This window comes from Xenopus laevis, chromosome 2L (assembly GCF_017654675.1).
Source record: "Xenopus laevis strain J_2021 chromosome 2L, Xenopus_laevis_v10.1, whole genome shotgun sequence".
NCBI lineage: Eukaryota > Metazoa > Chordata > Amphibia > Anura > Pipidae > Xenopus > Xenopus laevis.
The window spans coordinates 38,937,568-39,009,656 of NC_054373.1; the positions used below are offsets into that span (position 1 = coordinate 38,937,568).

Sequence of the window (72,089 nt, forward strand, 5' to 3'; positions counted from 1 at the left end):
AGCCTTGTTGTATAAACCCACCCTGATGACAAGTCTGTGGGCCTCCCAAAGTGTGAAAGCTGATGGGACCGAGTGAGAGTTTTAATTAAAGTAATTAATAAGGGATTATTTAACTACATTTACAATTGCAGGTATACTCAAAAGGGATTCATCCAGTCTCCAAAATCTGGGCCCTGGATGTTCTAAAATATCTGAAAGGATAATACAGACGGGGCAGTGATCCAATAAATATTCAACCTTTTGGCTGAACGGAGAGATGGCAAAATGGCAGAAGTAAGAAAAATATGATCAATCCTTGTTGAAAGTTTATGTGGAGCAGAATAGTGTGAACATTTGTATACATCTGGGTTATGTTCCCACCAAGCATCGATTAGTACTTGAGAGGCTAGTCAATTCTTAAAGGAGATCTTAGGGGGGTTGAATATCAGCAAGTGGTCAAGATTCCACACTAAATCTACAAATTATCATTTGACCTTGCTGGTGCTGGGTACAGAGGTCAAATAAAGCAGATAACAATTTCAGCTGATTCACATTGAGTGTATAATAAATACAATAGTGAGTGGAATATCCCCAATATGAACCATAACTATAATATACCTGCTCTTGGGGTCTATGATTGTGTTGTCTATAGTAATAGCTAAACGGGAGTGAAAACAGACTGCTACCCCTTAAGATTTATTGGAACAGGTAGCTAGCAGAACCGATAAGAGGAATGTGAGAAATGGGTCTCCTGTAAGCATATTACATCTGCCGCCAAGAAGAAGAAGTAGGTGAAAGCTTTGGAACTTTTCAATGGGGAGTTGAAACCCTGGACATTCAAACTTGATTTATATAATTTATATAGTGCAGGCATGTCCAAAGTCAGACAGGGGGCCAATTGCGGCCCGTTTTCAAATTTACACCGGCTCTCAGCCTCCATCATGAAATTAATAATATTGCGGCCCGCCAGCATAGTGCAATCAGGAATCGCATAGCCGTAGCAGTAATATTTAGTGTTAGCAATAGACACTTAGGGGCAGATTTATCAAGGGTCGAATTTCGAAGTAGAAAATACTTGGAAATTCGACCATCGAATAGAATACTCCGACATTCGAATTTGAAGGATTTTACTCATCGTACGATCGTATTCCGTTCGTAGTACAATCGTACGATTGTACTCCGATCGTACTTTGAATCGTACGATTAGAACGATTTTATCGTATGATCATACGATTTTCATTCGAATACTAAAAACTTAGAAAATTGCTCTGGAAGGTCTCCATAGGCTAACATAGCACTTCGGCAGGTTTAAGTTGGCGAAGTATTGAAGTCAAGGTTTTTTTAAAGAGACAGTACTTCGACTATCGAATGGTCGAATAGTCGAAGGATTTTTACTTCGAAACGAAGTCGAAGTAAATTCGAAGTCGTAGCATCCTTTTCGATGGTCGAAGTATTCAAAAAATTACTTAGAATTTCGATTTTTTTACTTCGAAAATTCTTTCGAATTCACTTCGACCCTTGATAAATCTGCCCCATACTGGCACGTAGTGACGCGCCGCTCTCGCATACTTCTTTAGGGCTGAAGGTGTCAATAGACATACTGACGTGCCAGTACAGTAAACTAAAGAAGTATAGTGTCACTATGTTCCGGTACGTGTCTATTGCTAACACCTTCAGCACACAGACACCAGTATAGACCAAGTGGCAGATCATTTCACTAATGTGCCCAAATATTACTGCTACAGCAACGCTATTCCTTGTTTAAATGATGTTTATGGTTTAAAGAATGTCAGGCTGAATGGTCGGACCCCACACATTTTCACCTCACCAAATCCGGACACCCCTGATATAGTGTAAATAGTACATTTTATTTTGCTTGACAAACACACTATAAAACCATTTTGAATTATTTCTTAGCTTGACAGGTCCTCTTTAAAGGTGAACCATCCCTTTAATAATTTCCACCCATGTGCTAAATAAAGAGGATTTATTTTTGAATTAAATGATAGACATATATATGTAAATGTATTTTAGCACATAGCATCCACAGGACATCATGGCCTTTTTGTATAATTCAGTGGAACTGGAGCATTCATTTTGAATCTACACAGTTTGCTTAATCAATAATAATCGAATGAATGAACATAATTGCTCTTAAGACAGATACACAGGTCCTATTTAGAATTTGAAGGGAAACAACATTTTTTAGTTTTTTTAATAGCTCACCTGGGAATACTGGCCATTCATTGAGAGTTATTTCTAGAAAGGCTTATTAAAATTAGAAACTAGAAGAGTGCAATATATTTTTAATTACTTTTTTTTCATTTGTATATGCATAAAACAATCATTTTAATTTAGTACGGATTAGTATAATTAAATGATAGTAACGGTAAGAAAATAATTATGCATCTAAACCATTATTGAACTGACTATGGGCAATACATGATATTAACAGTTCCACCTGATTGCATTCATTAACATTTGATTAAAAAGCTCTCCTATAAAGATTGCAATTTAAGTATAAGGAATTTGCCATTGAATGCCCATGTTAGCAATCCTGTTGTTACTGAAGACTGATCTTTGGAGTTGTTTTGCTATGCTGAAAATTTTAATTTCAGTTATATGTAAGTAACTTTTAATTTTATTCATATGGTTTTAAGAAAAGCAAATTAAGGATAAAGACACATTTTGGAGAACATTTTGATTTGCTTGGTTAGAGCTGCGGAGAAATATTTCTTTTAACCCTATCAAAAAAAAAAAAAAAAAAAAAAATATATATATATATATCACCCAGCGACAAATCTCCTCTTCTTCCGGGCGACTGATCTCCGCGAACTGCCTCCCGCTGGCTAGAATCAATATCGCCGGCGGGGTGGCACTCGGAGCACTTCGTTTTCCAAAGTCAAATGAAGTTGAGGCAGCTTCGGAAAGCGATCCGAGTGCCACCCCGCAGACGATTTTCATTCTAACCGTCGGGGAAGGCAGTTCAGGTAAATTAGTCACCCGAAGAAGAGGAGATTTGTCGCAGGGCGACTAATCTCCCCGAATCTGACCGTGTGTCTCTTCCCCTTAAAGGGTTTTCCGTAATTTGAATCTCCATTCTTTAAGGCTACTAAGAAATCGTTTAAACATTAAGTAAATGCAAGAGGCTGGTTTTGCATCCAATAAGGATTAATTACTGTATATCTTAGTTGGGATCAAGCACAAGGCACTGTTTTATTATTACAGAGAAAAAGCAAATCATTTTAAAACAAATGTGAATGATTTCATTATAATGGAGTCTATGGGAGATGGCCTTCCTGTATTTGGAGCTCTCTGGATAACGGGTTTCTGGCTGACAGATTCTATACCTGTATTTATTATAGGGGCATGTCTTTAGTTAGAATGTGGTGCTAGAGGATAAAAAATAAGTCTCCTTTTTAATGGTTTTAAATAATGTACAGCATTTTTCAAAACTCATGTACGTTTGCAAGTGCCCAAGGTCAGTTGCATGTAAAACCACTTTCCTTAAAGGTATTTGCATAAAAATGAGCTCCCTACACTTCCCTTGGCGCAGCTCAGTGCAACCTACCTTCAGTTCTGAATAAAGTGCTGCTGTGCCTATTGATGAAGGGAAACCCTAGAGCTACCAACACCTCTGCACCAGCTTCCCTTAGCACGCTGCATCAATTACCAGTTTAGTTGCACCAAAAGAATAATGTGCACATGCCACTTGCACACTGAAAACCAGAAATGGTGCCAACGAACACCAGAAATGATGGCAGTCAGACTTCAAAAATATATGGCTCAACTGCACCCAATTTGTGAGGAAGGGCACATGCAGTTGCATCAATTTTAGTGAATTGGACACAATTGCAGTAGGCGCAGCTCAACTGGACATTGTCTCAACTCAAGCATGTTGCTCCTTTTGCAACTGCAATGGTGCTGGAATTTGTGGAAAAAATCTAACAGGCGTAGAAGACAATTCGCTAGTGAAGGAGTACATCGCTAGCACTGTTTTGCGCCCTATCGACGGGAGAGTTTTCGCGAACTATTGCTACTCCACAAATTCACCAAAGTGCGAATTTAACAGAACGTCACCTATTTTGCCAGAGATTCCTTTGCCACCTTAGATGCAGCGAACTGATAAGATGAAGCTACGCCCTCCTCAATCTTATGTCGGTGACATCATATCCTGTATGGCGAAAAGTCATAAAAATTATATAAAAAAATGCTAGCCCTTTTCATATTTTAAAGAGGGATTGCTATTAATAGTTTTTGTGTTAACATTTTTTTCCAACCATTTGAGGGGCATGCCACATTTGTTTTAGGGTGGGCTCATGAGTAGGGCATTAGAGGATCTCTTTTGTCTTTATTTTGCTTCCTTGGTCATTTGTAATAAGTGGCCCCTTCAAGCATTTGCACCAACATTACCAATAAAGACATATATATGACCTATATGTACCCACCCTATTCAAATTGACCGAAGCATAAGAGTACCAACGAAGTTTCACTTGGCAGAAATGAACGCTAGTGAAAGTTCGCTATGAAATGCTCACGCTAACGAATTAATGCTAGCCAGCGTTCAGCTACAGAGATGCTACTTCGCATTTTAGTGAAAGCCTTCACAGGTGAAAATTCGCCATTTAGTGAATTTGCCCCATTGCATTTGAAGTCTTTTTTAGCTCTTTTTATTTGGCTCACTAGTGTATATTTCCTAACTGCAAGTATACATTTATAATTTTGCTTTTCAGTTCATTGCCTTTGCAGTAGTCAGATTTGTGGACAACATGCAAGAGTGCTTCTATCTGCAAGTTATTTTGTTTTATTTTCCTTCATACTGTATATCAGATCTCTGTATAGCAAATTCAAAAGGTCATGATCAGTCAGTTGGATCAGTTGAATCCATCTGGACACATTGCTTGTAGGCATATGTAGAAACAGTCTCCTATATTTTAGCTGCAATCAGCGGAATATGAAGGAGTAGCAATATCTTATTTTAACTGACAGTATTCAGTTCAAAGCAAATAACATCAATGGCAGCTATATTTTAATACAAGCAAGCTGGACGTGATGTGTGCCTTTTAAGAATGGATCAATAAAGCTTTTGGATTCTAAAGTACTCCGGTGTGCGGAAAGTACATCTCTTCTTCTTCAAATTTTAATGTATTGTTTTGAATAGATGGCATTGAATATGTTTGAATAAGATTGTATTTAATTTCTTTCACTAGCAACATAATAATAAAGCAGAGAAGAAATCATGCCCATGTTTCTACACATCCAACGCCAGCCCCTTTGATCCAAATCTTTTAAAACATATGTTCACATTACTTTATGTCCACTGTCCAGTAAATATTTTTATCTTTATTCTTTATTGTTCTGCAGGGAGGTCAAATGCTTCTTATAAACATACCCTTGTCACAACAAAAATAAAATCTTACTTGTTCTTTCCTCCTCCTCTAGATACCACCATTTGTTGTCTACAGCCATTTGACAAAGTTCTCTCTACAAACTCTCTACTTCACCACTTCAGTTTGAGTTTGTGCTACATCTAAATACCAAATTCCTTAAGTGCTCTGCTGCTTTTGACATTGTAAACGTTCCAACATCTTCTGGAATACTGGGAAAATAAATCAGTTTCCTATTAGGTCATACCAGTTTAATCACCTTTTCTGACATTTTCTCTGAAACATCCTCACCAATTGATGTCTGTACTGACATACCTCAAGGCATTGTCAGCTTTCAGCGCCTCGTGTCCTGATCTTTCCTCTTCTTCTCTATTCTCTTGGATGACCTCTTGCTCCTAAAACTCATTTCAGACAAAACAGCAGTTATTTTATTTCTACCCACTGACACATGCCCAGCCCTCAAGTTATCAGTCATTGCAAACGACATTATAATTATCTAGTCCAATACACAGGTTTCCTGCCTTGGAGTCTCTTTCTATTTTGAAATATTCCTTAAGTGATTAATGCAAGGAAAGGCAAGTCCTAAGTGTGCTAGAAGGCCTGTTTGGAAATTCATATGTAGGAATTGGGGCAAATTCACTATAGTGCGAAGTGGCTAACACTGGCGAAAATTTGCCGGCATGACGTCATTTTGCCACTTCACCGATTTACTTAGGGTCCCTGGCGTAAATTTGCTAGCGAAGTAGATAGACTCTAGCGGTACTTTGTTCCCTAACGCCAGGTGAAGTTGCACTCTGGCGAAGGGACTTAACTGCGCTAATTCGCTAAGATGCAGATTTTTCTGAACGTTACATCTTGCGCCAGAGTTTACTTCGCCACCTCAGAACAGCCTAAGTGCAATAGAGTAGATAGGCGTTTGTTCAAAAATAGTTGAAACTTTTTCTAAGTCCCAAAAAACGCTGGCGTCTTTTACTTTTTACAGGGTGATAGGCTGAAAAAGATCGTACATTTTTTTGGGGGTACCCTCCTTCCCCCCTACATTTCCTAACATATGGCACATAAACTATACAGTGGGCCCATGTGTAGGGCAATATAACAACTCTTATTTTATTTAGGTTCCCTGGCCTTGTGTAGTGTAATGTATTTGCTGCAACATATACGTCCATTGTAATTTAACTTCACGCCGTATGCTAATCAGGCATTGCTAGCGTAACTTCAAACTGCTTATTGTATTATCGTTAGCACAACTTCGCAAGTGTTCGGTACCCTGGACGCAACTTCAGATTTTCGTGAATTAGTGTTGTCCTGGCGAATCTACGCCTGGCGAAGTTTTACAATGTCAGTGAAGTCGTCTCTGGTGCAATTTCGGAGGTAAGTAAATTTGCCCCATAGTTGTCATTTGGGAACAGCATTTCTTCAGGTCTCTGTGGTATGTGGTCTATTTAATATGTTCAGGACCAACACAGTGGGATGCCCCATTTGGGCGGGGCCTAATTACAGGGTATTTATACACATGTGTGAATTGTATACAAGTGTGAGTGTAAGGCACAAGTAACAGTCATATAAATTATCAAAACAAAAGGATGGGTATCCACAACTGAATTTACTGTACAAACCTGTTTATCATGCTGTGTAAAACATTGGAGAAAGATAACACCAGTGTGTCACCCACCCTGGACGACTAATCTCCCAGAATTGGAGTGTGTGCCACCACCCTTAAGCTCTGTTTAATAACATCACAAATCATATGTTAGAATTTACTGCTTTATTTGTCCAATGATCCCCAGACCTTCCTCCTCCCTGCTACCTTCCACATTTACAGGTCATTAAAGGGCAAGTAAAGGCAAAAAAAAATCAAATCCCATTTTTACTTTCTTTAATGAAAAATAAACATATCTCCAATATACTTTAATTAAAAAATGTGTACCGTTTTTATAAGAAACCTGACTGTATGCAGTAAACTTCTCCCTTCATTTATTGCTGTGGATAGGAATTTTCAGATGGTCCCCAACTGCTGAGCAAGGAAACAATCATACTTATGAACAGCAGGGGGAGCCCCGCCTTACTTCCCAGCCATGCAGAACTCAAGCAGCTTTGTTTGTTTCCCTGTAGAGCAGTCTGCGACTGTGTAGAGATTTGTATTGGATTTTATTTTTGCCTTTACATCCCCTTTTTTGTTTGCAACACCAGCTGCAAGGACAAAGATCATGGAGCCAGATTTAAACAGATAAACTGGGATTCTATTTGGAGGATTATTTTGTGCAGCCACTGGTTCTGCAGAGTTGGAGAAAGTTTGTATTAAACTATACAAAAACAATCCACATTAGATTACATGACAACACAGGACCCAGTGCAGTCTGTATATTCTGATTATTAATCTTGCTGTATCAGCTTCTGGCAGATATTATTTGACTTGTGCTGTTTTGATAATTTATGAGGATCCCTATGCAGCCCAGACCACACTGAGCATGAGCACAGTCTTGGTCTTGCAAAGATGTTTAACAATGTTACAAGATGGTGACCCCCTGTAGCCAACTTTGAAAGCATAAATCATGTGTTTGATTAGTCTTGTAGTGCAGTAAGTTCATGTTTATATTTAGTATACAAAATACAGCATTTCTAGCCTTATTCTATTTTAGACTTTACTTCCTCTTTAACAAAGCAGCACCTTATGGAATCCATTACCACACATTAAAATTCCTCTAACCTGCAGTTTCGAATGTTGAAATCTTAAAACTCACCTCACTCATCCACAGGTTAGATATACTAGATTAAATACAGTCCTTTGCCCATATAATATTTCAAATGCCGTGTACACTTCAAACCATTCTCACTTGCGCAGTGACTGGGTGTAGTTGCACAGATGCCACCCTTGGAAATGACTTGCCTGTTCTTGGTTCTGTATCATGACACGTTCTAGTGAATTGAACTGAAGTTTCATACGTCCCTTGTGTGTAATAGGGCAAAGGTGAAGGGTGCTCTATCTTCATGAGATTGAATAAATTGGATATAAAGATTGATTATACACCCAGGACTCACATCTGACCTCCTTAGAAGCAAATGAATTTAAACAAGTCTATATTGTGAGGCAACCTTAATAGCATTCTTTAATAAGTCCCTGAAATTGAGAAATAAATTAAAGATGGAAACTCAATGGGACACTTTTTGGGGAATCTCGTTGCAATGTGATTATACTTAAGACTTTCTTGTTTAATGAATATTCTGTAGTCTTAAGATCTTTTTCAAAGAGAAAATTGGATTCAAAGTCTAAAATTGCAAATTGTTCCCCATAATACAGTTATGTAGGCTGAATAAAGACTATTTTTTCATCAGATTGTTCCAGTTTCAGAATGCAAGAAATACTGATGATCCAGAGGAAAAACATTTCTCCTATATAGCAAGACTAAAAAGTACACAAAATTGAATTTTGTCTCATGCTGCCGTTAAAAGGCTGTTTCCCTCTTTGGTCTTATTCCTAGACAAGAAATATATCTCAGTGCATCAGTGTGTCAGGATCTAAACTAGATCTGGACCATTTGGGCCTATTTATCAACTTTTTTCATCTGGCAAATGTGCCTAAATATCAAAGAAAAGTAGTAAAAGATATTTTTGCCACAATTCGTATTTTTTTGCACAAAAACTTACAAATTCAAATTATATTTTCAGAAACTCGAATGTTTAAGCACAAAAAATTGGAAAAACTCTAATGTAAAACTTCAGCATCTAAATGTTTGAGCGTTCATGTTGAAGTCAGTTTATTCAAGATTTTCACGTTTTTTGAGCTGGTAAACTCAAAAATTTGAGTTCTTCAAGCTTTTTTCCACTACTGTATTCAATCAAGTTTTTATATTCATATTTTTGAATAAATAAGCAAAAAAATTAAATTGTGTGTTTATTCGGAGATAAATAAGTCCATAAATTTTTTGTTCTTTTTTCTGAAAAAATACTTATGATAAATAGGCAAAGCTGACAGAAGAGCAAAAGAACAAAAAGATGTGGTCAAATGGTCGTCACCTTAAAGGGATACTGTCATGGGAAAACATGTTTTTTTGAAAACGCATCAGTTAATAGTGCTGCTCCAGCAGAATTCTGCACTGAAATCCGTTCATCAAAAGAGCAAACAGATTTTTTTATATTTACTTTTGAAATCTGACATGGGGCTAGACATATTGTCAGTTTCCCAGCTGCCCCTAGTCATGTGACTTGTGCTCTGATAAACTTTAGTCACTCTTTACTGCTGTACTGCAAGTTGGAATGATATCACCCCCTCCCTTTCCCCCCAGCAGCCTAACAACATAACAATGGGAAGGTAACCAGATAGCAGCTTCCTAACACACGATAACAGCTGCCTGGTAGATCTAAGAACAGCACTTAATTAAAATCCAGGTCCCACTGTGACACATTCAGTTACATTGAGTAGGAGAAACAACAGTCTGCTAGAAAGCAATTCCATCCTAAAGTGCTGGCTCTTTCTGAAAACACATGACCAGGCAAAATTAACTGAGATGGTGCCTACACCCCAATGTTATAAATTAAAAAAAAATGCACTTGTTGGTTCAGGAATGAAATTGTATATTATAGAGTGAATTATTTGCAGTGTAAACAGTATAATTTAGAAATAAAAACGACATAATAAAAATAATGACAGAATCCCTTAAATAAAATGTCCATTTACTGCCCCTTTCCAAAACTGTGGATCCCGCCATCAGACTGGACTGGGTGTCATTCAAGTCTATTAGTTTATTGCAACTAAACCAGTCCAGAGACATAGAACGGGGGTCTCTGGAAATTAGCACTATGGAGGTGGAAACCCTATGAGAGCATTAGGCTGGGAGAAGGGTAAAAGATGGTTTAAAAATAAAAAGTAATGAGAAATAAAATGTATTTTGACCTTTTCATATGACCATGATCAACTAATGACATGTTTTATAACAATAATAATCCTTCACTTCATGCCTTAAATCGAGTCTTGAATGTCATTACCATGAAATGTGAGATAAAGGAAAGTGCTCACGTTGAAATTACATTAATACTGTCATTGGGGACGACTGTGTAATTGGAGAGAATATCTCTGTAAACAGGGACATGATAAAATAAGCACAGAGATTACACGTAAGAATTGAATTAAATCACAAGCACCTCGAGCCTCTAATAGGAATTTGTTAATCATAAATAAGAGATGTCAAAGGAATTGTAAAATATGGCTCTATAAATTTATCACTTATTGTACAAGATATAAAATCATCAAGTAATGAAGAATATGCTTCTGCATAAAATATTGAAAATGACTGCAATTAATTACAGAAATGTACTGTCGATTTGTTTAACCCTTTTAGTGCTGTAGAATGTACATGCTTCCATAAAAAGACTATAGGGGTGGCGCCATACATTAAGGGGCTTATATATGAAAATCCAAATTTATCTAATTATTTTCTGACAAATACTTCGAACAAATCCACACGGGTTATTTCCCCTTATTTATCAATAGAACAGCAATCTCCAATAATCTGCAAAAAGCAAGCACACTTGGCTGTTGTTGCAGGTTAACCCTTGCAAATTAAATGTGCAAGGGTTAACCTGCAACAACAGCCTTGTGTGTCAGTGTGCTTGCTTTTAACAGATTATTGGAGATTGCTGTTACCTCTATCACTGGACACCAAGCAACTCTATATTACCGGTGTGCGAGAACTCTTCCTTCCCTTATTTATCCATACATTTTCCCAAAAGTTACCTGTTAGGGAAAAAAATCGTGAAAATCGCCCGAAAATTCAAATCATACAAATGTTGTTAAACGTTCCGCCTGAAAAAAATCAGATTTTTCGGATTTTTGCCCAAAAACCAGGAAATCTTTGGATTTTTGCACGAAACCCAGCGCAGATCAGGATATCTTTTTTTTAGGCTAAGGAAACACAACAGACGATGAGAAGGGGGTTGACATTTATAACGGAGTATCTTTAAAGGGGTTGTTCATCTTTACGTTAACTGTTAGTATGATGTAGAGCAGGGATAAGAGTAAAAAGTAAGAAGAGTTGGGGAGCAACACTAGCATGAAAAATCTTCTTGTGGTGCAAAATAAGTGCTGTGATTGGCCATTTTGGTAGCCCCTATGTGGATTGTCAACCTAGATTGAGACTCTGTTTGGCAGTGCACCTGGTTTTTATACAACCAAAACTTGCCTCCAAGCCTGGAATTCAAAAATAAGCTCCTATTTTTAGGCCACTGGGAGCAGCATCCAAGAGGTTGGAGAGTAACACGTTGCTCACAAGCTACTGGTTGGGGACCACTGATCTAGAGAGTGATATTCTGAGACAATTTGCAATTGTTTTTCATTCCTTATTATTTGTGGTTTTTGAGTTATTCAGCTTTTTAATTCCACAGCTCTCCAGTTTTCCATTTTTTAGCAATCTGGTTGCTAGGGTCCAAATTACACTAGCAACCATGCATTGATTTCGATAAGCGACTGGAATATGATTAGGAGAGGGTCTGAATAGAAAGATGACCCCCATTAGAAAGCTGGAAAGTCAGAAGAAAAAGCAAATAATTAAAGGGATTGTTCACCCTCGAGTTAACTTTTAGTATGATGTAGAGAGTGATATTCTGAGACAATTTGCAATTGGTTTTCATTTTTTATTATTTGTGGTTTCTGAGTTATTTAGCTTTTTATTCAGCAGCTCTCCAGTTTGCAATCTCCAGTTTGCAATCCAGCAGTCTGGTTGCTAGGTTCCAAATTACCCTAGCAACCATGCATTGATTTGAATAAGAGACTGGAATATGAATAGGAGAGGCCTGACTAGAAAGAGTAGCAAACAAAAGTAGCAATAACAATAAGGGGCACATTTACTAAGGGTCGAATATCGAGGGTCAATTAACCCTCGATATTCGACCATCGAAGTAAAATCCTTCGACTGAATATCGAAGTCGAAGGATTTACCGCAAATACTTCCATCGAATGATCGAAGGAAAAATCGTTCGAAGGATTTTAATCCATCGATCGAAGGATTTTCCTTTGATCAAAAAAAGCTTAGAATGCTTATGGGGAAGGTCCCCGTAGGCTAACATTGTAGCTCGGTAGGTTTAAAGTGCCGAAGTAGGTAGTCGAAGTTTTTTTTTTTAAAAAAAACAAACGTTCGACTATCGAACGGTTGAATAGTCGAACGATTTTTAGTCAAAGTCGTAGTCGAAGGTCGAAGTAGCCAATACAATGGTTGAAGTACCCAAAAAAAACCTTCGAAATTCGAAGTTTTTTTTACTTCGAATCCTTCACTCGAGCTTAGTAAATGTGCCCCTATATGTGTAGCTTTACACAGCATTTATTTTTAGAAGGGGTCAGTGACCCCCTTTTCAAAGCTGGAAAGAGTCAGAAAATAATAACAAAGACCTATGGAAAAGTTGCCTAGAACTGGGCATTCTATAAAATACTAACAGTTAACTTACAGCTGAACCACCCCTTTAAAAAACGGTAAATAAAGCTCTGATTGGTTTCTATGGGCATCATCACTGGTGTTGTCTTTCTGCAATGTTTAACACAGCATGATAAACAAGCCCCTAATTATCGATACTCACAAACATACAATAGTCCTACCAGCTCCCCACTGTGTCCTATTACTGGTGGGAGTGAATATTAATGGAAAGCATATTTCTGAGAAATTGCTTTAGTTTGGTAACTACTTAAGTTAAGTACTTATTGGCTATAAACAAAAACCAAAAACAATTAATTGACAACACAAGAAAGACAGGAGTAATGACAGAGGAGGCTGCAGATATCACATGAAGATATTTGCTTTTCCTGATATTTCTCTGAAGGTCCCCCATTTGCAAAGTCAATTTAAACCATAAACCCCCAATTTGTGGGACTGTCCTCCCAAGTGAACTCCAAAAATAACTTGTTGTCTCTGATTGAAACCAACTGTACAATATATTATAATTGTATTCGCTGAACATTTCACCGGCAGCGAATAAATTCGCAAACCTCCAGCAAAAATTTGCCTGCGTCAAAAATTTTTGGACGCGCAGCTGAAATGTCGCTCGCGTCTAAACTATTGGGATGCCCATTAACTTTAACGGCAGGATCAAAATTGATGAAAGCGACTTTATGGACGAACATCCAAAATTGTACATGGGCGTCAATTCAGATTTTCACGATTTCGCCGTTTTGCACATTTTGCGGAAAATTTGCCGATTTTTCCACAAAACGGGAGAAATTCGCCCATCACTAACCAAGAATGTTATGACCCTTTTATTTTATCTAACAGAAAAACATGTACAAAAGTGTATACATATCATTATATGCACTGTAATTGTGAATAATACTTTAGTTTATCAACGGGTTTTATTTGGATAAATTGGACCATATAAAATACTGCAAGTACTATTTTAAAAATGAAGACAAAGTGCCTCTGATAAGTCTAACTGAAGTCAAAGAATCAAATTAACACCCAGTCTTTTATAGCAATTAGTTGATTAAGATATTAAATAAGTACTTAAGAAAGTGAAATAAAATATGCAGTTCTTTAGCTGACACAGTTCTACAATATAAAAAAAATATAAAGTGAAAGAACGCATATTAGTTTACTTTTTTCCCAGTATAGCATCATAGATCTTTCCAGTTGCTTTCACTTGAATGTCCCTGAAGCCAGAATCAGCCAGAATCAGCCAGAAGCTTGCTGTATTCACATGCACTCCTTTCCTTCCCTTCTGTCTGCACCAACATGTTCAGCAAATAGAATTGGCAAGTCAATGGGCCACTTCTGATCTCATTCAGCAGCACTTTAACCAGCAGAACCCCTCCTCCTGTTTATATCCCAAAATGTAGCGCTATAGTAAATTGACACTACTGTGGTCAATTTTAGCTACTTTCCATGTGGTGTGGAACCACAAATGAGACCCTCTTTACTCAGGGGTAAGCCCTCGCACCAGGGTGGAGGCAGGGTGTAATATAAATGTAACTGTGTTCCAATGCACAAGAATTGGGCGCCATAGGTTCTTTTATGCTTAACCAAGAACAGTATTTATTAAAAGTAGCACATATCCACAATGGAGCTTAAAGCACAGATAGCATAAAGGTAGCATATACTCACAGTACCAGTATAGGCTGAATCCCTGCAGACCAGGGTCACATCAGCAGAGGGTTATGCAGCTTGTGAGAAGGTATTGCCCAGTTCTCAGGATATCTTTAAGTGGCATCTAGGGAATTCCTATCATCCCTAGTCTCAACACGTCGTCCCTACTCTGGGTCAGTAATACCCAGGGATCTTAAAGTGGACCTGTCACCCAGACACAAAAATCTGTATAATAAAAGTCCTTTTCAAATCAAACATGAAACATCATTTCGATTTTTTATTAAAGCATTCATAGCTGTTGTAAGCTCATTTAAACATCTCAGCTGTCAATCAAATATTGCCTGCCCCTCCTCTATGCCTTAGGCATAGAGGCAGGGCAGACAATTACTTTCACTTTCCATTTAGCACTTCCTAGATGTCTCTCCCAACATTCCCCCATTTTTTTAACCATTTAATTGGGTAACCAGGACATGGGGATGGACATCGGGTCCCCCATTCTGGTGCACAAACAAGATTCTGAGATGATACAAGGCCTTAATAACAGTGTCCACAAAATGGCTGCTGCCTGCTTGCTGTAATTATGAATTACCAGACTGAAGGAAGCAAGATTCAAATAATAATATATAGTGTAATTAAAGTTAATTTTGCTTGACTAATGTGATAAAATAGGATTCAGAATACATTTTTTGGGTGATGGGTCCCCTTTAATCCATCTAATATCACATCCCTACACAAAGTATACAAAGATACAAGGGGCAAAACACGGATACCCCATTCTTCTAGAGACCCTAATCATCTGTTCTTAGAAAACAACAAAGGAAGCAGCAGATTCGTTCATAGTTTTAAGTCAGGAACTATGTGTAGGCGGTAATATGTCTAATTCTCCTTTTGTGTAACCACCCACCTCTGTGTGTGTCTGCCTCCTCATTCTCATAATGAAGACCCCACTTCCACATTGTATTCCAAGATGACAAAGTTGGGGTTTGTGCATCACTTTCAATTGTGCTGTTCTTCTCCCATATACTCCATTTTAATTAAATAATTCACATTTTTAGAAATTATTTCCTTTTTTCTGTAGTAATAAAACTGTGCTTTTGTACAGGTATGGGATCTGTTATCCAGAAAGCTCCAAATTATTGAAGAGCTGTCTCCCATAGACTCCATTTTATCCAAATAATCCAGATTTTTAAAAGTGATTTCGTTTTCTTTGTAATAATAAAACAGCACCTTGTACTTGATCCCAACTAAGATATACAGTAATTAATCCTTATTGGAAGCAAAACCAGTATATTGGGTTTATTTAATGTCTAAGTGATTTTCTAGAAGACTTAAGTTATGGAGATCCAAATTATGGAAAGATCCGTTATCCAGAAGACCTTTAGATCCCGAGCTTTCTAGATAACAAGCCCCATACCTGTACTTGATCCCAACTAAGATTTAATTAATCCTTATTGGAGGTAAAACAATCATATTGTGTTTAATTAATGTTTAAATAATTTTTAGGAGACTTAAGGTATGGCTATCCAAATTACATAAATATCCCTTATCCGGAGAACCCCAGATAATATTCTGTATTACTGGTCCCATACCTGTATATAATACATTTAGGGGCAAATTTATCAAGGGTCAAAGTGAAAATTAGAATTAAAAAAATTAGAATTTCAAGCTAATTTTTGTGTACTTCGACTAGGGAATAGTCAAAATTCGATTCGAGTTTGACAAAAATTTGAAAATTCGAATATCGAAATTAATGTCTCATTAAAAATTCAACTACAACCATTTGCCATCTAAAACCTGCCAAATTGCTGTTTTAGCCTATGGGGGACCTGCTAGAACCCATTTGGAGTAAATTTGTGGACTTTGAAGAATCAAAGTTTTTTTTTTAAAAAACTTTGAATCGAATATGATGTTACTTCGATTCGTTCGATTCTAATTCGAACGAAAACGGCCTAATCACCCAAAAAAAAACATTGATTTTTTTTTTAATGAATTTTGGTTGGTCTTTTTTTATTCGAACGTCTAAAAAAAATTTTATTCGAAATCCGACCCTTGATTATCTGCCCCTTAGTTCAAAGTACTATAGTATCGGTAACTTCACCCAAAAATATGAACTCACCAGGTCTGCAGGACTTATACATTTTATTTAGCAGTTGGAGGTGGTGTTTGTATTTTTTTAGTGGAAAAAATACAAAAATCAAAAAAACTTTAACCTTATTAAAGTTATTCAGGCATTAATCTTCATTAGGGCATTAATAGCATGCACTGCATAAGTTCCATAACATCACCCCTGTGCAAAAGTATGTACTGTATGTATACATAGTATGCATGTATGTGCTTTATTATACACATTGGTATCTGTGCACATGATTTGCTGTATGTTGCAAACATATAAATGAACAATGCTTTTTCTCTTGCTTACGACAGCTCATTAGGTAGATTGCATTGTGGATGCATGTTAATCACATTTCTGAAGTCTGACATGTATTCAGAGATATAGTAACACTAGTATTTGTAGCAGTTGCCAATTATACTTTGATATGTACATGCTGAAAGCAGTTCAAGTGCATTAGAATGTGATATACTATGTTTGTAAACGTGTGATAAATAAGTCTAAACCACAAGTTTAGAGGAGCTGTTTAAAGCATGTAACTGTAAGATCTTGGCAGCTTCACAAAATACAACAGAGATGTTTTTAATATAAATGTGAGGTTTAGATCTTAATAAATAAAAACTCGCCCATATTCTAATCATTCCTACTGAATTTTTAGAATTGTATTTATCAATGGGTGAAAGTTCACCATTTGCAAAATACACCATTGAGTTCACCATTTGATAAATACAGTTCTAAAAGTCCTATAGGAATGAATAGAACGTGGGTGAGTGTTTTAACTCTAAACTCACATTTAAATCTGCCCCCAACTGTATTCACATTGGCTTCCATACTTGTCATTAACATTTTTGTCAATGCCTGCACAGGACATGTGGCCAACACAAAATAAATTATATAAAATAATTTAAGCCCTGTGGACAGGGAGAAAGAGCTGAGGGAAGTGTACCAGATCATATGCTCAAATTTCCATTGTATATAAAATTTACATTGTACAGTATAAGCTCTAGAAGCTTGTTGCAATGCCTAAAGCTTGGGGCATGCCCTTTTGTGTATTTCAAATGTTATTATAATTAAAAAAATAAATTGCTATGTGGCAACAGATACAAGGAGATACTGCAGGGGTTATTTACTAACACTCAAATTTAGCTCATCATTTTATTAAACCAAGTTTTATTTTATGAAACCCACTGTGAATGCAAGAAAATGTTTAAAATGCAATAGCAGTCATTAGTGATGGGTGAATCTGTCCCGTTTTGCCAAAAAATGTGCGAGTTTCCTTCAAAATTCACGAAATGGTGGAAAATCGCTAAACGCAAGCTATGACGCCGGCGTCAATTAGCGGGCGTCATAATCAACACCGGCAATATTTCCGAAGCCGGCGACAATTCGATGCGAGCCTATTTAACCCAATTGCATTAAAGTCATTGCTCGTGCGGTAAATTGTCGCCAGCGAAAATAACGTTGGCGTCAAAAGACTTTATTCACCCAATAATTCACCAATGAATTTATTCACTGGCAGCGAAATGTGGAAATTCGTCACTAATTCGAGCTAGGCGAATAAATTTGCCCATCACTAGCAGTCACCTATTAATTAGTACAGGAATCGGACCTGTTATACAGATTGATGGGGACCTGGGGTTTTCCTGATAAAGGGTATTTCCATAATTTGGATCTCCAAGTCTACTAAAAAAAATATTAAGCATTTAATAAACCCAACAGGGGTTGTTTTGACTCCAATAAGAATTAATTATAGCTTAGCTTGGACCTAGTACAAGGTACTGTTTTATTATTACAAAGAAAAAGGAAATCATTTTTTTAAAAAAAAAAAAATTAATTATTCGATTAAAATGGAGTGTAAGGGAACTTCTTGTAATTCAGAACTTTCTAGACAGTGGGTTTCTGGATAACGGATCCCATACCTGTAGTAACTTATACATCTCATGAGAAGGATCATAACAAGGATCATAACAAATTGCTTAATCACAGCGTTCCCCAAACTTTATTGGAACCAAGCTATAAACCATTGCCTTGGCTCCCTAGAAATGATCTAACATATTTACTAAACCTCGATTTTTTCTGGTCAGGTTTTTTGGGCAAAAACTAGAATTTTTCGTGGAAAAAAAACCCCGAAACCAAAAACCCGGAATGTCAAACATGTCAAGGTCATGTATAAGTCAATGGCAGATGTCCCTACCCCAATTTGAAGATATTGTGTTTTGCGCTTGGTTTAGCCTGATAATCTGAAAAATTCAGGGTATTCATGCAATAACCTTAGAAAATCGAGTGATTCGGGAGTAAAGTCAGAAAAATTTGTACTAGTTGAGTTTTTGCTTGATTTTATCGAGTTTTTTTTACCAGCCCAACTTTTTTTGAGTTATTTTATTGATAAATAAGGTAAAATCATGGATGGGAGTTTGGTTGAGCTTGGTTTAATAAAAAAAAAATTTGGATTTTAGTAAATAACCCCCAAAATACAGGTTACTAAATTAATTATTCATTATAATGATCGTCTACTGGGCTGCTTTTGTTTTCCAATATCATTATGAGTTACTATATACCTTTTGATATTTGTTACATGAAAATTATTCACTTGTAAAGTATTCTAAATACTTCTGTCATTCTTCTGACATTACCTTCAAGAAAAGCAATGTTCCAGTCTGTATCTGTTATGAAGTGTTTCTTTGCAGTTTGCACTACTTCAGGCAGCTCCAGAATGGTCACTGAAGAAGAAGGATACACAGAGAGAAACTGCTTGGCAAGACCCCCTGAGCACCCTAAAAATCACTCAATATAGAAATGAGAAAGAAGTCAATTATTTAAGAACAAACTAAACAGAAACTAAAATTCTGTAAGATGTGATAGTGTCTTAGTTCTAAAGGGCAAATTTGTCCTCAGCATATTAATTATCACTTGAAGGAGATCCAGTAACTAAGACTTTTGATTGAGGATGTTGTCTGGTCAGAATAAGGCCACACACAGTCTGTCCGCTGTCCCATGGAAGAAATTTCTGTAATCTGGCCTTTCATATGGATGGTTAAATAGCACTAAACCACTTCGTGTGCCTGAGTGGATCACAGCAGAATTGAGAGAAAGCTCTGGTACCATTCACAGTCACACCAAGCAGACAATCAGTAGATGAAAGTTTAGGTTTAGACATAAATCAATTGCACCAAAAAAGCCAACCATTTGAGCCATGCAGTATCTTTGCAAATGTAGACAAACAGGCCTTACTTATCAAAGTCCAAATTTATCTGACTTTTATAATAAAAAAGTCAGACCAAACTAGAATCCCCGATTGGAGCTTATTTATTATGTTTTTTCCCGAAAAGTCAGAAACACAGGTAGTAAGATTTAATTCAAACTAAGATATAATAATCCTTATTGGAAGCAAATGTTTACATAATTTCCTACTAGACTTAAGGTATGAAGATCCAAATTACAGGAAGCGCCCAAGTCCCGAGCATTCTGGATCCCATACCTGTATGAATATTTACCTTCTAAATCACAGACTTCCTTAAAAGAAGATAGATCGAAGGCAGCAATAATGTCTTTTCCACTTATATTCCATACTGAATCCATAAGATGCATGAAAGTAACCATCTCTTCCTCTGATCTAATCAATAAAGGATATAGACTGGATTGATTTTTAGTTGTACAGTCAATTTAAATAAATAACATTGGTTCGCAGAAAGGATTGTGACAAGCAAAACACAAACATGAGAATACTGAGAAACCTACTGTACTGCTAAAAAAAGGAAAACCGTTGTAAATTGCCCAATCAAACACATAAAATAGGATAGGACTGTACAACTACTTTCCTTACGTTGTTGGTTTCCAATTAAACAGCTAGTATGCTACTGACATCTTCTGGTTGCTTTGTATTACTACATCATGGGGATTAATGCAATTACATTTTGTACATTAAAAAGGTGTAGGTCCTTTAAAATAACCTTTGTAGTTTCCAACAAGTGCTTCTCCACTGGCCTGTGGGTAATAAAAATTCACCTGATTGAAAAATGTTTGCTGGTAGTGCTGCCAAGAGTATTAACTCACATGGGTGGCTGCAGGCTTTGGGGGCTCATTAAAAAGCAGCTACACAATAATGTAGTCTGGTGTAAACGAAAAAAAAAAATAGTCCAATCTATGATTAAAGGATTTGTTCACATTAAAGTGAACTTTTATTATGATGTAGAGAGACAATTTGCAATAGGTTTTATTTTTTTATTACTTGTGTTTTTTGAGTTATTTATCTGGTGCTAAGGTCCAAATTACCCTAGCAACCATGCACTGATCGGAATAAGAGACTGGAATATGAATAGGAGAGGCCTGAATGGAAAGATGAGCAATAATAAGTATTAATAACAATACTTTTGTAGCCTTACGGAGCATATGTTGTTTATAGGGGAAAAATGCATAAGAAAAAGGCAAATAATTAAAAAAACTATAAAAAGTAAAGAATGAAGACCAATTGAAAAGTTGCCTTGAACTGGCCATTCTATAAAATACTCAAAGTTAACTAAAACGTGTAGAAAATGAAGATTTCACTGGAGAGCTTGTTTTTAGTGAAACAGTGAAGACGTTTATTCAAGATGCATATCAAGCACTTTAGTGAAACAGTGAATAAACGTCTTCACTGTTTCACTAAAAACAAGCTCTCCAGTGAAATCTTCATTTTCTACATGATATCGCTTTTCTGGACGTGGCAAACCCAGATCACTGTTGGATTGAGCCATCACTGACTAATAAGGTTTGTGGCAACAAGTTTCTTGCTGTTTTGGATATATTAACTAAAACGTGAGCCGCCCCTTTAAAGTTGTTTTTTTATTATTCTTAAGACCAGTGCAGAAATAACAAATGCTAAAAACTGTTTTTGTCTGCATTAAACAATGTGGATTATAGGTTTGCTGTTCCTTTAAGAAAGGTATCTAACAATGTCTAGTCATATTCATACGTATGGCTTCCTTTAAGCCATATTTGTGACGTGACACTTTCAGTTGTAGGATAGAGCTTTACAACTGTGTATATACAGCTGTGTGTGTATATATCTATATATATATAGACTATCATATAAAGCAAGGCACTCGCAGGACTTTAAGATATGGTGAAAAGATTTAAAGTTTATTTATTATAATAATATAATTGGAATAATAATTAAACTTAACCTCTTTTCACCATATTTTATGTTGAGTACCTTGCTTTATATGATATTCTACAGTATATGACTTTTCTGCAATTTTCTCCAGTGAGTGCAGCTATATAAGCTGCTAGTGTTGTTCAGCATCATATATGTGATATATCAGGCAGCCTCTCCCAAACCTGAAAAAAATCAATGTACAGTACTGCGTGTATTAGTAGTTAAGTAGAAAACATGGATTCCATAGATTATGCAATTTACTTGACTTTTTTGACACTTTAATAGTAAACAAAAGACAGAATAAAAATTCAACAGTAACGTATGTTGTTTTAATAGATTATCTGTACAGAGCTTTAAATATATATCCCGTGACGATATTCCAAAAATCTCTCTCATATTGGCTTTTGCCTTCCCTGAAAGTAAAACTTGGAAGAATTAGCAAGACTGCCTTTTAACATGTTTACAGAACAAAATGATGAAACATTTTATTGTCATTTTATGATATAACACTGAGGGGCAAATTTACTTACGGTCGAATATCGAGGGTTAATTAACCCTCGATATTCGACTGCCGAATTGAAATCCTTCGACGTCGAATATCGAATTCGAAGGATTTACCACAATTCGTTTGATCGAACGATCAAACGAAAAGTCATTCGAACGAACGATTAAATCCTTCGAATCTTTCGATTCGAAGGATTTTAATCCATCGATCGAACGATTTTTCTTCGACCAAAAAAAGATAGCAAAGCCTATGGGGACCTTCCCCATAGGCTAACATTGACTTCGGTAGGTTTTAGGTGGCGAACTAGGGGGTCGAAGTTTTTTTTTAAAGAGACAGTACTTCGATTTTCGAATGGTCGAATAGTCAAACAATTTTTAGTTCGAAATGTTCAATTCGAAGTCGAAGTCGTAGTCGAAGGTCGAAGTAGCCCATTCGGTGGTCGAAGTAGCCAAAAAAAACATTCAAAATTCAAAGTTTTTTTTCCTCTATTCCTTCACTCGAGTTAAGTAAATGGGCCCCCAAATCTATGTTCTACAATATATTCACCTTACACAGTGTGTTGCAATAAAAGAGCGAAAGAGACTGTCGCTAGCGTTCGTTCACAGTATATTGCCAGGCGACTTTTCAATTTGGCGAAAGGTCGTTACTCTGCAAAATCAGTAAAGTGTGGATTTTACTGAACGTTACCTCTTTTGCCAGAGTTGACTTTGCCACCTCAGACCAGATGAACTGTTAAAAAGCAGCTAGATCTTCCTCAATCTTCTGTCACTTACATCATATCCTGTGTGCAGAAAATGCATTAAAGTTCCAAAAAAACGCTGGTGACTTTTCCTTTTTTGAGGCAGGATTGCCTGCAAAAGTCCTACCAAATTTTTTTTGGGTAATCGGTTTTCTCCAGACATTTCATAACATTTTACAGTGGGCTCATGTGTAGGGCAATATATTAACTCTCTAGTCTTTATTGATTCCCTGGACATTTACATTAAAAAGTGTTAAGCATTTGCACCAACATTTATAATAAAGACCTCCATACAACTTTAAATGACCCGCCCTATGCAAGAGCGCAAGATCACTAGCGAATTTTAACTAAGCACAAATGAACGCAAGCGCATAGATAGAGAAAAGTCGCCAGTGTTTGGCGCCCATGACGGAACTTAGCATATTAGTGAATTGGCGTATTCCTAGTGCATTTGTGCCTGGCGAACTGCTGCGAGCTGTGCGAATGCAGAATGCTCGGGACCTGGGGTTTTCTGGATAACAAATCTTTCTGTTATTAGGATCTCATACCTTATGTCTAGTAGAAAATCATGTAAACATTAAATAAACCCAATAGGCTGGTTTTGCTTTCAATAAGGATTAATTATATCTTAGTTTGGATCAAGTACATAAATATAAATAATTTTTAAAAATCTGGATTATTTGGATAAAATAGAGTCTGTGGGAGATAGCCTTTCCAAGTTCTGGGCAAGTGCATGCAATGTTTGCATGATTATATATTGTAAATAATTGTCCTTATGCAGATTCCCGTTCTTGTAGGGTTAGTGTTTTGTCATGATGGTAGCGTTCGGGTAGTGATATCCGCTGTGGGTCTGTGTATGTATGTATTAAAGATCTGGAGAAAAACAGCCTGTAAAATCAGGCAAGCAATATGACTAGAAGTAAACAGTTAGGACCAACACATGAGAGCTACCTTGATGTGGGTAGGGCCCTTAGCATTTTTATGATATTTAATATGTAACTAAACCCCCTGGTTTTGAAACAACATTCACTTGCACCGAATTAACTTCAACTGGCTTCAGTAGGAACAAAGCAAACATGCTGGTGGGGCCACTATTCTGCCCCAAAAAACTTGTTGGAGGATTTGTTCACCTGACATTAGCCATGCAGTTTTCTTCCACAATATTAAAATGCACAATACTGAGATCAGTCTGTCCGATCAGGAGACACTTCACCATGACAAATAGGAAAATAGGAAAGAAGTCAGCAGCCTATGTAAAATATGCCCACTGTATTATTTTATGGTGATAAATGAGGATAAATGAAGACTTGCAAATAATAATTTTTGATAAAAACACAGGTCAAGCAATATGTATTGTTTAAAAATATGTATTGTTTACTTGAGGGCAGATCAGGAGTGCTTCTAATGTAGATAATGATTTTATATATTGATTTTTAAACTCACTTATTATGGGTCCATTAGCCTAATGTAAGCCACAGTATCTTTATCTCTGCAGCTGAAATCATATCCAGCCGACTTGCTGAATATAATCCTAGACTTACTGTATATCACTAAGTGAATTTGTCAGAAGCAATATGATGGTCACATTGGGAATATAATCTGTTGACTTCAGAGTATCTTTTCATTACCTAAAGGAAGTATTCGTGCAAAGAAAAGCATAATTTTAGGTTGTGTGTTCAAAGGCAATTAATCAGAACACACAAGGATTTGTGGCAGCGCACACCGGCATCAAGAGGAATCGCCCACTCACAAGGTTATGGTTTAAAAGATATAACTTTATTTTCACATCTGATTAAACATCTAGCGTCTGAGGTCTTTTTAATTAGAACGCCTTGCATCCGCCTTTAAAAGGGACTATGGGGTATATTTATCAAAGAGTGAAGTTAGAGATCGCCACAATCCTCTAGAGTGAAATTCCCCCACTCTCCATTCATTTCTATGGGATTTTGAAAGGCGTATTTATCAAAGGATGAACTTTCACTCATTGATAAATACTCTTTTCAAAATCAAAATCAATCAAAATTAACTGAGAAATCAATTTAATGTAATGGGGTCCTGTCTAATGAACCATATTTATATGTATATATTTATATGTACTTTCATAGAGGAGACTGAGATCTTCTCTATTTCCTGTCAACCACTCCCCTCTCCTCTACAGATAGCATTCAATTACTAGGCAGACTAATGTTGGTAAATGAAAAGTTCATATTCATTTTTATTTTTTATGATATGGTACTGATATGATGTCACACACATGCACATAGTGAGCCTGCATGTGACCAAACATGGTCGCCCCGCACCAGAGTCTTACTGACTCACTATGAGCATTTTTGCATAATAATATAGTTTTGTTTGCACAAAATATAGTATAGTGTCTCTATAAAGCTCTGTTGCATTGATGCTAGGGTAATTTGGAACCGAGAAAATAGATTGCTGAAACTGCAAACTGCAGAGCTGCTGAAAACCACAAATAATAAAAAATGAAACCAATTGCAAATTGGCTCAGAATATGATTCTCTACATCATACCAAATGTTAATTTAAAGGTGAACAACCCCTTCTATTATCCAGAATGCAAAATATTTCCATAATTCGGATTTTTAGTAAAAGTTTACTTCAAATCATTTAAACATTATGTAAACCTAAAAGGATTATTTTGCTGCTAATATGGATTCATGCAGCTTAGTTACAAGCTACTGTTCTATTATTACAGTGGAAAAGGGAATCCTACAGAATTATTTACTCAAACAGACTCTGTAAGTTGGATCTTTCTGGATAGGGTTCCGGATATGGAATCCAATACTTGTACTGTATTTCAAAGAAAAACTGACTCATGTGAATACACCTTTGCATACTTGAAACCTTAGTTGCGCATTGCCCTGCTTTTGCACTATTTTTTCCGATCCTCTGAAAATACTATATTTAATGCTAAATATTATAGCAATTCTTGAAAATGTGACTATATAAGATTTTAATAGTACATTAAATAGTTAAGGGTTAAATGAATAAATAAAATAGCAACTATAGACAAAGCCATAACTGACTTTATTTGCTTGAGGCTAATGCAGCAGCTTGCAAAATGTTCAGTTTCTTGAAAAAAAAAAATGGCTGCAAAAACATAAAAACCTTGAGGCTATTTTTAAATGGAGGATGACAGCTTTGTCGTGTGCCACGGACTGAATTACTGAGCAAATACAAAGATGTTTTGAGTCACTTTGCCCATAGCTGACAAATATGACAAAGCTTATACCTCCAATATGTCTACACATTTATCATTCAGTAGCCACTGGACATAGTTTCAAACCAAATTGTTAAGGGAAATGGCTCATTTTCTTTTTAAAAAAAGCTCACCTTAGAAACAAGAAAACCATCTTTATATTCAAGGAATTGCTGTGGATAGTCAAGATCCTGTTCAGAGCTCATATTTACTTGAAGTGTGAGGGATCTAGCCCAGAGTGTCTATATAAGCCACTTTGTGGCTCCATTGTTCCCTTAACCCATCTGTTTCTTTACGTAAACCACATACAGTATCGTACACAGACAAACCAGTGCTTTAAAGTGCTCATTTTAATAATCCCAAAACATGGAGGGCAAAAATGGAGGAAAATGTATTGCAGGGCAGCTCAGGACAAAGTGGAAACCTTCTAGGTTAGATAACATCAAAAAACAGGGCCAGCAAAATTAAAAACCCCAGGAAAGCTAATATTTGCTTTTTTTAGTTCCGTTTTTTTTTTGATAAATGACTGACATTTGTAGAAATGAGTTTGGTAGTGGTTTCAAAAAGCTCCTATAACACTAAAATTTGACCTTTAATAAGTGGCCCTTTATCTGTTGAACAGGAATCACAGTTGTCATGGAAATTTGCCAGTCCACCCCAACCTCAAAAGGGTCTTCAACATATCAACAGTAGGAGCGGGGAACCAAAATTCCATTAAAAAATAAGGATCTCTTTGTACTTTGTATGCCTTACGTCTTAATTGCTTTATATCTGCCTGGCACATATTCTCAGTACCCGGGGTGGGATCCATTATCCAGAAAGCTCCAAACGAGAAGGCCATCTCCCAAAGAATCCATTTTAAGGAAATAATTCTAATTTTTAAAAAAGAATTTCCTTTTTCTCCAAAATAAAAAAAAGCATCTTGTACTTGGTTCTAACTAAGCTGCATGAATCCATATTGGTGCCAACACAATCCTATTGGGCGTATTTAATGTTTAATGATATGGTGATACAAATTACAGAAAGATCCCTTATCAGGAGAACATCCCTTATCAGGTTCCAAACATTCTAAGCAATAGATCCTACTTGTAACTTGTATGGAAGGTATAAACTATTATTATTAATATAATAAGCAAAAGTTTTAGGGGTCCATTTAGTAAACAGCAAATGCCCATTTAGGTCATGTCAGAAAATTATAGGTCATGTCAGACAAATTTGATTGCTTTTTTATGATGAGGTAAGTAAGATGCTGGACAGTGGGGGGGGCAGTAGATGTGATCTATTTGGATTTTGCCAAAGCGTTTGATACTGTGCCCCACAAACGACTGCTTTCTAAACTAAGGTCTATTGGGCTTAATGAAGCCATTTGCACATGGATAGGAAACTGGCTACAGGATCGGGTACAGAGGGTGGTTGTTAATGGGACATTCTCTACTTGGAGTAAGGTTCTTAGTGGGGTCCCTCAGGGCTCGGCATTGTGTCCACTTTTATTTAACTTGTTCATTAATGACTTAGGGGAGGGTAGTGTAAGTAATGTATCAGTGTTTGCAGACGACGCAAAATTATCCAGCCCAATTAATTCCATCCAGGATGTGGCATTCTTGCAACACGATCTTGACAAACTGGCAATGTGGGCAACTAAGTGGCAAATGAGATTCAATGTTGATAAATGTAAAGTCATGCGCCTGGGATGTAAAAATACCCAAACCACTTAGGCAAATATATAATGGAAAAGGGCCTTAGAGTCCTTGTAGATGATAAACTTGGCTGTAGCAAGCAATGCCAGTCAGCAGCATCAAGGGCAAATAAGGTCTTGAGCTGTTTTAAAAGTGCCATTGATTCACGGGAGGAGGGGTCATTCTTCCACTGTATAGAGCACTGGTAAGGCCCCATCTAGAATATGCTGTACAGTTTTGGTCTCCAGTGCTCAAACAGAGGGTACAGAGAAGGGCAACTAATCTGGTAAAAGGTATGGAAAATCTTAGCTATGAGAAAAGACTGGCCAAGTTGGGGATGTTCACACTGGAGAAGAGGCGCTAAATATATAAAGGGATCATATAATAATCTCTCTAATGCGTTACCAGTAGGTCCTTCCAGCTGACATGAGGTCACCCATTCCAATTAGAAGAAAAGAGGTTTTGCTTTAATATTCAGAAGGAGGTTTTTACAGTGAGAGCTGTGAAGATGTGGAATTCTCTCCCTGAATCAGTTGTACAGGCTGATACATTAGATAGCTTTAAGAAGGGGTTGGATGGCTTTTTAGCAAGTGAGGGAATACAGGGTTATGGGGGATAGCTCATAGTACAAGTTGATCCCGGGACTAGTCCCATTGGCATCTTGGAGTCAGGAAGGAATTTTTTCCCCCTCTGAGGCAAATTGGAGAGGCTTCAAATGTTCTTTCTGCCTTCCTCTGGATCAACTGGCAGTTAGGCAAGTTTTTTTTTCCCAAGCTGCTAATAATCTGAATCTGAAAATACGCCATCTCAAACTTGTCGAGGTCATGTAGAAGTCAATGGCAGATGTCCCTGAAGTTGTTTCTTGACATTGTGACCTGCGCTGGATAATCCAAAAAAGTATGGGTTTTCGTCCGATAATCTGAAAAAGTCAAATTTTCCGATAAAATTGAATTTACGGAGTGTCAATCGTACAATACGAATTGACGCTCAATTTTGTTCAATTCGTAGGAGTGTGGTCGACTTTGCTTTCATTTTCATTTCAGTATTAGTAAATCAGCCCCTTAAAGGGATAATGTCATGTCTAAACATGTGTTTTTCAAAACATAGTTAATAGTGCTGATCCAGCAGACTTCTGCACTGAAACTGATTCTTTTATATTTAATTTTGAAATCTGACATGGGGCTAGACATATTGTCAGTTTCCCAGGTGCCCCCAGTCATGTGACTTGTGCACTGCTAAACTTCAGTCACTTTTGCACTGCAAGTTGGAGTGATATTGCCCCCCCCACCCAGCAGAACAATGGGAAGGTTACTAGATAGCAACTCCATAACACAAGATAACAGCTGCCTGGTAGATATAAGAACAGCACTCAATAGTAAAAATTCACATCCCACTGCGACACCATTCAGTAGAAGAAAAAACAGCCTGCCAGAAAGCAGTTCCAAAGTGCAGCACTGGCTCTTTCTGAAAGCACATGACCAGGCAAAATGACCTGAGATGGCTGCCTACACACCAATATTACACCTAAAACAAATACACTTGTTGGTTCAGGAACACCATTTTATATGGTAGCGTGAATTATTTGCAGTTTAAACAGTGTAATTTAGAAATAGAAACGAAACCACAAAAATCATGACAAAATCCAATTAATGTGATTCTGAAGTGCAATATTTTAGTTTTTTAGGTTCCGGGTGGTCAATTTTTTTTGTTTTTGCATTAGTGATCAAATTAACATTGCAGAAGACTCCCTTACTATGTTTGACTGGGCTACAACGTTATTGTTTTTATTGCTCATTTTTCTATACAGCCCCTCTCCTGCTCAGCTTCCTCTCTCTCATTCTAACCAGTGTCTGTTTGCTGGGTAAATTAGCTCGCATATAGATAGCTACTTTTATCAAAATACAGTTGCCACCTTTGCTGATGGCTAAACCCGAACACAGGGGGTGGGGCAGATAACATTGGGGGTGCTGCAGTGATGTAAGAACAGGCATGATGATATCAGAGGTGGCACAATGATGATGGTGGAGTTATGACTCCAGGGCAAGGTTATTGCATCACTTAGATGCAACTGGCTGGATTTCTATTCAGTATTCTCAATGTTTTAGGGTCAGGGCACACGTTCAGATTCGGGGAGCAGGCACCTTTCAAGCAGCAGCCCCAAATGCTGCCCCTGCTCCGCTCTTCCAACTTCCAGCGTCGGAGCGGGTGGAGGTGGGGCCACATCGCTAGTGCAGCGAGCGTTATTGCGCTCGCTGCACTAGAAGAGCCGAATTTCCGTTTTTTAAAACGGAAATTCGTCTCTTCTAGTGCAGCGAGCGCAATAGTTTTTAAAAAACGGAAATTCATCTCTTAAAGTTACCAAAGGCGGCTTTTTGCCGCCCTTGGTAACTGGCTGCTCCATGCCACCTGAGGCAAGATTCTAACCTTGCCTCCTGGCCGGAGCGGCCCTGTCGGGGAGATTAGTCGCCCGGCAACAAATCTCCTTTTCTTCGGGGGGACTAATCTCCCCAAACTGCCTCCCGCTAGAATGTAAATCACCGGTGGGATGGCACTCAGAGCACTTTGTTTTCCGAAGTTGTCTCATGAGGAAACTTTGGGCGACTTCGGAAAACGAAGTGCTCCGAGTGCCATCCAGCTGGCGATTTACATTCTATCCGGCGGGAGGCAGTTTGGGGAGATTAGTCGCCCGAAGAAGAGGAGATTTGTCGCAGGGCGACTAATCTCCCCGAATCTGAATGTGTGCCCTGACCCTTAAAGTGTTGAAGCCCAGTTCAAAACCACACAGGCGGCAGCCCTATCTCTAGCTATATTCTGCTTGATGATTAAACCCAATCCTTTAATTACAGGTATGAGATCTATTATACAGAAATCAGTTATCCAGAAAGCTCTGAAATACAGCAATGCTAATTTAGAAAAAAACATTCTTATTTTTGATTGATTTGCTTTTTTTTTGTATTTATAATAATAAGTGAACTGCACTTGATAATAACTAAACCATGTTGAGGCGAGTATCTTAGTATTTAAATGCTTTTCATGTATTGGCCAGATTATTGTTCGTGTTTCATAAGGCTGAAAACCAAACAGACCAGAACAGGTCTTACAAAAACAGTTGGGGTGAAAACCAAACAGGCGGCAACCCTATGTCATAATCATACCTCCTAACTGTCCCTTTTTCGGAGGGACAGTCCCTCTTTTGACAGCTTAACCCTCAGTCCCTCATTTGTACTGGAAAGTCCCTCTTTTCTCTGCACTGAATAGCCAGAAAAAGAATCAAAGTTTCTCACTTGATTGGCATTTAGCAGAGAGCCCAGAACAGCTAACAGGTGCAAATAAGATACTTTGTAACAATTTTGAGACACAAAAACACAGTTTATATAAGGAGAAATATTTTCAAACTTTCATAACCTGCCAAATTTTGTAAAACAAACATGGTAATTATGGTAAAAAATTGCTGCGCTACCTGCGGAAAAAAAAATTTTGTCCCTCTTTTTACTTCCAAAATGTTGGGAGGTATGCATAATATGAACAGCTGCTGAAAAAATGTATATGAATTTAAATGAGAGTTGAAAGCAACACATGACTTAGTTGTGGTCATATACTGGGAGAAGGTGACACCATTTTTTTATTTATTCCTTGACAAAATTAGGAGCTGCGAGAACAGAAACCCATTGTACTGCTGTACCCAGCACAGTATTGTGTGAGCGTCCTTGCTCGTCATTACCTCAGAGGGATTACGTTCCGCGTTACTGCGGTTTATAAACGTGCTGCCGTGACGTCACAGTCTCGCGAGATGAGACGTGCGACGTCGGGATAAACCTTACGAGCCGGACATTAATGGCGTTGCGGGACGTTTAAGCAGCGATTCGGGACTACGGGCTGTGCTAAGGAAAGCGGGAATTTTGTGCGGTATGCACCTGCTCTCTGTGATGCCTCTTGGCTGCCATTTTTGCGCATAGAGAAAAGAATAATCCGGGATATTACGTTCCGTGTCCCCCAGTTTTCTGTGAATGGAAAGGAGAACGAAACATTAACTAGGAATGTTACAATTATTCTTAGTCTTGCTTGTCTTCTTTCTGCCAGCTGCTGGAGTGTAATGTCCAACTCCTAATATACAGCAACATGCCTAGTACAGGGCTCATCATTCATCCCAAATCACATTATATGGCAGCTGTGCAGTCTGCATGTCAGTAATCATAGCTGTGGCATCCCACAGAAGCTCATGTTATCTAATAATGTTTAGCAGATTTCCAGTGAGCTTCCCTGTACTCCGGAGCACACTGAGCATGTGCAGTGCCGCTGACACTCAAAAGATGGCGTCACCAGATAGGGAGCTGTTTTAGACATAAGTGAAGGCCTGGATCATTTCTATTAAAGGGGCAAAACACTTCTGGGCCGGTGCAGTACATTCTTGATCTAAAATACAGCATTTATAGCCTATGCCCACATTGAGGTGGGCGATATCGAGCTGATCTGATTGTGGAATCCGATCAGAATAGAGGCGATATGGGCGGTTGGATTGCGGGATCACATCAAGAACAGATGCGGCCGCGATCCAACAGGATTTTTTACCCTGCCCGATCTGCATCTGGCCGACTTTTGGCCGGATATAGATGCCCATTGGATTACCCCTCACACGGTCCAATAAGCTGCCGACTCGGTCTGTCTGCAGCTTTTATCGGCCTTTTAAAACGTAATGTGATAACTGCTCAGTCACGGTGCACCTTGCCCAGAGTCCAGCCTTACTAAAATAAAAATCATGCTACATATTTACTCTCGCTCTAATATCCAGTAGGAGGTTATATCGTTATTTATTTTTGCATTTTGCCTGCCAATAACACTAGAAATGCACATTATTGCATTATGCTTGTTCTTATTTCGGTTTCACTTATCTTTTAAAACCTAATGTGATAACTGCCCAGCCACAGTGCACATTGCCCTGAATCCAGCCTTACCAGAATCCAACCTTACTAAAAAAAAAAAAAAAATGATGCTAAATATTTACTATTGCTCTAATATCCAGTAGGAGGTTATATCATTATTCGTTGTTGCATTTTGCCTGCCAATAACACTAAAAAAATATCTACATCGTAATAGAATATTGTAGTACTTGATACAGTGCAGATTGTTTACATATGTGTGCAATGAATACACTTGACGCAGCAACTCTGTGCCCCAGCTTCCAGTCCAGGTTTGAAGCCTTGAGGGCAGGGTGATTGTGATCTGTTCAGAGTCACAGTGAGTTGATCTAATAGTTGAAGCAGGAATTCAGTATCTTAGTAAGTCAGAATTTGGTAGGATTCATGCCTTGTTTTGGAGCTCAATGCAGTATTACTTTGATTTTCCATTTTTTTTTTCAGATGAGCCTTTTGGTTCTAAACTTGATGTTTATCGTTTTATTATGTATATGCTCAATGTAAAAAGCAATTGTTATTACCTGACATTTGAACTTTGTATATTTACAGATCCTTTGAGATTATGGCTGCCGCTACAGTAGTGCACGATACGTCGGAAGCTGTAGAGCTATGTGGCTCCTGTGGGCTTTACTTAAAGCCTATCACCAAAATGATCATCAGCGTGGCCCTACCGCAGCTCAAGCAACCTGGAAAGTCCATTTCCAACTGGGAAGTAATGGAACGTCTGAAAGGCATGGTGAATAATCATCAGTTTTCCACCTTACGCATTTCAAAAAGCACCATGGACTTCATCAGATTTGAAGGGGAAGTGGAGAACAAAAGTCTAGTAAAGACTTTCCTAGCTGCTCTCGATGGGAAGAGTATAAAGCTAAGTGGATTCTCTGATATATTAAAAGTCAGAGCGGCTGAATATAAATTAGACTTTCCCACCAGACACGACTGGGATTCTTTTTTCCGTGATGCAAAAGATATGAATGAGAACCTTCCAGGCGAAAGACCGGATACAATTCATTTGGAAGGCTTGCCTTGCAAATGGTTTGCGCTTAAGGATTCCGGCTCCGAAAAGCCAAATGAAGAGGTCCTGATAAAGGTCTTCAGTTTGTTTGGGGAAATTCGGATGGTGGATATACCTATGCTGGATCCCTATAGAGAAGAAATGACAGGCAGAAGTTTCCAAACTTTTAGCTTTGGTGGCCACTTGAACTTTGAAGCCCACGTGCAATACAAGGAATATGTAGGCTTTGTAAAAGCCATGAATGCACTTCGTGGTATGAAACTTATGTACAAAGGCGAAGATGGGAAAGCTGTGGCCTGCAATATTAAGGTGGGCTTTAATGCAGCAATGTTTCATACAAATATATTCTGTGGGGTTCTACAGCAGGCTTGGCATCATTGAGCACCTTGCAGACTGAGCTTTGGTTTGCAAATCAGTAGGCTGACGTAGTAAAACTTAATATCTACCCAGTAGCACTTAGTTTCTGCTATTTCTTGAGGCATATGCGGTCACTGTCTGTGGGCAAGGTCTTATGATAAAAGCAGGGGGCCACACCCTCACTGGCTTAAGGGGGTTGTGGGAAACCTAAGGATCAGAGAAAAGCAAAAGCTTTTTTAAAAAAAAAAAAAAAAAGTAAATCCTTTGCAAATGCTTTTGACATAGGCTGCTTTATTTTCACTTGTCTGATGGTGAATACCCGTTTCATGCAGGAAAGACAGAAAATATAATTTCAGCTAATTTTTGACCAGATGGCTGGACATCTGCCCATGTCCGTTTAGCAGATAATCCATCTGGTCAATGATTCTATACAAGTACAGGCAGAGCTGCCATCAGATATCACAGGGCTCCGCACAACAACATTTTCTTGTACTTCCTCGCCATCCCACCCCCACTCATCGGTACAAAGGCCACACAGGCACAAGTGCTGAAACATTAAGGGCCCCTCTACAAGTTAAAACATAATTTGCCATGGACCCCCTACAAGTTATAAAGAACATTAACTATAAGTTATTAAAAAAAAAATTGGTGCCAGGGCCCCTGGCACCAAAGAACATTAGTGGCTAAGACCCCTACAAGTTATAAATAAAAAGAGCATTGCACTTCAGCTGGGCCCACCCTGCTGTGCCTGAGCAGCAGAGTCCGGGGGGAATTTAGGTGCCTGCATCTTAAGCTTTCTGTGCTCTGATTTGCCAGTGAAGTTTAATTCCCGTTAAAGCTGCTGGCAAATCAGAGCAGTTAGAAAAAAGTTGCAGGCACCTAGCCCGACTATCAAACTAATGCAACATGGCCGGGCCCCTTAACACCCCAGTTGTACCCACTGCCCCACCATGATGGCAGCCCTGTACACAGGCATAGAGATTACTAGCTGCCATCTTGATATAGTTATTCAAGTGACTGCCAGATCAGGTTAGGGCTTGTATTAGAAGATGTGGCTACCACTGTGGAATTGATTTGGCCTGTGATCTTCCTATTCAGCGTAAAGGTGGCCAAAGAAGAAACCAAGAAAGATTGTTTGTTTCAATACACACGTGTAGAGCTGAATCGCAGATATACAGGTAGAAACAATACAATTTCACATGTATCTGACAATTCAGCACTAAGCAGTGGCCGATGTTCAGGTGCCTTGAAAGGCACCTGATCAGAATTTTCCACCTGGGCCGATCAACAAGCGGATCGATATCCAAATCTTCTGCCAATATCGGTCAGCTCATCTCCCGCCATACACGCACTGAATATCATACGAAAAATTTTTGTACGGTATTCTATGGCCACCTTTAGGGTTGAACACACAGATCTGCCAGTATGTTTCACCTTCAGTCACAGGTTGCCATTGGTAACCTAAGTAAGCTTTCACGTACCTAATGGAGGTGTCCTGAAAGGCATCAGTCTTGTTGTGTCTGCAGATAACTGTTAAAGATTTTTTATTTTGCGATAAAAAGTACAAGATTTACTTAATGATGTAACCTTTGAAAAATATCTTTTTACTTTAACTTGATGGTCTCCCCTATACACAATATTTAATTGAGTTGTCTGGACTAGAGGGCTAATTCGGCAAGGGCAGTTGCCAGTAGCAGCCAATCAGCTATTTGTTTTAATAGTTTACTTCAAGTTAGAAAATTGAAGCAAAGTCCCGATTTCTGGCTTCTGCAATTAAGCAACAATTTTTGTAAACGAGTCTGTGGGTCTGCACGTCTCTGGTGTACATCGCTGCGAAATATGCTGGCGCTATATAAATAAATGTTGTCAATAATAATACTGCTTCCAGGTCATGTGACACCCCTTGCCTAAGACAGCCACACTTTGTCCATTTCAGACTTTTGCATCAATTATTTTCTTAATCATACTTGTGAGTCATAGTTTATAGGGTGTGGGGTGTTTTCACATTGAAGGGCTGCTGTTTTTAAATTCTTGTTCTATCAGAGAACAAGGGAGTTGTCCCTGATATTGAGAATTCCATTTACGGCCCTGTTAGATATCAAATCATGTCTATTGACTGTCAACTTGGATGTGATTATAACACAGTAGGAAGGCTAGAGGAAGTGACAAGGAGTGTTGTGCTGTACTCATCTTCAGACAATGATGAAGGTCAGATGTTAAACATGCACAGGCCCTATAGAGTGATGATCGTGTAAGTGCTTTAAAAATCCATGAGTAAACCCACCAGCACACCATGATCTCTCAGGAAAGATTGGTCCGGTGCTCGGTAAGAGGGATTGGCACCCTCAAAAATACAGTCAACAGAAAAGAAAAATACCGGCACTCAGGACTCCATGCAAGCGGGACAAGCCATGGGTATTTTTCTTTTCTGTTTACTTTAAAAATCCATGTCACGCTGTATGTGTGGCTATATTAAGTCTTGCATTTATTAAATATTCTGTAGAAATGTATCCATATTTACCACACAATTAACTTGTGATGTTAATATATTTTTTTCTACTCAAAAGGTTTCTTTTGACTCCACTAAACATTTAAGTGAGGCATCTATCAAAAAGCGCCAGCTTGAAAGGCAGAAACTTCAGGAACTGGAACAACGCAGGGAAGACCAGAAACGGAAGGAAAAAGAAGCAGAAGAGAGACAAAAGGAGGAAGAGCGGTAAGGGTTTGGAAGCATCTACAATAATCTCTTAGGTGCAGCTATTCATTACATATTTAGAGCAATTTTGTAGTTGATGTTTTTCTTGCTGCATTGTGGCAAGCACTACCATCAGCACTTCTGTCAGCAGCCAAAGTTGTGCTTCCCACAATATGAAGATAACTGGAGAGGAGCAGATGCAAGAGGGAACTTATCTACTGAGGTGTTGTTACTGCCCTTTTGAAACAAAATGTATCTGTCCAGATAATAGAATAAAATATGATTGCTTAAAGGAACTGTTCAGTATGAAAATAATAACTGGGTAAATAGTCTGTGCAACATAAAAAATGTTTTCAATATAATCAGTTATCCAGAAATGTAATTTTTAAAGGCTGGAGTGAGCGGATATCTAACATAATAGCCAGAAAGAACACTTCTTCCTGCTTTGCAGCTTTCCTGGTTTCCACTGATTGGTTACCAGGCAGTAACCAATCAGTGACTTGAAGGGGGGGCACATAGGACATAACTGTTGCTTTTTGCAAACTCTCTGAACAGTTATGTCCCATGTGGCCCCCTTTAAAGTCGCTGACTAACTCAGTTATAGAGCTGCAAAGCAGGAAGTAGTGTTCTGGCTATTATGTTAGACATCCAGTAACTCCAGCCTTTATACATTACATTTTTGGCTAACTAACTATATTTGAAACATGTCTTATTTTGCACAGCCCAGTTTTAATTTTTACATTGAACTGTTCCTTTAAAGGGATTCCGTCGAGGGAAATGTGTTTTTTCCCTCTAAACGCATCAGTTAATAGTTATGCACCAGGAGAATTCTGCACTGAATTCCGTTTTTCAAAAGAGAAATTTTTTCTTTTATATGTAATTTTGAAATCTGATATGGGCAGCAGTGGCACTCTTGGAACTCTCAGTGCTTTGTTCCCATAACATGACATACATTTCACTCCATTACCCACTTACTGTCACTGCCTCTGCAGGGGATACTTTCCTGAATATATAAAATGCCGATTTTAGGCACTTTGATGTAGTGTCTGTGTCTTATTGCTCTTACAATGACTAGTAATTAGTCTGTCAAGTTCAAACTCAGTAGGTTGTCAGTGCCTTGGTTTATTGGATACCAGAAATAAATTTGGCTACTAGTTAATATACTACATGTTTTGACAAAGTTTATTCAGTTTGGCTTGTGTAGAAAAAAGGTTCATAAACAGTTCCTGAGCTTCCACAAATACATTTATTTTTGTACAGGTTAAAAGCAAAACCATTCATGATTATCACACATTGCACAGATTTTCCAACACCCCTGAAATAAGAAGTTTTGGAAATTCAGTTTGTGTGTATGCACCCAGGCCCGGACTGGCAATCTGTAGATTCTGCATTAATAAAATTGCAGGGGCTTGCCCTGCTGACTAAACTCCTGTGTGCCAGTGATCCTTCTACTTACCTTGGTTGGGCGGTTGCCGATTCCCCTACCACCGAGCACCAGGAAACTCTGCTTGGTTTTGCGAGGTGTGCGGTTTCTCCAAATTGTCTTGGATTCTGGCGAATACCAGAGGGGCTGCTGAAAGATGCCATAGACATTTACTATTTAGTGGGCTGGTGGGGGGCTGTTTGGGCCTTTGTGTACTAGTCCAGACCTGTATGCACTATATGATTATACAAGTCCAACTGAATGAGCCCATGTCAAAAAGGGGGGAGTGTTTTTTTCCTTTTAATGCTGTGAGACAATTAATTGTGTTGATAAGGTTCTATAAGGATTGATCTGCATATATATTAATATAAGCACAGTAGATTTACATAAAACTCATGAATCATATTTGTCTGAATGTAAGTTTATTGGAAAATCTTCAAGTTTAACGGAATCCCAAGATTGAAAGCTTGCTTACTGATACTGCTACGTGGGGAAATTCACAAATATGAGTTGGGTAAATAATTAAAATGATCGAAGCTACAACATTAAAGGTTCTATTTATTCATTTATTTCCCAGAAAATTTCTGATCCGTTAATGTCATCAAGTTTGTTCTGAAGAGCCTATTTATTAAAGCTCTAGTTTTGTTTTCTCGAGTTTTTTTCACTAAAAAAACTTGAATTTTAAGAGAAAAAAACTCAAATCTTTAGAGATGTATTATGCCCCAAAGCAGCAAAAAAAATTCAAATCCGAAAATACTCAAGCTCAGCTACACGGAGCTAACCGTCACGGTCACACTTTCTGAGCGCTCCGTGTAGCTGAGCTATTCCACAGCATTTGCAGGGGCCTTCTACTATGCAAACATTGCCCCAATTCTTCAGCGACCCCACGAGATCTTGGAGACTTCATTATGGCCAGTTATAAACAGCGCGGATCGCAAAGGGACTTTTTCAAACGCCAGACGTCCGGCCCTGACAAAAATCAAGATGGCGCTGGCTCACTTTCCAGCAGTCCGGAACAGAAAGCTGCGGCTTCACACGCGATGTGCCTGAAGAAACAGCATTTGGATACAGGTCTGGAAAATTTATTTACTAAACTAACTGCAACCTTCCGTACTGAACTCAAATCAGCAGTAGCTGATCTTACAAAGGAAATAACATCACAAGGTTCACGCATAGACACACTTGAAGAGAAACATGATGCTATGGTCCAGGCCCATGATACATTGCAGGACCAACTGCATTCTATACAAAGGAATGTTACAGCACTTAACCTTCATATAGAAGATTTGGATAACGGGTCCGGGCGAAATAACATCCGCATAAGGAATGTACCTGAATCTGCTACAGATTTACCAAAAGTCTTGGAACTGTTGTTCTCTAAATTGCTACCAGAATACAGTTCTGACTTGCTCCTTATTGATAGAGCTCACAGGGCTCTTCACTCCTAAACCGCAACTGGGGGAACCCCCTCACAGTGTTATTGTTAGACTCCATTACTTTGAAACAAAAGAGGATTTGCTCGCTTCTGCTAGGAAACATCCAGCAGTGGAGCTGGACGGGAAAACATTACAATTATTCCCGGATATAGCACCATCTGCATTACAGAAGCGGCGTAAACGTTGTCCTATTACTTTGCTACTACAACAAGCTGTGCTTAACCGTTGCTACAACCTATTTGGGACAAGAAATCAATGAAACTGAGAAATTCCTAAACTGGGCCGATTCTCGTACATGCTACTTGATATTGAATATAATAGTAGTCACCAAGAACAGTCTGGATCCTACCCTTCATGAGTGAAATAAGTTATGTTTTCAGGATTTAATAGCCGTGTAGCTTACTACACACTAGCTCTAGTATGAGAGTAGTTGGCCTCTTTAATGGTTCTGTCACTTACGACATAGTGTGACCGTGGATCGCTGAAGCAGTTCAATACAGCAAGGTCTATGTTCTACCTGAGGACCATGTATCCTCAGGCAAGATTGTTACCGTTATTTTTTCTTTTTCTTTTTTTTTAGATTTTTATCTTTTTCTTATCTTTTTATAATCACAATGCTGACGTTTTATATAATGTATAACCTCTATGTGAACGAAATTGGGAAGTTACAAATGAGAAGACATAGCATTTATGATAGTGAATGTATACTGATTATGTTGTTTTCAGTGATACCTTTGAACTGGAGCACTTATGTTATACTTAATACTGTTGGTTTCATGAGCTGGTTTAAAAATTGTTAAGATGGCAATCACCATTCTCTCATATAATGTAAAAGGACTTAACTCCCCTACGAAACATGGCAGCCCAATATTATTTACAGCATAATGCTGATATTGTTGAGCTTCAAGAGACACATTGGCAACAATCGGGGCCATTTCCCTATTTACATAAATCCTACGCCAAAATCTATGCTACACCCTATAACGAGAAAAAGAGAGGTGTTGCCATAGCGTTTCGATCACACTTATCCTCCAACTGTTGGAGACAAGGCACCAATTAAACACGCTGTTACATAATAAGGCCGATAAACAAATTAAGTGCTATAAACAAAAATAGTTTCAGCTTAAAGATAAACCAGATAAAAGATTTGCTAAGAAAATAAAATTGGAAAAAGATTTTAAACCTATCTACTCTATACACTCGGAGACAGGTCAAATACTTCAAAACCACCTCGAAATTTTAAAGGTTTTTTCAGAACTTTTACACTAAATTATATAAGGTACCTTATCCAGATCATACAGTAAACAGAGATGTTCTTTTTGAAGATATATCTCTTCCTAAACTTGCCCCAGAAGAAAAATCAACAATGAACTCCCCTATTACCATTCTAGAAGTTGATGAGGTCTTGAAACACCTAAAGAACACCTCTAGCCCTGGCCCAGATGGCTTTTCAGCTCTTTATTATAAAACATATAATACTTTTTTATTGCCACACTTAGTTGAGCTATTTAATGAAATTCTTAAAGGGCATTCAAATGTTATATGCCAATCACTGATCCCTAAACCAGGTAAAGATCATTCCTCAATTCAGAATTATCGCCCGATATCTGTGATTAATGTAGATAAATTATTTTCAAAAATATGAGCCACGTGGCTTAGTAAATACTTACCGAATCTTATTCATCCAGATCAAACAGGATTCATTCCAGGTCGACAAACAACTGATCGTGTTCGTAAATTAGTTAACGTAATTGCAGACGCAAATATTTCTCATACACAGCTGTTAGTATTGATGCTAGATATACAAAAAGCCTTCGACAGTGTTACTTGGCCTTATTTGTTTTATGTTCTTCCTAAGTTTAAAATTTCGGGAGCCTTTTTAGATGCATTGAGAGTATTGTATCAGGAACCTTTTGCATATATAAAATTTCTGGGTCATCAAACTTTACAAGTTCCGATTCACAGGGGGACTCGTCAGGGGTGCCCTTTATCTCCTTTGTTGTTTTCTTTAGCTATGGAACTGTTCGCTCATCTCATCCTATATACTAACCGAAGGCCTATCTATGTCCCGAGTGGAGGGGAGGCAGATGCGCACGCAACTTCGGTTAGGATCTATGAGATGCGCGCGCAACTTCAGCCGAAAGACATAGATGCGGCCTTCGATTAGCAGATGTGCTGGAAGGTTAGGATCAGAACAGGTTAGGATCGGGGAGGCAGATGCGCTGGAAGGTTAGGATCTAGGGAGGCAGATGCGCTCACCGTCTCCTTCTGCCTCCCGCCGCCTCTTCTTTCCTGCTCACTCAGGCGGCGACCGCTGGAAGGTTAGGATCTAGGGAGGCAGATGCGCTCACCGTCACACTAGGGGAACCGGTTGCGTACCTGCACGAAAGTCTGTATAAGCGTCGGCCATCTTGCTACTCCTCTGCGACTTTGTCATCCGCCCACTGCCAAATCCGCCCACTAAAGTCTGTATAAGCGTCGACCATCTTGCTACTCCTCTGCGAGTTTGTCATCCGCCCACTAAAGTCTGTATAAGCATCGGCCATCTTGCTACTCCTTTGCAAGTTTGTCTAATGGCGGCGCTAGCGTCACTCTAGGAGGGGAACCGGTTGCGTACCTGCACGAAAGTCTGTATAAGCGTCGGCCATCTTGCTACTCCTCTGCGACTTTGTTATCCGCCCACTGCCAAATCCGCCCACTAAAGTCTGTATAAGCGTCGGCCATCTTGCTACTCCTCTGCGAGTTTGTCATCCGCCCACTAAAGTCTGTATAAGCGTCGGCCATCTTGCTACTCCTTTGCAAGTTTGTCTAATGGCGGCGCTAGCGTCACTCTAGGAGGGGAACCGGTTGCGTACCTGCGTGGGTGGCCATTTTTAGCAAAACGGGCTATATTATCTCCAAAAAATATTGATGTTGACATGATAAACAACCAAGTGATTGCATTACTTCCTGGACAAAGCTGTGTCTTTCTGAGTACTGACTGTATTGATTCTGAAGACGAAAGTGAGAAACTTAACTTCCCATTAGAATATTTAAACACTATCAACAATGCTGGATTACCACAACACAATCTTATACTCAAAGTAGGAACAATAGGCATGCTGTTAAGAAACCTTAAGGGTAGGGGCACACGGCGCGATTTCGCCGCGATTCTGCGCTAAGCGATTTGTCGCTGCGTTTTTTAAGCCGAAATAGCTTTGCTAACTTTGGCGCTGGCGTCAATGCAAATCGCGGCGAAATCGCTGCGCTAATTCACACGCGGCGATTCGTTTTCTATTGTCGTCCGAAGTTGCCTCGCTGAGCGTTTCCGGGCGACAGTAGAAAAAGAATCGCCGCGTGTGAATTAGCGCAGCGATTTCGCCGCGATTTGCATTGACGCCAGCGCCAAAGTTAGCAAAGCTATTTCGGCTTAAAAAACGCAGCGACAACTCGCCCAGCGCAGAATCGCGGCGAAATCGCGCCGTGTGCCCCTACCCTAACACTAAGCAAGGTTTATGTAACGGTACACGGTTGGTTGTGAAGAGCATGAGACAAAATGTTATCAAGGCAGAAGTGCTTACAGGATCCCATAGCGGTGATACTGTTTTGATTCCCAGAATTGACCTTACCAGTTCTGACCAGGAATTACCTTTTAAACTTAAACGACGACAATTCCCCATTAAGGCTGCATTTGCCATGACAATCAACAAATCACAAGGACAAACATTGGATAAAGTCGGCATTTACCTATCTGAGCCTGTGTTTGGTCATGGTCAACTTTATGTTGCATTTTCAAGAGTGCAGCGTTCATCTGATGTTAAAGTCAAGATTTTAAGTACAGCTCACCAGGGAGAACTCATTCAAGGACAGGAGAACATTTTCACAAAAAATGTTGTTTATAAAGAAATTTTTCAGTAACACTTTACTACCAATAAACTCAAAATTTAAGAATTCTAATAGCAGATAGGTAATAACAAGCAATAGGCACAGATTCACTCTACATCCCCACAAATTAGCGTCGCCAGTTGCTGCCTGGGGATGCCGAGTGAATCAGCACCCATCGCATTTTGCTGCCTCACTGTTGTTACCATTCTTTCATTAACGATTCTTTAGAGAATCGGGGGTTTACTGGTACCTAATAATGTTGATATCATAGGATATACTAAAAATAATCACTCATAAACTAAATCTATGTTTAACACTCACTAAACCCCTGACGAGCCTCCCTAACCTTTTCTCTCTCTTGGATAAATTTGCTAAAATTCCTGTATTAAAGGTTAATATTTCAATTAACTTTCCTAAATCTCAACTGAAACTGTTAAAACTGAATTTCCAATTTCATTGGAGAACGACTATAGTGGATTATCTAGGGGTTAAAATTACGAAAACGGTTATCAGACGCTTTATTCATTTAACTTTCCTACAATATATAAAAAAAACTGCAATGTTTTTTAACAGAATGATGCACATATCATGGCTTGGACGCATTACGGCTGTACGAAGGATAGTCCTCCCTAAGGTATTATATTTATTTAGAGCTCTATCCATTGAAGTGCGGTTCCAAGACCTCATACAATTACAGAGACAAATCTGGCAATTTATATGGAAACATAAATATCATAGACTTAATAAAAACCTATTATATCGGTCAACACTACAAGGCGGAATAAAGGTCCCACATATTAGGAACTACTATTGGTCAGCCAGAATAGCACAAATAATACAATGGCATAACACTCCAGGAACGCTTCGATGGGTGGATTTTGAGAATGCCTCAATATATCCCTTACAGCTTTGATGTGGTTAACCACAAACAATATTCAGAAATATACCATTACAAACCCTATTGTTAAATTTCATTTGCAACTTTGGAATTCTATTAAAAGAAAACTGATCCCAACTGCCACAAATAGCTACGTGCAAGCTCTGATAATCCAGATTTTCACCCTGGGTTGAATCATAGTGACTTTCATTGGTGGATGTCTCAAAATTTAACTAAATTATACGTTTTACTATCTATTAATGGATTAAAAGCTTGGACTACTTTAAAAGAGACATTAGCAATTCATCCCAGAGTGTTTTTACGATACTCTCAACTGTCTCATTTTTACTTTTCTCAATCACAACAAAAACCCCTCTCTTACGGGATCTTTATTGGAGAATCTTTGCAAAAAGGTTTCCCAGACCAAGGGTAATATTTCTACTATATATTCCATGTTAATTGAAGTTACATCAACTTCCTCTACTTCCTATATGGAAGCTTGGGAAAAGGACTTTAACTTGACATGGTCTACTGAAGATTGGTCTAAAGCACTGAAATTAACACATAAAATGTCCCCCAACATTGCAATACGAGAAATGGCTTACAAAGTAATTTCAAGATGGTATTTCACACCAAAACGCAAACATGCTGTATCTTCTACCTCAACCTCACAGTGCTTTCGGGGATGTGGAGCACTTGGAGATTACAAACATTCTTGGTGGACCCAAGTGTAGAACACTTTTGGAATACGATAGTACAGATTGCATCTGATCTGTTTAATAGCCTTATAACACAAACCCCTGAACACATTCTATTAAACTGTTCTAATCCAGGATTAAATAAATGAGCAGATTGTCCAAAATTCCAAATATGGGCTGCAGCACGATGGGTTATAGCGTTAAATTGGATCTCCTCTACACTCTCTGTTACTCAATTTATATCTAGACTTAACTATATCCAAGAAATGCATTATTTAACTGCAATCATAGAGAATAAAACAGAGTCTCATAATAATATATGGCAACCGTGGGAACATTTTAATAAATCTCCCTCTCCCTTTATGCTTTTATTCACTCAACTATGATATTTCTTTCTGTACTAAATTGTATTGCTCTGGCTATAAAAGACATCTCAGAAACAAGTGCTACTATTTTTGTAATCATTAGGATATTACTTGGTATATGTATATCTTTCTCAAAGTTTTTCATGTTGATTCTTAGAGGTAACTATCTATATTATGATATTAGAAGATTATGTTTGATTTATTTTCTTTTTTTTTTGTGAAATGATTCATATACAATATTACTTGTTAACGTTACTACCAATGTTTTAATATGTACATCGACGCTAAAAACCTTGATATTGTAATAATGATACGACAACTTTATCTAATGTTAATGATGAATACTTTATTTACAAAACAAATAAACAGAGATATGAGAAAATATGAGAAACAAAATAGTTTTAGTAAATAACCACCTAATTATAATTCATGTGTAATCTTTGTTTTTTTAAGGAAACAGAAGGAGCTGGAAGAATTAGAGAGAGAACGAAAGCGCATTGAGAAAATCAGAAGAAAAGAAGAGAAACAGAAAGAGCGCGAAGCGCGGAAAAACAAAAAGAAATTGCAGAAAATCCAGGCCGAGGAACAGAAAAGATTGCAGGAGAAAATCAGATTTGAGGAGAGAAGGCTCTTATTGGCGCAGAGGAATTTGCAGTCCATCAGGATAATTGCTGAGCTGCTGAGCCGAGTTAAGGTAAAACACCTTTAATTTGTTGGTCATGTGTTTAATTATAGAGTTTTGGATGTATAGTACAGGTACGGCACCTGTTATCCAGGATGCTCGGGACCTGGGATTTTCTGGATAATGGATCTCTCTGTAATTTTGATCTGCTAGAAAATCATATAAACATTAAATAAACCCAATAGGCCGGTTTTGCTCCCAATAAGGATTTACGATATATTAGTTGGGATCAAGTCCATGGTACTGTTTTATTATTACAGAGAAAAAGGGAAGCATTTTTAAAAATTTGAATTATTTGGATAAAATTGAATCTATGGAAGATGGCTTTTCCGTAATTTGGAGCTTTCTGGATAACGGGTTTCCGGATAAGAGCCAGAGCCAACATTATATGAAACTAAACACTCATATCTGTAAAGTGTTTTTCTTTGAAACTCAAACTCATATTGAGCTCTATAGGGACAAATGTATTGGATAGGTTGTATTAAGCACCATTTCCCCTCACCTATATTGCAGGCAACAAAGCTCCATGAGCAGGAGGAGATGGAAGCGGAGCGATTACGCCTACTTCAGTTAGAAGAACGGAGAAAGGAGCAGGAGGCAGAACTTAGGCGTGTGGAAGAAGAAAAGCAACGGGCTCTGGAACTTCAGCGCAAAGAAAGAGAATTGAGAGAAAAGCTTGTGAAGAGTTTCCTTAATAGAAATATATGTTCCGACCATCCAAATCAAGACGAGTGCAATCCCTTGCTTTGTTTCCCACTTAATCCCAGTGCAGAAATTCATCAGGAACCACTCAACTACGTTACATCTACCTCCACTCAAACACCTTCAGACAAAGAGCCCCTAAACCTACACAGTCTCTACGCAAATTCATCTATTAAAAATGGGGTTTGTTATGAAGTGTCTGCCCTGCAGGAGTATAAGCCAGCCAATGTTATTCCTGGGAAAGCTCTGCACATTATGTCTCTGCACAGCATCCTTGGGAACAGTGCTCCGCATATCCCATCAGCTAATGTTCAGAATTGCAGCTTGAAAGAATCCGAAGCCAACGCAAACGCAACTGAGCAGAAAGAAGAGCAGACATCTGGAATACACTGTCAGCCCGAGGACAAAGTGCGCAAGCATAAGTCGAAACACAAACGAGACGTAAGCAGTGATGTTGACAGACAGAAAAAGGTAAAGAAGTCCACCAAAACCCATTTGTCCGGAGACCACAGCCCACAACGGAAAAGTAGTAGCAGCCCTAAACTTTCCAAACATAAACGTAAGCATGTTAAAGACAGACATGATCATAAACGGAAAAGACATCATAGAAGATCTTACAGTAGAGAGAGAGAATCCTGGAGCAGCTGAATGTGTGACCAATCTATGCATGGCTCTTGGACAGAGGACCTCCGGCTGTTGCTGTATAATTATTGCATTAAATAGCGACTCTCTTGTCTTTTATTTCAAAGTGGTCCACATTTTATTTTTCAGTGTCATTTTAAAGTCCGTGTTTTCCCAATACTTTTCAAGGGAAGATACTTTGGATAACTTTTATTGATCTGTCCGTACAATACATGCTTATTTTGTGCTTTTTAACATTCCTTCTCTTTGTATCTGCTTTTCTACACATGATGGGAGTTGCTCTTTTGCCTTAATGGGGTTCTACAGTCATATGGTGGTTATATGCCACTGGCGGGACACTGATAGTGCCCCCCAAATATTGCAATTCTCTTTGTTTTCATTTGTTACTTTACACACAGGAAGGAATTGGACCTGAAACTGTACATTTAAAGGAGAACTAAACCCCTTCCGTCCATCGGTGCACCCCTCCCTGCTTTCTCCCTCCATTCAAGCACACAGGCAGATTCAGGGAGATTTAGTCGCCTGGCGACTAATCGCCTCTTCTGCAGGGCAACAATCTCCCGGAACTGCCTTCCCCCTGCTATAATGACAAAACACCAGCGCCAATGCACTTGTGGCGCTTCGATTCCCGAAGTTGCCTCATGAGGAAACTTCGGGCGACTTCGGAAATCGAAGCGCCGGGAGTACATTGGTGTTGGCGTTTTGTCATTATAGCAGGGGGAAGGCAGTTCCGGGAGATTGTTGCCCCGCAGAAGAGGCGATTAGTCGCCAAGCAACTAAATCTCCCTGAATCTGACCGCGTGCTTGAACTCCATGTACTTTGGAATATTCGTGCAGAGTAGCACAGCGGAGCTCTTCGGCGCCATCTTCTGTATCTGCGGATACTCTTATTTTCCTTCTGCAATCTTCGGAGTTTTGCGCTCATGAGCAGTAGGCACGAATACCAGAATTGCCAAACTGCGAATGCGCGAAAAAGCTCAGTGTCGGCATTTCTGTGAGGAACCGGAAGATACAAAAAATGGCACCGAAGAACTCCGCTGTGCTACTCTGCATTAATATGCAAAGGTACATGGGACACCTTTTCCACTGAGTTACTAAGGAGGGAGAAAGTAGGGACAGAAGGGGATGGGGATTTTTGATTAACACGGGGGCTGGGTTTAGTTCTCCTTTAAGGGTATTTGGATCAAATCCTCTTAAGGGGCCATGAAATAAAAGTTTGCTCAGAAGCAGTAACCCATCAGCAAGTAGAATTTACTGGTTATCAGTTTAAAGGGAAACATCTTATTGGTTACTGTTCCTGGGCAAACGTTGTGCCTTTTATTACATATGTGTGTGTGCAGTGACAGGCAGACACAAGTAAAATTGACAGTGAGACAGCGGCAATAACATGTGGATACTGGTGTTTCTCCGGCTGCTGAGGATACTCCAGGTGTACAAGTAGACTTACAATGATCATACTGGGCTTTCAGAGTTGCTGTGTGAGTGACAAATGGATTTAATGTATTTTCTGTTTGGGGTCCCTAATTGATGGGACATATTGCTGTATATTTTTACTTGGGATTTTAGAGCTGTGCCGTCATTTGTAGGAAGCAGTGGCTTCCTTTCCAGCTCAGCCCAGAATTTTAAAGCTGGCCATACTTGGTCAGATACAAAGGGATATGTTCAACTGCGGAACCCCTACGTTAACACAAGCTGTCCTTTAGACTCCGCAACGGCACCTTTCTTTATGCACAGCACTGTTAGGCATAGGATGGCCTGTACTTATATGCAGGTATCTCCCCAGTTTGTGCATTAAGTGTACACTTAGGGGCATATTTATTATGCTGTGTAAAAAACATTGAGATAATACATCACACCTCGGCAGGGTTTGCTGTGTAAAAAACATCATCAAATTTCTAAAATTACACAGACCTTGATAAATTCCATTTATTTTACACCGTTTTTTCATTGAATTTCATTTTACACAGCGTAATTAACGTGCCCCTTAATGAGTGTTCTGACGGCTGCCTTCACGTTTGTGTGCTGCGCTGCTGAATGTAGGCACTTCTGCATACAGAGATTGGAGCTCCATTGTAGATGCTTTTATGACAACAATGAGCAAGTTCATTTGGTTCTACGTGTTTTTGCTCCATGTCTCAGTTTGTAAACGAACTAGGGATGCACCGAATCTATTATTTTGGAATCGGCCGAATCCTTTGCGAAAGATTCGGCTGAATACCAAACCGAATCCTAATTTGCATATAGGATTCAGTTTGGTATTCGGCCGAATCTTTCGCAAAGGATTCGGCTGAATCCAAAATAATAGATTCGGTGCATCCCTAGTTCGTTTACAAACTGAGACATGGAGCAAACTGCTAAAAACACGTAGAACCAAATGAACTTCAGGCGACTTCGCAAATCGAAGTGCCACAAGTACATTGGCGCTGGCGTTTTGTCATTATTGCAGGCAGGGGGAAGGCAGTTTGGGGAGATTGTTGCCCCGCAGAAGAGGCGATTAGTCGCCAGGCGACTTAATCTCCTCAAATCTGGCCGCATGCTTGAACCCTTAGGAACTCCATGTACCTTGGAATATTCATGCAGAGTAGCACAGCAAATTAGGGGTGGGAAGGGGAAAACATTTTTTATTTCCTTGTTTTGTGACAAAAAGTCAAACTATTTCCCTTCCCGCCCCTAATTTGCATATGCAAATCCGGATTCGGTTCAGCCGGGCAGAAAGATTTGGCTGAATCCGAATCCTGCTGAACAAAGGCAGAATCCTGTCCAAATCCCGTTCCGAATCCTGGATTCGGTGCATCCCTAAAATGAACCCTTTCTTCTGCCCATAAACCTTTTCAGCAGGTCTGTGGTGCATCAACGGATGATGAGCCTAAAGTGTCTTTTTTTGAATATTTGATTTTACAGGCTGTGAGCCCAAGAAAATGGTTCCATGGTATTAGACTCTGTGTATGGCCTGTCATACACTTTCCCTATGTCTTACAGTATCCATCCATTTACACAAAGGCTGATTGATTGGAGACCATGTTGGGCAGTTTATTGCCATCTTAAGTTTTACTAAAACATATTAGTGTGTTTCTACATGGACCTGATTTCCTTGCTCACCTTTGGAAAAAGTGTTTTTACTGGAGGTAAGCTCTGATATAATAGTATAGTGTTATTTTGAAAAGCAGAAATGGTTTTGTGCAGACGTCTATAGGAAATGTCATTATTCAGAAATGATTCCCTGTGCAAATTAAGCAACGCAAAGCCTTTTCCTTCACAAAATAAACATGGGGTTTAAACTCTCTCAGCCAATCAGTTGAGGTTCCTGCCATTCTGGTGTATGCTTATGGAAACGTTTGGCTGATTTAAGTTTTATAGGAGGAGGCCCATTTATCAAAGTCCAAATTTATCTCCTTATTTTCTGTAAACCACTCCGACCAAATCCGCACGGGTTCTTTTTATTTATCAATACACTTTCCCGAAAACTTCCTGTGCGGGAAAAAACCCTGGATTTTGCACACGAAAACGGACTTTTTCAGATTTTTGCCCTAAAACCATGAAATCTTCATTGCAATGAAACCCAGCGCAGATCAAGATATCCTCGGGACTTTTCCCATTGACTTCGATGCAACCTCGGCAGTTTTGACATGCCGGATTTTCGGATTCTGACTTTTTCCACCCACGAAAAATTAGGGTTTATAGTAAAAAAAGGGTCAGTTATTAAATTGGCACCTTCGAAATGCTGAAGTGCCGTGAACGTCGCGTGTCTTAGATTAAATGGAAACCTAGAATCTAGGGCACTGGCACTTCAAAGCAGAACTATAAGCAAAATAATTCTATGCAGAGGTCAAAGACCAGGCCGTGTGCAGCTTCTTTTCCATTGAACTCATTTAAATGTGTCTGTTAACTTACATTTCATGTGGTGTAAAGACTTTGCTTTCTTTTTTTATTTCTGCTGTAATGAAGTCCCCTCCTATTCATAATGACGTGACACGGATATCTAGCTCTGCATGATTTCATTCCAAAGAGCTGATAAAAATCGCTGCCCCTTTTGGACGGTTGTGCTCAAATAACAGATCTTTTGACGGAGCAGAGCTGACATTTATAACCTTGATCGTTCGTATGCAAAAGAAAAATTTCAATTACTGAATGTAAACGGTTTGACTGGATGAAGTCCATCTTTGTTATTAAAATCTTGATGCGTTTGTGACGTGTGTTTTTCATTCTACAGATCTTTTTATAGTGAGAGGTTACTAATGAACATTCTTCAGTAACAAGAAATCAGCGCGTCAATGTACAAACATAATAAGCGCAACATTACTTGGAAATGCATCAGAAAAATCTTTTTGAATTGTTAGGGGCAGATTTATAAAAAAAATACGAGTTTAGAGCTTTTTTTTTTAGGCTAAGACCACACTGGGTGTTTTGGGGAGATTTGATCGCCTGGCAACTAATCGCCTCGTCTTTGCGGCGACCAATCTCCCCAAACGCCTTCTCTCACTCTGCGTTGGCTAAAATAAAAAAAAACGCTGGCACTAATCACACACGGCGATTCATTTTCCGAAGTGACGTTTTTTCATTTTAGCCGGCGCAGAGTGAGGGAAGGCGTTTGGGGAGATTGGTCACTTAAGAGACGAGGCGATTAGTCGCCAGGCAACTGTTGCAAAAGTCTTAGTTCCCCAGCAAAGACAGGTCTGTTAATCAGCTGCCTTGTCTTACATTGTATCAACAGTCTGAAAAACCAGTGCAGAGAATAGAAAGGGACAGACACACACTGCTTTCAATAGCAATACATATACAAACAGCTTAAAAACCATAGAAACTTTGTAATGAATGTATAATGCAATGTTGCTTAGAATTTTATTTTATTACGAAACAAATAGTGATGGGCGAATTTTACCCGTTTCACAAAATTTGCGGAATTCGCGAAACGGCAAAAATTCGCAAAAAATTGAGAAACCAGAAAGTTCACAAAAAATCGTGAAACTCGAACAGTTTCAAGAAAAAATCGTGAAATTGGAAAATCGTGAAAATCTGAAATTTCGTGGGAGATTCGCGAATGTATTCACCGGCGGTGAAACGCGGAAATTTGCTGCAAATTCGTGCCATCACTAGAAACAAATAATTTGTTGGGTTGACATTTTAAACTCATAAGGAAAGCCAATGTATGTTCAAGGACCAAAATTAGGAATGAAGTCACGAGTTACAAATCAATAGTAACACCTTAAAATGAGAGTTTTGCGCCCCATACTTTTATTACTGTTACGGTAAAAAGTTTCAGAAGCTGTAATTTAGTTTGTATCACTTTCATTAAGGCTCTAGTACAGGTAAGGGACCTATTTTCCAGAATGCTCGGGACCTGGGATTTTCCAGATAATGGATCTTTCCATAGTTTGGATCTTCATACCTGAAGTCTACTAGAAAATAATGTAAATATTAAATAAACCCAATAGGCTGGTTTTGAGTCTAATACGTATTAATTATATCTTAGTTGGGATCAAGTCCAAGGTACTGTTTTATTATTACAGAGAAATAGGAAATAATTTTTGAAAATGTGGATTATTTAATAATGAAGTCTATGGGAGTCAGCCTTTCTGGAATTTGGATTTTTCAGGATAACAGGTTTCCGGATAACGGATCCCATACCTGTACTTGCATTTTCAAAGCAAATAGATGAGAGGAGAAAAATAAAGTTTTGGTACAGGTATGGGACCTGTTATCTAGAATGCTTGGAGATAACGGATCTTTCTGTAATTTGGATCTTCATACCTTAAGTCTACTAGAAAACGATTTAAATATTAAGGGGGTTATTTATTACAGGTTGAGTTTTTTTTACCCAAATAATTCAAATTTTCGAGGGTATATTTCTGGCATAACTAACGTTCGGGTTCAAAAAAATTTGAATTTTTATTATGCCCCGAGCCTGGAAATAGCTTAAATCCAAAAAGACCGCAACTAAAACCTGTCGAGGTCATGTAGAAGTCAAATTGAGTGTTCGAGTTTTTCACCCTGAATTCACTGATTCGAGTTTTTCATAAATCAGAAAACCTTTCAGTTGTGTGTTTATTTGAGGTATGAAAAACCTCATGTACCTCTAAAACTCGACCTTTGATAAATAACCCCCTAAATAAACCCAATAGGCTGGTTTTGCTTCCAATAAGGATTAATTATATCTTAGAACAAGCTACTGTTTTATTATTACACAATAAAAGGAAATAGTTTTTAAAATTATTGGATTATATGAATAAAATGGAGTCTATGGGAGATGGCCTTTCAGTAATTCAGGACTTCTGGATAACAGGTTTCTGGATAACAGACCACATGCCTGTACTTATCTGATGTCACTCATGGAGGACATAGAAGCCTACATACATATGCAATAATTATGCAGATATATTACCTAAAACATCTTTCACACAAGCCTCAATTTTACATCCCCTGATTTTAAGTTTTACTCTGTTTTTTATATTATATATATCATGCAGCCATAATACATCTCCCCGGATTTTACAACATTTGATCCTGGTCCCTTGAAAAATATCGGGGTTCTATTGTAATGAAAACCCAATTAAACAGTCAGAAACATAACAATTAATTGAGTAAATTTAAAGGAGTGGTTCACCTTTAAGTTAACTTTTAGTATGTTACAGAACAATTGTAAGCATCTTTTCAATTGGTCTTTATTTTTTATAGTTTTTAAATGATTTGTCTTCTGATTCTTTCCAGCTTTCAAATGGGGGGGGGTCCCTGACCCCATCTAAAAACAAATGTTCTGTAAGGCTACACATTTATTTATTATATTTTTATTACTCATCAAGCCCTCTCCTATTCATATTCCAGTCTCTTATTAATTTTTCATTATTTGTGTTTTTTGAGTTATTTAGCAAAAAAATAATGACGACCAGTTGAAAAGTTGGTTAGAATTGGCCATTCTATATCATACTAAAAATTAACTTAAAGGTGGACTTTAAGGTATGAAGATCCAAAATAGGATCTGTTATCTGGAAATCCCCAGGTGCTGAGTATTCTGGATAACAGATCCCATGCCTGTGTAAGTACCTCTGTAAGGTATTTTTTATTTTCCTTCCCTATTTCCCTACTGAGCTGAGTTTTCCATATAGCCAATTATTGAAGTCTAAGGAGAACTTTAGGGCTCTTACAGACGAGCGTTTTTACCTGCACTCCCCTGCGTTCCATTTTTCTGCGTTCAGCCGCAGTGGAGCGCAGGAATAGACGCATTACATTTTTTCCAATGGGGCTGTACTCACACAGGCGCATGTAGGCGCCGAACGCAGGTTGAGACGCAACATGCTGCATTTTTCCTGCGTTCAGTCGACTATTGAGAAAGAAAGAAGACATTTGGGGGGTTATTTAAACTTTGAATTTATCTGGTCAGGCTTTTTGGGGCAAAAACTTTTGTCGGAAAAAAAACTAAAATTTTCCGAGATTTATAATACCCCCGGTGCTGCAAAAAGCCCAAATCCGAAAATCCGCCATCTCAGACCCGTTGAGGTTGTGTATAAGTCAATGGCAGATGTCCCTATCCCAATTTATAGATATTGTGGTTTACGCTGGGTTTAGCCCGATAGTCCAAAAAAAATCTGTGTTTTCGGGGGGAAAAAACACAAAAAAAGGAAAAAATCATGTTTTCACTGTATTTTATTAGGCTTTTTCCTGATCTAATTAATTCGAGTTTTTAGATGAATAAATAAGGTCAAATCATACATGGGAGTTTGGTTGGTTGTGTTTTTTAAATAAAATAATGAGATCAATTCTGAGTTTAGTAAATAACCTCCTTAGTTTGGATTGATACACACAAAAGATGTCTTTAGTCACACGTGTGAAAGCTTAGTGCTCAGAGGTGCAACTTCAGCAAACCCACTGCTACAAACTGTCAGGAAATCACCCTCAGCGACGTTACCGTTTACTCTGAAAAATGAACAAAGCCTTTGATGTTGGCGTGACTGTCTCTACTTGTCAGAGAAAGTGAGAAGATGCCGATGCTTTTACATTACTTTTGTATTCTTTTTTTTGTGTCCTGTGGTTGATACATCACCGAAGTGTAAAAGGAAGTTCCAGGCTTGAAGCTGCACATTTGCTCTCACTCATCACAAGTCTATTTTCTAGGTAAGTAACATAAATATATAGATGTATTCCATTGAATTGTATGGACTGTATGTTTAATAATTTCTCATCAGTCGTTGGATGGAGGAAATGCAGGATTTACACTGATGTGTGTCTTTTGAGTGGGCACTATAGTAAGATACACGGGTGCTGTGGGGAAAGGACAGACTAGAGCACATAAAAACAGGCAATTGCCAGACTTCTAGCTCTGCACTGAGGATTGTGTTGCACCGCATGCTAATTTAAAGGGCAAATCATATCACTGGCTTGTAGTGGCCGATATTTGCCCCTGTATTGATTCTAATCAAGTGGTGGCACATTTGCTTATATCAACTTTGCTGTATAAGTCAACAGATCAGGGCAAGCAGATGCACACGATAGAAGGAACATTGTGATTGGGATCTGCATGAATTTGGGGAACCTATCCAAGGAGTTTATTGTAAACGTAATCTACTAATTACATGAACTAGGTAGGAATGTGCCCCTACACTTATACAGTAGAACCCACCATTTCAAAGGGGTGGTTTACCTTTAAGTTAACTTTTAGTAAGTTAGAGAATGGCTGGTTGAAAGCAACTTTGCCTTCTTATTCTGACTTTTTCCAGCTTTCAAGTGGGGGTCACTGACCCCCTCTAAAAAGAAATGCTCTGTAAGGCTACTTTTTATTACTCTATTTCTATTAAGACCCTCTCCTGTTCATATTCCAGTCTCTTCTTCATATCAATGCATGGTTGCTAGGGTAATTTGGACCCTAGCAACCAGATTGCTGAAATTGCAAAGTGGAGAGCTGCTGAATAAAAAGCTAAATAATTAAATAAAACACAAATAATAGAAAATGAAACCCAGCTGCAAATTGTCTCAGAATATCAATCTGTACATCATATGTCTATGAAGACTCTCATTTATCCAGGTCATGAAAAAAAAAACTCTAAATGTTCAGCTGCCTTTGAATTAATACTACTAGATACTCTAGACTATATCATACTAAAAGGTAAAGGTGAACAACCCCATGTTCAAGCCCATGTAAAGTCTAAAATAGAATAATGCTAGAAATGCTGTATTTTGTATATTAAATATAAACATGAACTTACTGCACCACAAGCCTAATCAAACAAATAATTTATGCTTTCAAAGTTGGCTACAGGGGGTCACCATCTTGTAACTTTGTTAAACATCTTTGCAAGACTAAGACTGTGCACATGCTCAGTGTGGTCTGGGCTGCTTAGGGATCATCATAAACAAAGCTGCTTGAGTTCTGCATGGCTGGGAAGTAAGGCGGGGGCTCCCCCTGCTGTTCATAAGTATGATTGTTTCCCTGCAGAGCAGTTAGGGACCATCTGACAATTCCTATCCACAGCAGTAAATGAAGGGAGAATTTCACTGCATACAGTCAGGGTTTCTTATAAAAACGGAACACATTTTTAAATTAAAGTATATTGGAGATAGGTTTCTTTTTTATTAAAGAAAGTAAAAATGGAATTTTATTTTTTGCCTTTACATGCCCTTTAAAGAACAGAATGCTGTGTTCCACTGACACATTTATTGGGACTTGGAAGTCATGGTCAAGCTTCCACAAGTCCAATGCTTTACAACAGTGCCCCCACATAAATGTCTGGCTGCTGTAAGATTTAAAGGGTATCACTACTGATAACTGACCCCTGTATTGTTCAGTTCAGACTGTAATACCCTGCATTGTTTTCACCTTTAATCCCCCCTGCATTGTTCACACTTAAAGGAGAAGGAAACCCTGTAGAAAAAAAAACCTGTACCCCCCCACGTAAACCCCCCCCACCTTCCCCCCAGGCTAACTGCCCCCCCTGGGGAAATGCCCCATATTTTATACTTACCACTTGTCGCAGATTCTGGCAACGGACTTCACAGCATCCATCTCCAGGGCCCTCGGTAAAATGACTGGGAGATTGTCAATCTCCGTCAATTTCGGTGCATGCGTAGTTGTTGAAATCTGGCAAATTGCCCCAACTGCATATGTGCCGACATACCAATCTCCCATTCAGCTTACCGAGGACCCGGAAAATGGATGCTGCGAAGTCCGCTGCCAGAATCTGCGACGAGTGGTAAGTATAAAGTATGGGGGATTTTGTGTGTCATACTCTGTCTGCCATATGCATCCTGTGTGTGCCATACTCTTCCTGCCACATGCTCCCTGTGTGTGTCATACTCTGCCTTCCCTATGCACCCAGTGTGTGCCATACTCTTCCTGCCCTATGCTCCCTGTGTGTGCCATACTCTGCCTGCCCTATACTCCCTGTGTGTGTCATACTCTGCCTTCCCTGTGCTCCCTGTGTGTTATACTCTGCCTGCCCTATGCTCCCTGTGTGTGTCATACTCTGCCTGCTCTATGCTTCCTGTGTGTGCCATAATCTGCCTTGTTGTTAGGGCCCCTAAAGTGTTTAATCATGTGCTGGGAATGATGTGTTATCCACAGGGGAGGAGGAGGCATATGCAGTGAGCACCAACCATTTGGCTTTTTTTAATGCTCCCTGTGTTTGCCTTCTGTATGCTCCTTGTGTGTGTGTCATACTCTGTCTTCCCTATGCTCCCTGTGTGTGTAATACTCTTCCTGCCCTATGTTCCCTGTGTGTGTCATTCTCTGCCTTGTTGTTAGGGGCCATAAGGTGTTTAATCATGTGCTGGGGATGAAGTGTTATCCACAAGGGAGGAGGAGGCATATGGATTTAAAGTTTTTTTTTAATGTGAGTGATGAGTGATATCCCTGCAGTGAGCACCAACCATTTGTTTTTTTAGTATGCTAACACCATTAATGTTGATATGTTCTTAAAAGTTCTTGTGGCAACATGGGTGTGGTTTACAATGGGTGTGGTTTATAATGGGTGTGGTTTACAATTGGTGTGGTTTATAATGGGTGTGGTTTACAACAGGTGTGGTTTATAATGGGTGTGGTTTACAATGGGTGTGGTTTAAAGGAAGATTGGTCAACACTGGCTTCCATTATTGACCCTCCACCAGGAAGAAATAAAACAACTTAGCAGGGGAAGTGTAAAGAACAAAACTTAACGTAGACTGACCAGCAGCTGATCTTTTTCTATGCTGCATTTATGGGGCAGAAGCTCTGCATGGTTAGTTAGGCACTGCATAAGACTGGGTGTTGAGGCACCCCCAAAGTAAGGAAAGGGAGAGGCGTAAGAAAAGGTGAGAATAGAACTCTCCAGTCATTTGGGTATGGTGAGTAACATAAGATGAGCTAGTGGCAGCATTTGGGAAAAATTGTAAGATCATCTTTTATCTTACAATTTTTCCCATATGCTGCCACTAGCTCATCTTATGTTACTCATCATACGCAAATGACTGGAGAGTTCTATTCTCACCTTTTCTTATGCCTCAAACATGAAAAGGAAACTTGAAAATCATGAACAGCACATAATTGTCAGCAGTGCTGCTTGTAGTTAAAGGAGAACTTAAGGCTTAACTAAAGAAGTAGGGTAGAAATGTTGTACATTATGTTTTGGGCTTCTGTACCAGCCCAAGGCAACCACAGCCCTTTAGCAGTAAATATCTGTGTTTCTAAAGATGCCCCAGTAGCTCCCCATCTTCTTTTCTGCTGATTCACTGCACATGCTCTGTGCTGCTGTCACTTACTGAGCTTAGGGACCCACTCACAATATACTGTACACATAGAATAGAAATGTCACAATATAAAGCTGATTAGTAATTAATACAGATAATAACTACATGGCAGCACATAAACCAGTGCAACTAGGATGAGAATTTAATAATCAGCCTGTAGCATCAGCTTATATTACTGTTTGATAATTTGCGCCGACCCCTAAGCTTAGCTTCTCAACAGCTGCTCAGAGCCCACTGAGCATGTGAGTGTCGCAGACACTTTCCAAGATGGTGACCCCCTGTGACAAGTTTGAAGTCCTGGATCATTGCTGCTATGGAGATGCTAAAAAATACCTACAAAGCTAAAAGCAAGAACTAGAGACAGACGGGACTGTGCTGCAGGACTGGGCCGATGGGCTTATGGGTCCCGGCTCTCGTGGGCCCGCCTTACCTCCCTACCTGACTCTGTCACTGTCCCGACCTCCCTCCCTGGCCCCGGTTGCACCGGCGTAAAGAAATAGGTAAGCACAGGGCGGCCCAGAGGGGGGTTACGGCTGGGATGGGGGGGCAGAGGGGGGTTGTTACTTTGGGGAGGCAGAGAGTACTTGTGGCTGGGAGGCCTGGGATTGGTGTGGGGGCCCCTAAGGCAGCAGGCCCAGTGGGCCCTGGGCCACTCAGTCTGACAGTGCTGAGCTGGGGTTCCAAACAAGCACATTGAAACAGTAGAGAACTAGTCAAGCTTTGACAGAAGTATTTAGGACAAAGGTGCCAGACATTTATAGTGTTGAGACAAAGAGGGCAGAATGGACAGAAGCCAAGTCAGACAAATCAGAAACTTGACAAGGACTCATTTATTTAGATAAAACACAAGTGTCAAGATGTACAGGACAGAGCTAGAAGGGAGAATCAAGGACAAAACCAGAAAATGGAGCTGAATTGTAATAGTTGAACAAAACACAGGATCATAGTCATAGCAAGGGCAGTGAATTGTACCCAGCACAGAGTTCATGTAGGAAAATGCAAAACAACACCTGGACCAATACATGTGCATATAATAAACATTGAGTCTCAGAAGCAGTCAGAACAGAAAGAGACATGATGAAACCAGGACAAGGGAGAATTTCTGTGTAATGCCATGTTAAGAATGTGTTACTTTTCTCCAACATCTAGGCACTCTTCATCAATACATGCAAAGCAAAGATGACTGATATGCAAATTCTGGAAATCACTGGAAACATTTCAGCCAATAGCACTATGCTACAAGCTCTGCCCAATAACACGCTGGAGATGCTGCAAAGCAAAATGCTGCAAACGGCTTTACCAGTCCTGTACCTGGTGATCTTTGGTGTCAGTGTACCATTAAATTTACTGTCTTTGGTCATGCTCTGGGGAAACCAACCACGGACACCAACAGTTGTATTCCTGCTCAATTTGGCCATCACAGACACTATTTATGGAATTACACTCCCCTTCCAGGTCATTTATCATCTCAGAGGAAACGACTGGCCATTCGGAGATACATTTTGCTCCGTAGCAACCATTTTGTTCTATGGAAACATGAATTGTTCCATATTGACAATGACAAGTATTAGTGTGGAACGCTTCATTGGAATTGTACATCCGTTGCGCTCTAAGAACTGCGTTACTGTCAGGAGGGCTCTGCTCACTTGTTTGTTGCTTTGGGCACTTGTTCTGTTGGTAGATTTACCACTTATGCTTTCTAAGCTGACATTCCACGTACGAGAGCTACACATAGTCACTTGCTTCGATGTCTTACCAAAAGAACTGTTTTCCAGTAAAGCGTATTTTTCTTTTTATATCTCATCCCGCCTTATATTGTTTTTCTTTATTCCATTAGTTATTATGGGAATATGTTACCTGTCAATAATTGTAACTCTTCTGCGGTCCGAGACCATCCGAGCAGAGACAAAGAGACAAACAATTCATATCATTGTGGTGTTGTTCAGTGTGTTCCTGGTCTGCTACCTGCCAAGTAACCTGCTGCTAATCATTCACTATGATTTCTATTCAAAAGGGAAGCCGCTGTACATAGAATACAAGCTTTCCCTTGCCTTAAGCAGTCTTAATTGTTGCTTGGACCCAGTGGTGTATTTCTTTGGTTCTAAACAGTTTCGGCAAACAGTGCAGCGTAAGTCAAAGTGCTGCAAGTCTGCCAATAATCCACATGAAAATACACAGACATTTGAGTACAACCCACCTCTGTCATCTTTTTAAAGGAGTTGTTCGCCTTTGGGTTATAGTATGATGTCGAGCGTGATCTTTGCAATTGGTTTTCATTTGTTATTATGTGTAGTTTTTGAGTTATTTAGCTTTTTATTCAGCAGCTCTCCAGTTTGCAATTTCAGCAATCTGGGTGCTACGGTAAAAATTACCCTAGCAACCATGCATTGATTTGAATAGGAGACTGGAATATGAACGGGAGAGGCCTGACTATAAGGAATAGAAGCATTAACAATACATTTGTAGCCTTAAAGAGCATTTGTTTTTTGTAGATGTGGTCGATGACCCCTCCCCCATTTGAAATCTGGAGTCAAAAGAAAATGGAAAACAATTAAGAAACTATAAATAAATAATGAATGAAGACCAACTGGTCGCTCTATAAAATACTAAAAGTTAAATTAAAGGTGAGCCAACCCTTTCAATTTTTGGTTACCAGAAATGCCTCTGAATAAAAACTAGTCTTCGAAAATGCTGGACATTCTAGTCCAGGTATGGAAGTCTTAAAAAGGTGATTAAAAAGACAAATGCAGGGCACTGAAGTAGAAAAACTGGTGGAAGATTCACTTAGGTATAGAACTTTATTTTTATTTTAGTTCAACTTTAACATCATTTCCTTCCACTTCATATATAAAGAACCTTCAACATCCAACATCCAAAATATCACTGGAATGATTTCAACGTTGTTTCCTATGAGATGGAAGGAGGAACTGCTTTTGGACACAATTAGGCTTCTAAATAGGCGTTTTCAACATTGTTATAGAAGCAGGGCTCCTGCTCCCGTTTAACTTTAACTTGATCATATACCCAGCTGGGCTACAAAACCCATAAGAAGCATATGTGCAAACACTCTGTATACTGTGCAGACTGTAAATGAGACAAAGCTGAGATTACTCTTGCTGTTTATTTACCATCTTCCAAGCACAATGTATATATACTCAATTAACATCATTATATATACAGTATATATAATATCCTGGCATATTAATGAAGCTTTTTTATGAATAAATAAACTGATGATTTATTTTTTATTGCTGCATTTTTTTGTGTTTTTGTATTTTTCCATTTTGTTTACAGTGTTTGGATAGCTACCCTTATTTTTCAGTGTATGCTAACCTGAATGCTGCATATTTAGCTGCACGTATTGCTGGTGGCCGTAAAGGCAGGATTTCACGGGCGATTTCGCAGCGATTTTGTCGAACGATTTTGCGCAAATCCTGCGATCATACGATCGAAGGATTTTTCGTTCGATCGAACGATTAAATCCTTCGAATCGAACGATTCGAAGGATTTTAATCCAACGATCGAAGGAAAATCCTTCGATCAAAAAATCACAGGCAAGCCTATGGGGACCTTCCCCATAGGCTAACATTGACTTCGGTAGGTTTTATCTACCGAAGTAGGTGGTCGAAGTATTTTTTAAAGAGACAGTACTTCGATTATCGAATGGTCGAATAGTCGAACGATTTTTACTTCGAATCGTTCGAATCGTTCGAATTCGAACGAATTTAACCAATTCGATGGTCGAAGTACCCAAAAAATACTTCGAAATTCGAAGTTTTTTACATTCCAATTCTTCACTCGAATTTTGTAAATCTGCCCCTAAATGTTCAGCTGCCTTTGAATTAATTCTACTAGATACTCTAGACTATATCATACTAAAAGTTAAAGGTGAACAACCCCATGTTCAAGCCCATGTAAAGTCTAAAATAGAATAACGTTTGAAATGCTGTATTTTGTATATTAAATATAAACATGAACTTACTGCACCACAAGCCTAATCAAACAAATAATTTAAGCTTTCAAAGTTGGCCACAGGGGGACACCATCTTGTAACTTTGTTAAACATCTTTGCAAGACTAAGACTGTGCACATGCTCAGTGTGGTCTGGGCATAAACAAAGCTGCTTGAGTTCTGCATGGCTGAGAAGTAAGGCGGGGGCTCCCCCTGCTGTTCATAAGTATGATTGTTTCCCTGCAGAGCAGTTAGGGACCATCTGACAATTCCTATCCACAGCAGTAAATGAAGGGAGAATTTCACTGCATACAGTCAGGGTTCTTATAAAAACGGAACGCATTTTTTAATTAAAGTATATTGGAGATAGGTTTCTTTTTTATTAAAGAAAGTAAAAATGGAATTTTATTTTTTTGCCTTTACATACCCTTTAAAGAACAGAATGCTGTGTTCCACTGACACATTTATTGGGACTTGGAAGTCATGCTTCAGCTTCCACAGGTCCAATGCTTTACAACAGTGCCCCCACATAAAAGTCTGCCTGCTGTAAGATTTAAAGGGTATCGCTACTGATATTAACTGACCCCTTTATTGTTCAGTTCAGACTGTAATACCCTGCATTGTTTCCACCTTTAATCCTCCCTGCATTGTTCACACTTAAAGGAGAAGGAAACCCTGTAGAAAAAAAACCCTGTACCCCCCCACGTAAACCCCCCCTCCCATCTCCCCCCCAGGCTAACTGCCCCCCCTGGGGAAATACTTACCACTTGTCGCAGATTCTGGCAACGAACTTCACAGCATTCATCTCCCGGGCCCTCAGTAAGCTGACTGGGGGATCGTCAATCTCCGTCAATTTCGGTGCATGCGTAGTTGTTGAAATCTGGCGAATTGATCCAACTGCATATGCGCCGACATACCAATCTCCCATTCAGCTTACCGAGGACCCGGAAAACGGATGCTGCGAAGTCCGCTGCCAGAATCTGCGACGAGTGGTAAGTATAAAGTATGGGGGATTTTGTGTGTCATACTCTGTCTGCCATATGCATCCTGTGTGTGCCATACTCTTCCTGCCACATGCTCCCTGTGTGTGCCATACTCTTCCTGCCCTATGCTCCCTGTGTGTGTCATACTCTTCCTGCCCTATGCTCCCTGTGTGTGCCATACTCTGCCTGCCCTATGCTCCCTGTGTGTGCCATACTCTTCCTGCCCTATGCTCCCTGTGTGTGTCATACTCTGCCTTCCCTGTGCTCCCTGTGTGTGTCATACTCTGCCTTCCCTGTGCTCCCTGTGTGTTATACTCTGCCTGCCCTATGCTCCCTGTGCGTGCCATACTCTGCCTGCTCTATGCTCCCTGTGCGTGCCATACTCTGCCTGCTCTATGCTTCCTGTGTGTGCCATAATCTGCCTTGTTGTTAGGGCCCCTAAAGTGTTTAATCATGTGCTGAGAATGATGTGTTATCCACAGGGGAGGAGGAGGCATATGCAGTGAGCACCAATCATTTGGCTTTTTTTAATGCTCCCTGTGTATGCCTTCTGTATGCTCCTTGTGTGTGTGTCATACTCTGTCTTCCCTATGCTCCCTGTGTGTGTAATACTCTTCCTGCCCTATGTTCCTTGTGTGTGTCATAATCTGCCTTGTTGTTAGGGGCCATAAGGTGTTTAATTATGTGCTGGGGATGAAGTGTTATCCACAAGGGAGGAGGAGGCATATGGATTTAACGTTTTTTTTTAATGTGAGTGATGAGTGATATCCCTGCAGTGAGCACCAACCATTTGGTTTTTTAGTATGCTAACACCATTAATGTTGATATGTTCTTAAAAGTTCTTGTGGCAACATGGGTGTGGTTTACAATGGGTGTGGTTTATAATGGGTGTGGTTTACAATGGGTGTGGTTTATAATGGGTGTGGTTTACAATGGGTGTGGTTTAAAGGAAGATTGGTCAACACTGGCTTCCATTATTGACCCTCCACCAGGAAGAAATAAAACAACTTAGCAGGGGAAGTGTAAAGAACAAAACTTAACGTAGAATGACCAGCAGCTGATCTTTTTCTATGCTGCATTTATGGGGCAGAAGCTCTGCATGGTTAGTTAGGCACTGCATAAGACTGGGTGTTGAGGCACCCCCAAAGTAAGGAAAGGGAGAGGCGTAAGAAAAGGTGAGAATAGAACTCTCCAGTCATTTGGGTATGGTGAGTAACATAAGATGAGCTAGTGGCAGCATTTGGGAAAAATTGTAAGATCATCTTTTATCTTACAATTTTTCCCATATGCTGCCACTAGCTCATCTTATGTTACTCATCATACGCAAATGACTGGAGAGTTCTATTCTCACCTTTTCCTACGCCTCAAACATGAAAAGGAAACTTGAAAATCATGAACAGCACATAATTGTCAGCAGTGCTGCTTGTAGTTAAAGGAGAACTTAAGGCTTAACTAAAGAAGTAGGGTAGAAATATTGTACATTATGTTTTGGGCTTCTGTACCAGCCCAAGGCAACCACAGCCCTTTAGCAGTAAATATCTGTGTTTCTAAAGATGCCCCAGTAGCTCCCCATCTTCTTTTCTGCTGATTCACTGCACATGCTGTGTGCTGCTGTCACTTACTGAGCTTAGGGACCCACTCACAATATACTGTACACATAGAATAGAAATGTCACAATATACACACTACATGGCAGCACAGTAACCAGTGCAACTAGGATGAGAATTTAATAATCAGCCTGTAGCATCAGCTTATATTACTGTTTGATAATTTGCGCCGACCCCTAAGCTTAGCTTCTCAACACTGCTCAGAGCCCACTGTGAGTGTCGCAGACACTTTCCAAGATGGTGACCCCTGTGACAAGTTTGAAGTCCTGGATCATTGCTGCTATGGAGATGCTAAAAAATACCTACAAAGCTAAAAGCAAGAACTAGAGACAGACGGGACTGTGCTGCAGGACTGGGCCGATGGGCTGATGGGTCCCGGCTCTCGTGGGCCCGCCTTACCTCCCTCCCTGGCTCTGTCACTGTCCCGACCTCCCTCCCTGGCCCCGGTTGCACCGGCGTAAAGAAATAGGTAAGCACAGGGCAGGCCAGAGGGGTGTTGCGGCTGGGATGGGGGGGCAGAGGGGGGTTGTTACTTGGGGGAGGCAGAGAGTACTTGTGGCTGGGAGGCCTGGGATTGGTGTGGGGGCCCCTAAGGCAGCAGGCCCAGTGGGCCCTGGGCCACTCAGTCTGACAGTGCTGAGCTGGGGTTCCAAACAAGCACATTGAAACAGTAGAGAACTAGTCAAACTTTGACAGAAGTATTTAGGACAAAGGTGCCAGACATTTATAGTGTTGAGACAAAGAGGGCAGAATGGACAGAAGCCAAGTCAGACAAATCAGAAACTTGACAAGGACTCATTTATTTAGATAAAACACAAGGGTCAAGATGTACAGGACAGAGCTAGAAGGGAGAATCAAGGACAGAACCAGAAAATGGAGCTGAATTATAATAGTTGAACAAAACACAGGATCATAGTCATAGCAAGGGCAGTGAATTGCACCCAGCACAGAGTTCATGTAGGAAAATGCAAAACAACACCTGGACCAATACATGTGCATACTGTATAATAAACGTTGAGTCTCAGAAGCAGTCAGAACAGAAAGAGACATGATGAAACCAGGACAAGGGAGAATTTCTGTGTAATGCCATGTTAAGAATGTGTTACTTTTCTCCAACATCTAGGCACTCTTCATCAATACATGCAAAGCAAAGATGACTGATATGCAAAGTCTGGAAATCACTGGAAACAATTCAGCCAATAGCACTATGCTACAAGCTCTGCCCAATAACACGCTGGAGATGCTGCAAAGCAAAATGCTGCAAACGGCTTTACCAGTCCTGTACCTGGTGATCTTTGGTGTCAGTGTACCATTAAATTTACTGTCTTTGGTCATGCTCTGGGGAAACCAACCACGGACACCAACAGTTGTATTCCTGCTCAATTTGGCCATCACAGACACTATTTATGGAATTACACTCCCCTTCCAGGTCATTTATCATCTCAGAGGAAACGACTGGCCATTCGGAGATACATTTTGCTCCGTAGCAACCATTTTGTTCTATGGAAACATGAATTGTTCCATATTGACAATGACAAGTATTAGTGTGGAACGCTTCATTGGAATTGTACATCCGTTGCGCTCTAAGAACTGCGTTACTGTCAGGAGGGCTCTGCTCACTTGTTTGTTGCTTTGGGCACTTGTTCTGTTGGTAGATTTACCACTTATGCTTTCTAAGCTGACATTCCACGTACGAGAGCTACACATAGTCACTTGCTTCGATGTCTTACCAAAAGAACTGGTTTCCAGTAAAGCGTATTTCTCTTTTTATATCTCATCCCGCCTTATATTGTTTTTCTTTATTCCATTAGTTATTATGGGAATATGTTACCTGTCAATAATTGTAACTCTTCTGCGGTCCGAGACCATCCGAGCAGAGACAAAGAGACAAACAATTCATATCATTGTGGTGTTGTTCAGTGTGTTCCTGGTCTGCTACCTGCCAAGTAACCTGCTGCTAATCATTCACTATGATTTCTATTCAAAAGGGAAGCCGCTGTACATAGAATACAAGCTTTCCCTTGCCTTAAGTAGTCTTAATTGTTGCTTGGACCCAGTGGTGTATTTCTTTGGTTCTAAACAATTTCGGCAAAAAGTGCAGCGTAAGTCAAAGTGCTGCAAGTCTGCCAATAATCCACATGAAAATACACAGACATTTGAGTACAAACCACCTCTGTCATCTTTTTAAAGAGTTGTTCGCCTTTGGGTTATAGTATGATGTCGAGCGTGATCTTTGCAATTGGTTTTCATTTGTTATTATGTGTAGTTTTTGAGTTATTTAGCTTTTTATTCAGCAGCTCTCTAGTTTGCAATTTCAGCAATCTGGGTGCTACGGTAAAAATTGCCCTAGCAACCATGCATTGATTTGAATAGGAGACTGGAATATGAGCGGGAGAGGCCTGGCTAGAAGGAATAGAAGCAATAACAATACATTTGTAGCCCTAAAGAGCATTTGTTTTTTGTAGATGTGGTCGATGACCCCTCCCCCATTTGAAATCTGGAGTCAAAAGAAAATGGAAAACAATTAAGAAATTATAAATAAATAATGAATGAAGACCAACTGGTCGCTCTATAAAATACTAAAAGTTAAATTAAAGGTGAGCCAACCCTTTCAATTTTTGGTTACCAGAAATGCCTCTGAATAAAAACTAGTCTTCGAAAATGCTGGACATTCTAGTCCAGGTATGGAAGTCTTAAAAAGGTGATTAAAAAGACAAATACAGGGCACTGAAGTAGAAAAACTGGTGGAAGCTTCACCTAGGCATAGAACTTTATTTTTATTTCAGTTCAACTTTAACATCATTTCCTTCCACTTCATATATAAAGAACATTCAACATCTAACATCCAAAATATCACTGGAATGATTTCAACGTTGTTTCCTTTGAGATGGAAGGAGGAACTGCTTTTGGACACAATTAGGCTTCTAAATAGGCGTTTTCAACATTGTTATAGAAGCAGGACTCCTGCTCCCGTTTAACTTTAACTTGATCATATACCCAGCTGGGCTACAAAACCCATAAGAAGCATATGTGCAAACACTCTGTATACTGTGCAGACTGTAAATGAGACAAAGCTGAGATTACTCTTACTGTTTATTTACCATATTCCAAGCATAATGTATATATACTCAATTAATGAACTCGAAACAAGCAGACGGCACTTCTGGAAAGGGTTTTATTGGGGTTACTGCTGTAGAACCTTACGTGTTTCGGGAGTAAATCCCTTAATCATAGCCTATGATTAAGGAATTTACTCCCGAAACGCGTAAGGTTCTACAGCAGTAACCCCAATAAAACCCTTTCCAGAAGTGCCGTCTGCTTGTTTCGAGTTCATTGGATGTTCGCAGTGGGGACACTGTTCGACAGAGCAGCTGGTCAGGAGTAGCGGTGAGCAGTAGCGGTCCCTTTTCTTTGTTCTCTATCTCTATACTCAATTAACACCATTATATATAAATTACATATATATAATATCCTGGCATATTAATGATGCTTTTTTATGAATAAATAAACTGATGATTTATTTTTTATTGCTGCATTTTTTTGTGTTTTTGTATTTTTCCATTTTGTTTACAGTGTTTGGATAGCTACCCTTATTTTTCAGTGTATGCTAACCTGAATGCTGCATATTTAGCTGCATGTATTGCTGGTGGCCTTAAAGGCAGGACTTCACGGGTGATTTCGCAGCGATCCGACGTGCTGCGCAAAATTGCAGGCGTCACGTCGGATGCGACGGAAACAAGGTAAGTAATGGCAGTGTCGGATCGTGACGCATTGTTGATGCGACGCGACTGTCGGATGCAGACGCAGCGTGCAGCGTCTGCATCCGACAGTTTTGTCGCGTCGCATCAACAATGACGCAACAATTGAATTACTTACCTTGTTTCCGTCGCATCCGACGTGACGCCTGCGATTTTGCCCAGCGCGTCGGATCGCTGCGAAATCGCCCGTGAAGTCCTGTCCTAATTCTTAGAGTGTAAACAGGAGTTAACAATCATATATACTGTATATGTATTAGCACATGCAGATAATCAAATGTGTAATACTTGGTGGTAAAATAAAACATAAGACGCCAGTTGGTTTCAACATTGCAATAATGTATAGTAATAACTCCTTGCACTAATATTTATGTGTATGAAAATCATGGGAGTGGATTGTTCATGGTTGTGGGGATGGACCAAATTGGTTTGGGATTCAGCCAAGCCTTTCTTAGCAGGATTCAGATTTGGCTGAATCCTAGGATCTGGGCAAACCAAATCCTAGGCATTTCCACCTTGTAGAGGGTTCGGATTTAGTTCCATATTCAGCCACATCTGTTGAGTAGGATTCGGATGAATTCTGAATTAGGAGGTTCTGTGTATCCCTACATACTAGATGCTCAGCCTAAAGAACTACATGGTTTGTTTTGTAGTTTGTTTTCTGGATTCTGAAAATTCAGCATCATATTTTTGATATACAGGTATTTTTTTTTAATTAATAAAGAATACAATGAAAGCTACATAAACCCGTCCCATTGTTCTGTTATAAGTCATTTTAGTTATTTACTAAGTATCTAAATTCTTGGTGAGCATACCCTTAGAAAGTTACAGTATGTTCCACTCTTCCCAAACTAGGGCAACTCAAAATTGTCACTCGTGGAACAAAAATGATTTGCAGATTTACTAAAGGGTGAAGTGGCACACGCTGGCGACAATTCATCAGCATTACCGCCTGCAGGGACATCAGCAATTTACTAACGGGCGCAGGTGGCAATTTGCTAGTAAAAGAGACAGGCGCTAGTGCTCTTTCGTACTCTATCGCAAGGCGACAATTCACTCTGGCAAATGGACGTTACTCTGCAAATTCACAAAAATGCGGATTATACTGAACGTTACCTCTTTCGCCAGACTTGACTTCGCAAGCTCAGACCAGACTAAGTGCAATGGAGTGCATAGATCTTCCTCAATCTTCTCTTACTTACATCATATTATGTGAGTGGAAAAAGCATCAAAGTTCAAAAAAACGCTGGCGTCTTTTCCTTTTTTCAGAGTGATAGCCTGCAAAAATCCTTGCAACAGTTAACAAGTTTCCCCCATACATTTTCTAATATATGGAACATTTACTATACAGTGGGCTCAAGTGTAGGGCATTATAACAACTCTATTTTCTTTATTAAGGTTCCCTGCACTTGTGTAATTAACAGTGGAGATGTAATTTATTTGCTGCAACATATAACATAAAGACGTCCATTCAACTTTAAATTTCCCGCCGTATGTAAATTAGACCTCAAGCAAGTTTGCACTAGGCAGAAATGAACGCTAGCGCATCTTTGCTTTGAATTCCGTGCATTGCCGAAGTAACACTATCTAGTGTTACTAGTGTTCATGGCCCACAACGAAACTCTACATCTTAGTGAATTGGCGTTGTCTGAGTGAATTTTCAACCTAGCAAAGTGTAGTGATGGGTGCGAATCGGTCACTGGTGACACTGCACCACAAGCCTAATCAAACAAATAATTTATGCTTTGAAAGTTGGCTACAGGGGGTCACCATATTGTAACTTTGTTAAACATCTTTGCAAGACTAAGACTGTGCACATGCTCAGTGTGGTCTGGGCTGCTTAGGGATCATCATAAACAAAGCTGCTTGAGTTCTGCATGGCTGGGAAGTAAGGCGGGGGCTCCCTCTGCTGTTCATAAGTATGATTGTTTCCCTGCTCAGCAGTTAGGGACCATCTGACAATTCCTATCCACAGCAGTAAATGAAGGGAGAAATTTCACTGCATACAGTCAGGTTTCTTATAAAAACGGTACAGATTTTTTAATTAAAGTATATTGGAGATAGGTTTCTTTTTCATTAAAGAAAGTAAAAATGGGATTTTATTTTTTTGCCTTTACATGCCCTTTAATTATGATATTGAGAGATTTTAGGTTCCATTCTGTCAAACAAGGCCATCCACATATTTTTGTTTATGGTTGACTTTACTGGAGCAGAAATTAGTTGGAATGTTTTATCCACACCTCATTGCCACACATGAGCATAATCACTAATAATGAGAATAGTCTATAACACTGTTGCAGCTCATTTTTAAATCTTAGCGGGAAAAATGCACTGAACACTGAAATATTCTTTATCACTTGCGCTGGGGCAGGGTAAGCCAATGAGATTTCCCATCCCAAAACAACCACTGGTTTCTCTGCGGTTAGATCATGCCCTCAAGTTTGTAGACAAATTTCAATTCAGGCCCGGATTTGTGGCAAGACCACAAAGGCCCGGCCCTAGGGTGGATTAAATTAAGGTCTATATACAAGTAAAACAGCTAGCAGACCCATTTCTTAAAGTTTAAAGGTCGTGTAAGTGTGGAAGCAACAATGTATCGCCTGTATATTT

The 72,089-nt window shown here is 39.2% G+C and overlaps 3 protein-coding genes across 3 annotated transcripts; all 3 read left to right on the forward strand.

The window, feature by feature from the left end:
* The first annotated feature begins 31,552 nt into the window (after positions 1-31,552).
* akap17a.L (A-kinase anchoring protein 17A L homeolog) lies at positions 31,553-47,708 on the forward strand. Its single transcript, XM_018246163.2, has 5 exons — positions 31,553-31,711; positions 33,268-34,042; positions 36,658-36,806; positions 45,902-46,142; positions 46,644-47,708. Exons 2-5 carry the CDS (start codon positions 33,281-33,283, stop codon positions 47,478-47,480), a joined length of 1,989 nt encoding a protein of 662 aa, XP_018101652.1. The 5' UTR covers positions 31,553-31,711; positions 33,268-33,280; the 3' UTR covers positions 47,481-47,708.
* A 12,441-nt stretch (positions 47,709-60,149) lies between these two features.
* Positions 60,150-61,499, forward strand: LOC108706206 (P2Y purinoceptor 8-like). Its single transcript, XM_018242808.2, has one exon. It carries the CDS (start codon positions 60,363-60,365, stop codon positions 61,395-61,397), a length of 1,035 nt encoding a protein of 344 aa, XP_018098297.2. The 5' UTR covers positions 60,150-60,362; the 3' UTR covers positions 61,398-61,499.
* A 5,270-nt stretch (positions 61,500-66,769) lies between these two features.
* LOC121399633 (P2Y purinoceptor 8-like) lies at positions 66,770-68,013 on the forward strand. The gene has a single exon (XM_041581177.1). It carries the CDS (start codon positions 66,878-66,880, stop codon positions 67,910-67,912), a length of 1,035 nt encoding a protein of 344 aa, XP_041437111.1. The 5' UTR covers positions 66,770-66,877; the 3' UTR covers positions 67,913-68,013.
* Positions 68,014-72,089: the final 4,076 nt, after the last annotated feature.

Excerpts from the sequence above, each read along its gene's own strand:
- akap17a.L (XM_018246163.2), top strand. The coding sequence starts at position 33,281 with ATGGCTGCCGCTACAGTAGTGCACGATACGTCGGAAGCTGTAGAGCTA. Across the intron at positions 36,807-45,901 it reads AGACAAAAGGAGGAAGAGCG|GAAACAGAAGGAGCTGGAAG; the intron begins GTAAGGGTTTGG and ends TGTTTTTTTAAG. Across the intron at positions 46,143-46,643 it reads AGCTGCTGAGCCGAGTTAAG|GCAACAAAGCTCCATGAGCA; the intron begins GTAAAACACCTT and ends CCTATATTGCAG.
- LOC108706206 (XM_018242808.2), top strand. The coding sequence starts at position 60,363 with ATGACTGATATGCAAATTCTGGAAATCACTGGAAACATTTCAGCCAAT.
- LOC121399633 (XM_041581177.1), top strand. The coding sequence starts at position 66,878 with ATGACTGATATGCAAAGTCTGGAAATCACTGGAAACAATTCAGCCAAT.